Source organism: Mercenaria mercenaria, chromosome 5, assembly GCF_021730395.1.
Source record: "Mercenaria mercenaria strain notata chromosome 5, MADL_Memer_1, whole genome shotgun sequence".
Classification (NCBI taxonomy): domain Eukaryota; kingdom Metazoa; phylum Mollusca; class Bivalvia; order Venerida; family Veneridae; genus Mercenaria; species Mercenaria mercenaria.
Window position 1 is genome coordinate 6,755,057 of NC_069365.1, and position 72,089 is coordinate 6,827,145.

A 72,089-nucleotide genomic window follows, 5' to 3' on the forward strand; every position below is an offset into this window, starting at 1 on the left:
TTTAAAACATTGGAATAGGACAAAATTGTTAGGTGTTTGAGACATTTGGTTTGAAATAGTTTTAAGGTTTAGACCTAGGTGGGTTGTGGAAAGGTCAGTCCCTCATCCTTGCAGCGTATGCTCATACTTGTGGGGTTTCCAATCCATATACTCATTCTAGGTTGAGTTCATGACAAGGTATTGAAACGTTCGGTTTGAAACAGCTGGTTAAAGGTCATAAATTTAGGTTGTTTGAATCCAGCTTGCGTACAATAAAGACCGCATAGTAAATTGATTATCTGCTTGATTTTTAGTTAATTTAAGTTTCAAATAATCATTTACAAATCATTGTTCAAACCAGTCAGAATCAAGGCAGCTTAAGGAAAATTCATTATACAAGTTTATAATCAACGTACAAGTATATAATACAATGGTGTGATAAATTGTCCGCATACCCCTATTGTTGTCATACTAAGTGTGCAAAAAAATCAGTTGTTGAGAAAATACAGGATGATATAGATCTTCTTCTTGGACAACACGCGCTCTGCTTGTTTGACACACACGAAGTGCATCCAGGAGATGTTGTCCGTTAAAAACTGCCAGCTGCATGTAAATGTAACCTTAAGCAGTATATTCTACATGAATTATTCATAATGTTTTGAAATGTGAAATGAATTGAAATTCATTCAATAAACGTCGATGTATAGGCGGCTAGTGTTCATTGCTGAACTTGACCGTATTTTGGACTGTATTTTCGGATATGTCTGTATGTTATGGAAGGATATTTACGCGGATTCATGATTTCGCGATGTACCCGATTCGCGAAAAATAGCGAAAATTAAAACACTGCGAATAATACCGGATTTACAGTATATTACTTTAGCACAGTCAAGCCTGTGTTAAAGACCACCTCTGAACAGAGACCACCTGGCTCTAAAGACCACATGTTTTGTTTTCCATTTTAACATTTGCAGTGTATTATAAACTGTGAATAAAGACCACCTCCCAATAAAGACTACATTTTGGCTCTCCTAAGGGTGGTCATTATAGACAGGTTTGACTGTTCTTACATGCCATTTGGGCCAAGTGCAATCATGTTATATATATATATTTATGTATTATAGTATATAATTTTATGTAACTGAATATGCACACGTCACAATAGTAATTCATGTTCAGATACGGGCCTGGTTTGATTGAGTTTGTTCTCGAGAGAGAGATTGCACAACACGTCAAATCTGGACAAAATATATAATTTTAATTTTTTTTAAATGCCCGTACTATGCGTGTCAGATTTCATTATGTTTTTTTTTCAATTGCATACATTGAGCAGCACGCAGTATTCATCTGATATTTGCAGTAACTCACTAGCTTTTGGATTTCCGCGGTTCTGTACGTTTGAAACATTTTTCTACAATGTAGAATTTCATGAATCCACATGTTTTCGAAGCATCAATGCATCCGAAAGACATTCAGTCACAAGAAAAACCAAAGGGTCGTATGCTTGATGTTTACATACAACATACACGAAGCTTTATTTCATGTCGAACACAAAACGACAAGCTAACAACTGATAAACTATTTTTTCTGACAAACATATAAACAGAGATTATCAAAGACAAATGGGACTAAAACATAAGTCATAATAATGTGTCTAAGTATATGTGAAACATAAAAGTTAAGTAAAATTATAAGAGATTTAAAATAATCTACCAGTGCCTTTGACAAGGTTAAATAAATATCCTACATATTTAATACAATAAAATATGATTTTCATCAAAGCATAAGAAACAATACTAATAGCAATACTTAAACAAGAGGGCCAAGATGGCCCTAGGTCGCTCACCTGAGAAACACACCATAACACACCATAACAGTGTAAACATGTTTGACCTAGTGATTTCATGGAAAAAATATTCTGACCAATTATCATTAAAATTGGAGCAAAAATCTTGAGTATAAATAAATATTTTCTTTGATTTGACCTAGTGACCTAGTTTTTGACCCCAGATGACCCATATTCGAAATTGACCTAGATTTCACCAAGGCTATCATTCTGACCAAATTTCATGAAGATCAACTGTAAAATACAGCCTCTATCGCTTACACACGGTTTTTCTTTGATTTGACCTAGTGACCTAGCTTTTGACCCCAGACTACCCATATTCGATCTTGACCTAGATTTCATCAAGGCAACCATTCTGACAAAATTTCATGAAGATCAGTTGAAAAAATTTAGCCTCTACTGCATACACAATGTTTTGCTTTGATTTGACCTAGTGACCTACTTTTTGACCCAGATGACCCATATTCGAACTTGACCTAGACTTCATCAAGGCAATCATTCTGACCAAATTTCATGAAGATCAATTGAAAAATACAGCCTCATTGCATACAGAACGGTTTTCTTTGATTTGACCTAGTGACCTACTTTTTGATCCAAGATGGCCCATAATCATATTTAACGTAAATTTTTTCAAGACTATCATTTTGACTAAATTTCACGAAGATCAATTGAAAAATACAGCCTCTACCACATACACAAGGTTTTTCTTTGATTTGACCTAGTTACCTACTTTCTTACCCTAGATGACCCATATTCAAATCTGACCTGGATTTCATCAAGGCAATCATTCTGACTTAATTTCAGGAAGATCGATTGAAAAATACCTAGTGACCTACTTTTTGATCCAAGATGGCCCATAATCATATTTAACGTAAATTTTTTCAAGACTATCATTTTGACTAAATTTCACGAAGATCAATTGAAAAATACAGTCTCTATCGCATATACAAGCTTTTCTTTTGATTTAACCTAGTGACCTACTTTTTGGCTCCAGATGACCCATATTCAAACTGGACCTAGATTTCATCAAGACAATTATTCTATCCAAAATTCACGAAGATTAATTGAAAAATACAGCCTCTATCCAATACACAAGGTTTCTCTTTGATTTGACCTAGTGACCTAGTTTTTGATCCCAGATGACCCGTTTTCAAACTCGGCCTAGATTTCATCAAGATAATCATTCTGACCAAAATTCATGAAGATTAATTGAAAAATACAGCCTCTAGCTCATACATAAGGTTTTTATTTGATTTGACCTAGTGACCTAGTTTTTGACTCCAGATGACCCTTTTTCGAACTTGGCCTTGATTTTATCAAGATAATCATTCTGACAAATCATAAAGATCAATTGAAAAATACAGCCGTTATTGCATACACAAGGTTTTTCTTTGATTTGACCTAGTGACCTTGTTTTGGACCCCAGATGACCCATTTTCGAACTTGACCTTAATTACATCAAGGTAATCATTCTGACTAAATTACATGAAGATCAGTTGAAAAATACAGCCTCTATCGCATACACAAACTAAATGTTGATAGACGAAAGACAGACGACAGACAGACGCCGGACATCGAGCGATCACAAAAACTCACCTGAGCATAGTTGGATTAGTACCATAAGCATATAAAAGCGAGACATTGAATATCATACTACTAAAATAAACATATTTACTGTTTGACATGGTGAGAATATGCTCGTTATGGAAGTCAAAGGGAAAATGAAATAAACCATAATGAACGCATACGCCAGACTTATCAGATCACCTTGCTCTTACCGACATTTGAAAGTTAGTCTATTTGTCCAGCTGACAATCGATAAGCTTTTGTGACAAATAGAAAAAGTACGAAGTCGCCCAGAGTATACAGACAACCAAATAAATGTAAGAAAACACATGTTTTCAAATTAGAAAGAGCAACAGTAACACATCAGGTTTACATCCTTGATCGAGCAAAACATAAAGCTGGTAAATGGTTAGTGTATGCAGCATATATAAAACTTGAATGCTAGCGCTTTGTTAGTTGTACGATCTCTACACACGGGCATCACTCAAGCAACAGTAAATACATACACAATGCTGTAATTTATTGACAGGAAAGATGGTTCCTTTTAGTATGCAAATAAACTTTTAATCTTATTATGTAAATAGAGAATAAGCATATGCAGAAAAATTATCTATGCACTTAGATAATAACTAAACCACTTACTCTTATGCAAGCTGGATTAAAAGTAGCATATCTATTTAAAATGATACATAATAGTAATATAATGATTTTCGTGATACCAGAGTAATGTGGTTTGAATGTGTACTTTAATTCGTTCCATTTGTCCATGTAAATCATCTAGAATAAGATTATATTTCGCAGTTATGAATACTGTAAATATTGCATGACGTTACTGATATAAATACGATCAATAATTTACTGAAATATATAGATATGATAAAGGTTCTCTGTCTACATATTGCTTCACCTTAAAGTACAATACTGACATTTACCAAATACGTAAGGCAAAAGCAGTCTGTGGAAATGAAGCATAATAGACATTTATATTTATTATTTTTAAAATATAAATAAATATGAATGTCTATTATGCTTCATTTCCACATAATACGGCAATATACCTACATGTATAAAGTTTCATTAACAAGTGTTATTTTTATCAGTTTTGACTTACTTCTATAGATATTTACATTAAAAGTGGGAGGGGTAATCTGGCATGTGACCAGCAAGGTATACCATTTCCGTTATTTTTTTTTAAATGGTTCATACTTTTTTACCTGAAACTTTCATGATAAAATAACTATGCAATGGACACTCACACATGTTGCATTTTAAATTGTACTGAATACTTTTTTCATCACAGAGCCACAAAATTAACTTATTTTCGATGGACGAACTTCCCAAAAGAGCTAAAACATTTTCTATTAGTTGAGATATTCAGGTGTTATTTTCAGCAGATATTGTTAACTACATAAACATTAATATAACAGTATATCAGTACACTCTCATTAATATTGGAAGAGTGGTACACTCTCGAACTGGGGAAAAGTGGATGGGGTAAATAAACATTCGAAGAAACACAATAAAACGTGTGCAGTTGTTAAGAAATGTCCTCAGATTGTCTACTACCATCTTCATTTTATTAAATACAGCCTTGGGTGATAGACTTTAATAAATATTTGTACGCTATATACATGTGTGCCATGGAAAAAACATGACATGTAGACAAACAACATAAACCTTGAAAGCTCAAAGTATTTAACAAAAGGTTTTGCCTGAGACAGCATATTTTGAGGAAAGCTATCGTTTAATTCAAGATTAAGTTTTCTGCATTTGCAATTTCAATGTAGTTTAGAATATACATGAATAAAGGTCTTCTAACTGGTAGCTTTGGCAGTCTCTTTCAGGTAGCCTTAGTGCAGGTAGTGCTAATATTCTATCTGGTTTGTCAGTAGCTGCATTTAATATACAGTAAAGACACTGTGCCTGTACCTCTTTTTAGCAGTGAAGCTTTCATAGAAGTCCAGGAAGTAGATAGTTTTGTCCAACTTACTTACGAATGGTCATAATTTCTTCCCACGTATCTACCCTTGTGTGAAAAAAAAACCATCTTAAACAATTGATTTACGAGATAATACATAACTGTCATATATAGAAAACAAATCACGTGTCATATAGTTGAAAGCAGCGTTTTACCAAAGGCTACAAAATTACACAAAGTACTTTATACACCCACAGAAAAACGTTAGGATGCACCGTCTGACATTTTAACTGAAGTAAAGGCCTAATGTTGTCTCACTTGGAGAGTTTGATAGTTCTCTAGATATATGATTTTTTGTTAATTATTATTATTACAACCACTAGAATGACGCTGAGGAAATGGTCCTGTGTAATATATTTACCATGAAATGTGTTCTCCTTATGATCTTATGATGCATACCAATAAATATTGTTTCTATAAAAGATATACTGGCCACCTAATGTGGAGGTTGTCATATTTCAGAGCCCGCAGCAGGTTGTCTAACTCGAATGCCTCAGTCTTGCCTTAAACACAGTACATGATTAACATTTATTGCGCCAAGATCATTGAAATAGTTGTGATATATTGTTAAAAAAGCCACTAGAGAACTGATTTGCATGTTCAACAATACTGTTTAAAGTGACATAGCAAATCACATTTCTAAAAGATACATTTCCAATGATAGTGAACAATAATAAATGGATCTATTTTAGAAAAAATAATGAGACGCCAGTCTAAATTCTTAAGTACTCGTAACTGATTTCTTTAAAAATATTTCCTTCTGAGAGGAAATTGATTGAGAAAACCCATGTTAATAAAAGGCAAACAAACAAGTATACAGATTGAGGTTAATGGGAAAAGCTAACATTACAATCATTGTAAATCGCTGCTATGAATAGATATCATGCTCTGAACGTATGACTTGCTTGCATGCTATGAAAGTTTAACAACCTTGAAATATTTGTACAATTTACCATACTATGGCTGATGTTGAATCTGTAAGACAAAACACGCTTGAGAAAAAAAGAGAAAATAAGTTATTAGCGTGATAAATGATATAATATAAATTTATAACATCGCAAAATAAAATAGAAAAAGTGGAAACTCCACAAACAAATTGCAGAAACCTGTTTGCTACGGCCGATATAGAACATGTTTTGTTGTGCCCAGCTGTATATGAATAAATATCATTTAAAGTATATTGTAAATTGGTTTCGTACCAATGTCATTAACAGGTACTATGATAAAAATATGGTTGGTGTGCTATGTTACCTAAATTTCTGGTAAATTGGTTTGTGTGTTTAGGTTAAGATTTAGCATCGTTACTGGTCATTCAAATGAGAGATGGTCTAGTGATATTGTGACGTAAGCTGGGCAGATTTTTTAAAGATGTGTATAAAATGGTTAAAAATCCGTATTTTTTGAAATTCGCTCAAAATACAAAATATGCAAAACGTGCTCGTTTTTTCTTTTTTTTTTTTTTTTTGAATTTTTAAAGATAAATGACCAACAATTGTTCTAGCCGGTCCAAAGTATTGTATGAGTTAATTAATTAATAAAAAACTCTAGGGGGAAAGGTAGCTGAGTTTGCGAAAATTCCGGATCTGCAACTTAAATCCGGAGCCTATTGATCCCAAAGGACCAGAAAATACAACAACACTAAATCCAAGTACGGAGATACTTTTTACAGCCGCCTCGGTTTCGTTCAATAGATGTGTAATAGGTTCCACTAAATCCGGTGCTAGGAGGCGTGAGAGGTGTTGCACATTTCATAAATCTCTCATGGACAGACTCAATCAATTCATGAGAGACTATATAGCTACCTCTCCTGAACAGACTCAATTTATGCCCGACCGCATAGCTCAATAGGGAGTGCAGATCTTCGGATCGCAACGTCGTGAGTTTCATCCCCGGACGGAGCGTATGTTCTCCGTGACGATTTTATAAAAAGACATTGTGTCTGAAATCATTTGTCCCCCACCTCTGATTCATGTGGGGAAGTTGGCAGTTACTTGCGGAGAGAAGATCAGTACTGGTACAGAATCCAGGAACACTGCTTAGGTAAACTGCCCGCCGTTACAGAACTGAAATACATGTACTGTTGAAAAACGGCGTGAGACCCAAAACATACAAACACTCAGTCAAACCGAATCTGCTATTAGTCTGCTTGGATGCATTCTATGCTTCCAAAAAATCTATTTACAGATTTTATTAGCCCGCCCACTTAGCTCAATAGGGACAGTGCAGGTCTACGGATCTCATGGTCGTGAGTTCGATCCCCCGGCGGGGCGTATGTTCTCCGTGACGATTTGATAAGATATCATTCTTCCTCCAATTCTGATTCATATGGGGAAGTTGGCAGTTACTTGCGGAGAAAAGGTTTGTACTGGTACAGAATCCAGGAACACTGGTTAAGTTAACTGCTTGACGTTAAATAACAGAAATACTATTGAAAAATGGCGTAAAACCCAAAAACAACAACACACACACACAAATTTATTATCTAACAGTTTTTAACAATAATTACAATCAACTAGAGGAAAATCAAGCGTTTCGGAAAATGTTTACAGTTACTTTCGCCCATTTAATGGAAATTGAACGAATGAAGTAGAGTTATAAATAAATATCACCCAAATACATATACGCGTTAAACACAGTTAGGAGTCCCCTATGCACTAAATATGAACAGTAACATGTAAATGATTTTAAAATATATATTATAACACACTAGCAGAATGTTTATATATGTTGGGGGTTCAGAATTGTAACTGATTAAGTAATAGATGAAAAAGATGTAGAGATACACGCATATCATTTCTTCATCACAAGGAAACTGTATTATACATTTCAAACAAATACTGATGAATTGCTGATAATAAATACCCTTTCATTTGGTAGACGCTCTACAATAATATTCTTATATTATTCGTACGTCCGCTGGTTTGTCTGTAAACCTTCGTAGAAGGATTAGCACTTTGAAATTATTCTAGGAATTTGGTTCATTCTTTACTCACAAAGACAGAGGCCATGGAGAGAAAGTGCAGTTTACAAGAGCTATCACTCCAAAATCCTGGTGCAAACCAGCAAATACCAATATCTGCCAGATCAGCAAAACTTGACGGAAGAGGGGGAGGACTCTATGATGAGCAGTTTTTAAATCCTACCAGGACTGAACTGTTTTGATATTTGTCTTCTGGCCTGTTTCGCCGGGCCCTTAAGGGTGTTTCTCTTGTTGCTCTGTCTTCTGAAAAGGCATTGAGTACATACGTTTTTGGTTCTTAAGGTTTGCTTTTTATATATCTATACACGAGCATTTTTATGTTTTACATGCCATGTCTTTTTGTTTCCATTACGTGTGTTAAAAATTCACCTGGAGGGGATTACTTTTATTTACACCGTCCCATGTCTTTGGAACATGGTGGGGGTAAGAGTGAGGTTGGGTGCGCACCATAAACCGGTTTAAGCTCCCCAGTGGTGTTTTTGCCACTGACCGTTCCAAGGCGGTGCCCCACTGTCTTCCTTTGTTCGTTTTGTCCTTGTGAGTTGACTTTGTGTGCGCGCGTGTGTGTATGCTTATTGTTCGTTTTGTCCTTATGTGTTGGCTTTTAGTGTGTGTGTGTGTGTGTGTGTGTGTGTGTTGTTCGTTTTGTCCTGATGTGTAAGCTTTGAGTGTGTGTGTGGTGCACGCGTTTGCGTGCTGGGGGTTCGTTTTGAGGAGGCTGCGCTTTTGGTGCGTGGCACTCCCTGTTTGATATTTTTCTTTGTTTTTCTTTTGAAGGGCTTACAAAAAAATCGTTTAAAAAGAGGCAGTTTTGTACACGAAGCCAGGAAGCTCAACAAAACCTTTGCAGAGCATCTTGGACAACCCACTACTCCTTTCACTGTTCAAGATCTACCAGAACCGTGAAAACATGACCAGTCCAACCTGAATATACATACCAATGTTCCTGGTCTTCCCACTGGTACTTCAGATGAAACGGCCAAGCTATCTTTTACACAGGCAATGATCCAAGACACATACCCGTCAGAGACATGGACACCGGTGTACACAGACGGCTCAGCTTCAGCTGCAATAAACGACAGAGGAGCTGGCATCTTCATACTGCATACCTCGGGAAAATCAGAGACAAATAGTATTCCAACCGGAAGGCACTGTACCAACTATAGAGCAGAGGCTGAGGCCACTAAACAAGCTATTAAACTCATTGAGGAGTCTCCAGAGACATGCCCAAACGTGGGTAACTTCACGGATGCTCTGTCAGTTCTCCAAACACTGGAAAATTCCAAACAAATATCCATCTCCAGGGCACTGTTCAGCCTATGCAAAACAAGCGTTGTGTCCTTACAATGGATATCTGCACACTTTGGTGCACCTGGAAATGAGAATGCAGACAGATTAGCCAAGCTTGGAGCTACAGATAACCAGCCACAAGATGCCATTACTCACGAGGAGAAGGTGACAATGATCAAAGCACTGACAAAGCCAAGGCCAACCAAGGATGACTATCACCTACTAGACAGATGGAAACAAGTCATCGTCTTTAGGCTTCGCACAAGACATAACAGGTTAAATGTCCACATGTGCACAAGTTTAAATTGTCTCCTTCTCCGATGTCCACGTCTGGAGAACCAAAGGAGAAGTGTGTGGCCACCCACATGAAAATCAAAGTGCACGGCAAGATGGAGGACCTGAAGAAGACGGCCTCCTTTACTGCTGGATCAGGGGTGAAGGTTTAGGCGGTGAACGCCAAGAAGAAGAAGAAGAGCTATCACTTTACCATGTAGTGTTAAATGTTAAAAGTCGTCCGGTCCTTAACTTTTAGTGTTAGAACTGCACGCACAAATAATTCTCCAGAGTAAAGCACTTTCCAGAAAGATTTGGTTGATCTTGAACACAATGACATAAGACATAGTATTACATTTCTTGCTTTACTTTGGTTGTACAGTCCGTATCACAATACGTGCTGCAGGGAATATCCCAAACTGCATACAAATATGGAATGGCAACTAGTATGGGAATTTGTTCGATATGTACGTAATGACAGAGGGCATTGCGACAAAATACAAGAACAGTAACCAAATATTACTAACAGTTAGTTGTGAAGTGCTGAACTAAAGCAAATTCATTTAAAATGCATATAAGAATAGAGAGCAATTATTAAAAGTGTTCCTGTACAATTACACTCCTAAGTCATTTATTATACTAGTGATAAAAATACCTTATTTCACACAATAACAAAAGGCATTTATTGCAGTAGTACTAGCCAAGAATTATTACTCTACATTGCCCTAATATTTAGTTATATTTTTATTGTTGTCTTGAACTAAACTGATAAAACTTTTCAAGATATTAAGTTCACGTGCACAATAACAGAGGCCTTTAGGAGAAAATACAATGTGCAGGAGCCATAACCGTTTCAAATGTCCATACAGAATTATTTTTTCTTCATACTGAGCAATAATTTGTAGTATTTTATAAGTATACGTATTTTCGCTGGCTCAGTCACATTTAATGATTTACTTTTATAGCCAAAACATTTACAAGTACTAAAATGATTTAGACACAGAACTGAAATCAGTCTGGAGTTGGACCCATTTAATTATATTTTCCATAAATGTGAATTGTAGCATCTGTATGCAGTACTAGGAGATAAACAAATTATTCCAGTTTCTAAACGTATTTGTATGTACAAAAATGTAGTCTAATATCTTCAAAACTAGACAATAAAGCGTCTTAAATTTTTATTATTTAGAAAAATAATGTATCTGGTACAAATGAACAAAGTCTGAAAATGTAACCAATAGCATGCATGATATTTGTGCTGTGGTCATTTGGGTAAGGGTCTCTCCCTATCCAGGTAAGCGACGTTTACTGATGTCGACTTTGTTCTCGATAGTTTTCTTAATTAGTTTAATTGTACTAATCTGTAATTAAATATACTGAATAACTTTTTATTTAAATAAGTATTCATTTCTCGTAGGGTGAAATCACGTTTATTTTATTTCATGTCCCCTATTTGTGTCCAAAGTGTGGCCATCTAGCATTGTGCCAAATTGGGTCTGATGTACTTGTGTACAGTCATCATTCTTTAAAGTACAAGCCTCCACTTCTTCCATTGGATCAGTTCAATCTTCAAATAGATGCCGCATCTAGCCTCTACATAACCTAAATAAGATACTGTTTCTCCATTTGTAGCATTTATTTGAAGACGGACAAACAGGGGAAATGAAATAAAAACAACCAAAATGTAAACCTACGAAATATTTTCAAAAAGATATCAATATCGAGTAACATAATAATACATATAACTGAAGCATGAAAATTGGTTTTCTTTATGTTTATTTCTGTAAATCATAAAAACATTCGTTTGGCGTTTATCAAATCTTATCAAGTTATTCAAATAATTATTTATGCATGATTTAGCTAACTTTGGCTAAAACTATTGTTTTCTCTAGTTATCCCGAAGCTTTCCCGACTTTTTACAGTAATGTTTTGCTCAGATTTTGGTTATTCTTGTTACGTCATTTTTTATCACAATGTATGACTGCACTGGAACCAGACCAAAAGTTGTTTATTTCTATCTTGGAAGAAAATTCACAACTGACTTAACGTGCACTTCGCTGCTAGCGCGTTACTGTGGTTGTTAAATATTCTCTAATCCTGTACTGTGTGAGGACAAGTTATTATATTGGTACCAGTTACTAGTATATTAAATTACACAACTTGTGGAGTCAACGTACTCTCTGAACACCCTTGAATAATAAGAAAGTAAATATTTTTTAATTTTATTCAGAAAATAGAGACAGTCTACTACCACTTGTATTGCTGTAGCTAACCTCGTTTTTAGTATTGAAGACATAGGTCGAATTGATTTGTCCTTAGTAGAACAAGAAAGAAAAAATGTCTATGTTTTAGCAGGAAAAGCAAATTTGTGTGTTAATGATTTTATCTAACTTGCGATCGTTGAGAAAAAAAATGCAGAGTAAGTATCGCAGTTTATTATTTAATTACTTCCTTATAAATTGACACTCAATTATTCCTCCCAGTATCTAAGGCGTTATCAGTATTATTTTCCTATATGTCTAGCTTTGCAGTTTTGTAACATTATCCCGGCTCGTCTTTTGTATTGCGTTTTATTACAATAATGCAAATTATTGAAACACAACGTCTGTAATATATTTCCTTTGCAGTTTGAATTTGTGGGTAACTCTGTTTACAGTATGTGTATCTGGTTTCGTCTAATGTCTTTTATGATTCTGTGCATTATACTTTATCTGAATTTACTAATTAAAGCAATGTTAGAATGTATCTGGATACTCCCTAAATATATTCTGAGGTATAACAAAAATATTAATGAGCAGGAAATTATTGACGACACCTCAAAAGAAATAATACAAAAGGGAGAAAATATCCCCTAGTCGCTCACCTGAAATTGATAATTTGACCTTGAACATATGAAAAATCATGAATGGTCACAATTGTCAATAGTATAAAAAGTTTTTCTATTCTTTTCTCTTGCCGTCCCTTACATCAGTCAAACGGAATTATTTGAATGCATTTGAAAGAGAACAATACTAGAATGCTTCTTTCCATGTTTGTAATGATCCATCAAGTGGTTCATAAGATGACATCGTTTTACGGTTTTCTTTATTTTCAGCTCTGGCGGCCCGTAAAATTAGTCAAGAGGAATCATTTGTATGAACGTAAGAGAAGACCTTACACGAATGCTAAAGATCAAGTTATGCGATGACCCATTCAAAAAAAAATGGAGAGGGGGCCTTACGAATGGTGGTACAGACTAAGTTTGATCAAGTTCCAGCAAGCGGTTACCAAGAAAAACAGGGATAAATATCTAACAGGAAACGCCATGTTCCAAAAACGCAGCCTTCCAAAAACGAAACTCACAGCACGCAGATGTGCACACTACCAAACCACACACACACGCATACAAAGCAAACACACAAGGACAAAACGAACAACCAAAGGAACACAGTGGGGCACCGCATTGGAACGGTCAGTGGCAAAAACACCAGTGGGGAGCTAAAACCTGTTAATAGTGCGTACCCAGCCTCACTCTTACCCCCACAATGTTCCAAAGACATCGGGACGATACAAATAAAAGTAATCCCCGCCAGCTGAATCTCTAACACACGCAACGGAAACAAAAAGAAGAAACATTGAATAGTTTTCTATTTCTAACTGAATTGTTCCCTAGCCCGCATTTGATCTAATGTGAGAGAGCACATTAAGCACCTTAAAATGAAGATTGAAGAGATCCATCAAATGATTCCTGAGGAGAAGTTGTTTAAAGGTATTTCTATGTTTAGCTCTAAGGACCCCTAATTGGGGCATTGAGGCGAGAGGGAACCTTACAACTATGATACAGACCAGGTTTGATGAAGATCCAGCAAGCGGTTCATAAAAAGAAATTATTTTAAGGTTTTTATTATTATTTTTAGCTCTAGTTGACCCTACAAGGGTCCAACTGTCATTTGAAAACATTTGAGAAAGGGCCTAATAATGATGCTACAGACCAAGTTTTACGAAGATCGATCAAGCAATTCATGGAAAAAAGTTGTTTTGAAAATGTTTCTATTTTTATCTTTGGCGGTCCATATATAGGGCCAAGTCCTTTCATTTGAAATTAAAATGAAAAGGAACTAAAAATGACGATACAGACCAAGATTCATCCAGTGATTTATGAGGAAAAGTTGTTTAAAGGTATTTATTTATATTTTATCTCTAGCGACCTCTAACACGGGTGGTAAACGCGCAATCCAATTCCCACTGGGAATACGCTAAAAATGGGTTGCGCGACTTCCGGTGCTGGTGTTGCGCATCAATATAAACAAAATCGAGGTAGGTGGGTTTTTGTTTTTGTAAATAATGACACATTTACGAGAGTTTTCGGAAAAAAGCAAAATGCTATTCGACACAAAAATGAATAAAGATGGTATGTGTGAAATACCCACTTATTAATTTAAGAATCAGCTCTGTTATCACGAAAACTCTGCTGGCTCGAGCTGTCATAAAAGCATGGAATTATGAAAAATGCAAATTTTCTAACTCTTGTTCCTTCTTTCTGGAAATGTGACGCTTCTGTTGATCAAACACGTTTAAAACAGTCATGAATATTACATACACTTGAATGAAATGTTGCTTTTGGGGGAAAGATTGGCAAAAAATAATCGGGAATGGGGTTGCGCCCCGGGAATGGAGTTGCGCGTATACATTATATACATTATGATGTACACGAGTAACTCCATTCCCGGTGCGCAACCCCATTCCCGATGATTTTTGTCAATTATGTCGCCGTAAGCAGGATTTGAAGCAAATAATTTTGATATTCGTTACTTTGTAATACTTGAGTTATCATAAAAAGCATCAGATGTCCTCAGATTAGGCATATGAGGTCAGAAACTTCCATTTTTGTTGATTTCATACTTTTTTTCACGCTTCGTGTCGCCTGAGTTTTTGTGATAATAGAATCATAAATTACAAACCAGATATTTTACACATATGATGTATTATCATATCTGTGTCGAATAGCATTTTTCTTTTTTCGAGAAAATTTATTCTTGTCCCATACTAAGCAAAATCATAACTTCACATACCTCAATTTCGTCTTTTTTACGCGCAACACCAGCACCGGACGTTGCGCAACCCATTTTAAGCGTATTCCCAGCGGGAATTGGATTGCGCGTTTACCATCCGTGTCTAAAATAGGCAAAGTACTCCCATTTGAATAAAAGACCTTAGAATGATGATACAGACCATGTTTGATGAAAATTCAACAAACATTTCATAAGAATAAGTTGAAAAAAAAGTCTTTTTTTTTCTGATTTTAACAATAGCGGCACCTTAAAGAGGCCAAGTGTTCCCACTTGAGAAATATTGAGAAGGGACCTAACAATGATGCTACATATAAAGATCAAGGAAATCATGCGAAGAAATTGTTTTAATCGTTTCTTTATTTTTAACTCCAGGAGCCCTTAAACGGGTCAAATACCCACATTTGAACAAACTTTAGAAAAGGCCTTATAGAGATGCTAAAGACGAAGATCCATCAAGTGTTTTTTTATTTGTAACTCTAGCAGCCCCTAAAACGGAACCATTTGAACAATCTTGAGAGGGAACCATGCAAGAAAGCTACAGACCAAAGCTTTGTAATTTTGACTAGTAGTTTCGGAGAAGAAGATGTTAAAAGTGAAAATTGAATGTTGACTTAGGACGACGGATGCCCGATTATCCGCCTATACTAAAAGCTTAACTTGAACAAAGTTCAGTTGAGCTATAAAGCCACGTTACGTGATTTATTGTTCATGTTAAATTCTCTTGACATTATTATTGTAACATATACTTATAACATCTTTTCCTACTCTACACTTCGTATTTTTTATTTTTGTCAAATATTGACAAATTTCAATGAACATTAGAGACATTATTTGAAATGTAAAGGGAAAGTGGAACAAGGATAAATATTGAAAAGGAAATACTATGGAGCCGTAGAAGTTACAATAAAATAATAATAAAAAATACTTAAAGTGCACCAATACAGTTAGTCCCTAACATACGTGGATTTATTGCACTTTATAATGTGAACCTATTTGCTGTAAAATATTGATCGTATTTTTCAAGCTTGCGAAAAGCCTTTATGATTTAACAGTGTCCAGGATTGGATTTACTCATTTTGTGACATTAAATAACTGAATGAATATGCGCAATGTGAAAATGCCTTGGGAGTATTCGTAGTTATTACGTTCATACGAAAGGGAATATAATCAAATATAATAAAGTCAATAAACATTTCAGTTTGCTTATCTGAAATAAAATAATTGCAGCAATAACTGAAGAAAACGTATGCAAACTATTATTTATAAAAAAACCACAATTTGGCCTCCATGAAAAATATCTGTATTTGTATTATAAATTAGTGGTCTTTCTTGCAATAAAAAAAATAACTTGTATAATAGATGCACAAACTATTTGATAAGGAAAAGGCATGGATTTGATTCTAACGGTGTTAATGTCTATATTGTACAAAAGAAAGTGAAAAACTATTCAGCATTGCAATTCTCAACATTACCGTAAAGTGCATTTATGTGTATCAGTAGTTAAATGCCTAAAACCTGCCAAAATATTGACTGTTAAAGGCTGTTTTATAATGTAATTGATTGTATGAATGTCTGTTTTGGGAAGCTTAAATTGAACTCAAGTCACCATTATCGCGAGCAAAACCACTTGATACTTTTAGCGAATTCATGATAAAAACAGCCTCGATTATCGTTCTTAAATGGAATAGCAATGATACAAAAATATCCAGTAGTACCACAAAACAGAGAAAACTGTTTATGATAATACTATTGACTATCTGAGACACACAATTCCTCTCTGATTAAAACAGAACAAATCTACATCGTGCTTTAGTTTTTTATTCAAATAGAATGTCTTGTTAAACATATATTTGATTTCGCTTTTACGACGTTTCGGCATAATAATTAGACTAGTAACACACATGATAATTTAATCTTACTAGATTGTTTCTCCCTTAGAAGTCTGTATTTTTCGTTTAACTTTCCGTTAGTCTAGAACAGATTGTTGCTAATTCACGGGGGCTAACAGTAAATATCAGCTGTCTCGATATTCACTGTCTTATTGCTTTTAGATGTCGAAATTGTACAAAATAAGTATGACATATTGTGAGTAAAGTGTCTAGACCGCAAAAGCAATCTTGTATGGCCAGTTCTTCAAATCTAGCACTAAGGTTTAAACCGGTAATAGTTAAGTCATCGCTTGACCTTGCTTTTTACTAATACTCGACGTGTATATTTGTGATGTGTTAGCTAAGCTGTGGTCACACACTATGAACAGGTAGATAGTCCTCGCTATATTTTACCTATATGAAAACGTGCCACTTTGGTGATTTAACATACAGACACTACACTTGGGGTCAGGACTCCCCATCCACCCACTCTCCTTCCACCCTGGTTAAGTTTAGCGAATATGTTTAGCATGTAATATGTATTGAGCATAAGTGATGATCATAAAACGCATGTAAAAATTAAAGAGTTGAATCTATTTGTATCTAGTTGAGCCTGGGGTCTTCCTCCACCATCAAAGCTGGAAAGTCGCCATATGACCTAAAATTGTGTCGGTACGACGTTAAACCCAACAAAAACAAATTGTTGTTTTTTTTTAATATACAATTTTGTATTTGGAATTCGCGTATATATTGTTTACATTAAAATATATCGACATTATTTGTATCTGTTGCATAATTCATTTCAGATCCAATTTAAACCTCAGAATCCTGCAAGCAACTCAAACAATTCTGGAAGAATGAAAAGTCCAAAGCCAAAACAGATGTAAATGACATGCGAATGTCTCTCAAAGCTACCAGCGGCGGACCAAGGAGACCTCCGCTCAGCAACATAACCGAGAAAGTGCGTTCTATTATAACCAGTCAGATTAATGCCCTCAACAATCCATATGACACGGATGCAGATTTCCATGGTGTACAGCAAAGTAGCGAAGTAAAATCCATTTATTTCTTTTAACTAACGATATAAATGAGTAATTTATTATTATGTCATATGTTTCATTTCATTCTATCGGAACATCTGTTAATACATACTTTATGATAATCATAATATAAAATAATGTTACATGTATACTAAATGGCATATGTCCAATGTAATATTTCACAAGATACGCAGAAACGTAGAGTCGACGATAATAGTTTTAACATTGCATTACAAATAAATGTACACACAGTCATCATCGTTGTCATCTACTGGGCAAATGCACACACCACTTCCAACTAAAAAGTCGCAATCGCCACTTTAAGTCGCATTTTTCGCACCAGCGCAACGCCCACTTCCAGTCACAGTATCGCGCACATCACCATCAACCATACGATAGAACATGCCACTATCATTCACGCCCTACGTTACATCCCCACAATCTGTCATCCCATTCAGCATACAGAGAGTTGAATTCTAAGACTCAAGCTGAAAAAATAGTAAAATACAAAAAAGTATCTCGCTGAGAAAGAACATATAGTGAAGAGGACAATTATAGACTGAAAAGACTTCTGTTAAGTACTAATTTAAATCAGAAATAAACAAATGAAAGATGCAAAACAGCACAAGGTATTATCGCAACTAGTGACGTATTAACCTTAAGACGCATGTCTAATGTGAGGCACGGAAACCTGCGTTTCAGAACACCAAACGCATTATCAAATTTGGCACCGGTGTCAAAAGGTATGATTTTAAGCCATACCCATTGTCACCAAATAAAACACCCTGCAATTCGCCGGATGCTAAATCTGCTGCTAATGCACTGTTGTCAAATATTCTACTGTCATGTGAACTTCAAGCCGCCGAGCAACAATGTTGGTGAAATGTAAGTGGCAGTCACAAACTGCTGTCAGGAAAAAAAAAGATTCGGAAAAATGTTTATTTGACAGTTTATCATAAAGCTAATATTTAATTTCCGTTTTAATATTTAACCAAGATCTTAATTACAATTTTTGGAGCTTACACAATAAGACAAATGACTACATGTACATCTACAGTATTTCTGATGTGTAAGTAATACGTTGCTAATCTTAATTATGCTTTTTTAACTTACGGACATGTATCTTACGATGTATATTGTATGTACATTATTTTCTCTGCACAAAATAAATACAAATTAATACGCTTGATTTTATTATTATAAATGATACAAAAGTATCACGTCACATATTCTTTATTTTACACGCATACTTATAACAATAAAATTTACTAACTTACTATTAACAGAAAAAATCCTTTCTATTTCTGAATAACTCAGCGTTCTGTCCACCCGGACTTATGATGGGTACATGAGTACTGTCTATTGCTACGATAATCCCTGGGATGGGATACGACACAACCAGAAAAACTCTTTATGAAACAATGTTTGTCTGATGATCTCTAGGTCAAGTTTGAAACCGGGTCATGTGGGGTCAAACACTAGGTACGTAGGCCAGATCAACTCTGGTGAGCGATATAGAGCTATCACGGCCCTCTTGTTTGAATGTAACGTGATTTAATGTAAACATCCGGCATTAAATGTTTTTTTTTTTTAATTTCTGTGTGTGTATCTGGAGAAGGAAAATCTTCACGTAATAAAAATTTTAGTTTGATTTACCGATGTAATCGTAATAAACAGTAATATGCACGTTGGAATGTATTTGTCATTTTGTGTGTGATGAGAATGCATACATAATACATAGTTCTGATCACGCTGAAGATAAAACATCTAAGACATATTCTTCAAAGTAAATCTAATTCTAGTTTCAAAATTATGTATCAACAGAATATTTGGATTGTGTTATAGTTAACATCATCAATTTGCACATGCTATAAGACGAGAGGATTCTCAATCATGATTGAAACAGTATGTAAAATGATGAAATAACATTTATATCCTGTAAAATATTTTATATTCGATGGAAAGAAAAACATGTTACGAATCTTAAGCGTTTCAGATTTGGGAAACAGAAAATTTCATCAGAAGCTGAATTTCATTTTTGTAATATCTTATATCTGCTTTGGTATAAATATTCAGAAATCAAACGGTAATTAATCTTATGATTATTGTACATCTATCTATCTAGCTTAAATATTAAAAACACTGGGCTATATACCATATTATTCTGGTTAAAAGTCCTTACAAGTCAGATATACATGAAATCAACAAGAACATTGTCAATACTTTCTATAAAAAGTTAATGAAGTTTTGAATTTCAGCGATTTAAAAATCAGGAGAGTAAAATGCTAATTTTGTGTCCTTAATGCGCCGTTCCTTAATCAGATCAATGGAAACAAAGAATAATATCAAACAGGGAATGCCACGCACCAAAAACGTAGCCTCCTCAAAACGAAACCCCCAGCATGCAGACGCGTGCACCACACACACATACACACCCACACGCACACACACAAAGCCAACACATAAGGACAAAACGAACAACACACACGTACACAAAGCCAACACATAAAACGAAACGAACAAACAAAGGAACACATAGGGGCACCGCCTTGGAACGGTCAGAGGCAAAAACACCACTGGGGAGCTTAAACCGGTTTATGGTGCACCTAACCTCACTCTTACCCCCACCATGTTCCAAAGACATGGGACAGTGTAAATAAAAGTAATCCCCTCCAGGTGAATCTCTAACACACGTAATGGATTAACTTGTTTTTTTCTGGCTTTCATGTCTTTCAGGCATTCCTAATGATGTATTGACATGATTTTATAATTGAATGATGTCGCCAAAACACCATAATATTTTCTATTGGCTCTCTATCTCTCACTCTTTTATGACTTCCTCCCATACTGAAAGGTTGTGTCATTTGTAGAATTGTATGAAGAATAGTTTTAGCTTGTATTCATATATGTCCAAAAAGCAAAGTCTCAGTACTTGACAATGTGTTAGATATGCTTTGTGTACCGCGACATTTTGATAGAAGTACATTTTGCTAGATAATGATAGTATCAAAACAACATGAGGACACGTCTGAATTTTTTTTTCTCTCTTTTATTTTTCAATCATAAATACAAACATACAAATCGTTTATATTTCAAATTACACTCAAACATTATTTTAAGTATCAAAGCACAAAAAGAAGTACATAGAAGACAGAATTTACAATAATACAACTAGATTTACATGTTTATATCTAAGAGTTTTAAATAAAAATTAACGAGTTTAGAAGTGAAAGGACAGTGGGAAAGATAATAATCCTTCAGGCAAGAATGGAAGGATGAGAAGGGAGAGTGAGAAGAGTAAGAGTTGAGTTATGTCACTTGGAATCATGATCCTAAAAAGCAAAAAGAAGGATATTTTTAAAGGATAGTGTTGTTCTTTTCCTGTTTTTCATATTTGATAATTTGGTAATGTATTGTATAGCTGAGAGGCTTGGCTTATTTCAATATTAGTCCACTTCAGTAAAATTTAACCATTTTTCTTCATATTTATGGAGCCTGTCATTAATCATTGCTATTTCTTTTTCAGTTCTAATTCTCTGCTTGAAAAATGTAAAAAAGTTATGAAAAGAAGGAACAATTTTTGTATTTTTCATTTTAAAGATAAAAAATTTACCAAGAATAATGATAAAGTTTAGGATATCTTCTTTATCTCTGTTACCTATGTAACCAAAACAAATATTCTTTATATTTAGTTTTAACTCATTGTATCCCTTATTTTCCAGAAAGACTTGTAGTCTGTTCCAGAAAATTTGTACCTTTGGACATTCCCAAATTAAATGTTCTATACTCTCATTACTCATGCAACAGAAATCACATAAATTACTTTGAGACAATTTACATTTATAAAGATATTTGTTTGTTGGGAGCAAGCGCATTAGCAGTTTATATTGAAAACTTCTAAGATTGTTATCTATTGTGGCTTTGAATGGGTTACTAAAACCTTTTTTCCAATCAATTTCCTTATCATCAAGAATGTTTTCCCATTTGAATATAGCTGTTGGTTTTTCATATGTTTTCTTACTCATTAAAAGGTTATAAAGAAACTTGTTTGGGGTTTTACTTGATTTCAGTTTCTCAATAAGGTGGTTGGTTTTGCTTCCATAAAGAAATTGCATTGAAATAAGGTCTTTAAGATTCTTCGGAATTGCTGATATTTACTGATGATATTTCAAAAAGTCAGTCTCATTCAGATCAAGTATTTGTTTTGCGTCTTCAAATTGATACCATGTATTTGTTCTAAAATCAAAAAGTTGATCAATGAATTGTATACCTTTTTCATGCCATCTTGCCCAGTAGATTACATTATTTCCAAGTTTAATTTCACTATTGTTCCATATTATATGTTTTTGTAATTCATTGTTTTCAGCATAATAACTGTTTATTAAAAACCATGAAACAAGTACACCTTTCAAAAACGGGTGACCTGTGCATATTCTTGATACATCTTTCTGGTTCATATTGCATAGTAGAATGAAAGTATTACCAAACCTGTTAAGTATGTTTCCATAATAGACTTTCCAGTAACCATTATTTTCATTCGAAATTATGCGCTTTACCAACATGCTTTAATAGAAGTTAGGAATGTATTAATATCCGTTAACTTAAGGCCTCCTAAACTGTAATTACTGAAGAGAGTGTTTCTTTTGATTTTATGATTTTTTCCATCCCATAAGAACTTAAAAATTTTTGTTGTTATATCTTTGACAATACTTTCTGGTGGATTTTCAAGTAGTGTGAAGGGATATATAAGTTTAGGTAAAGCAAATGTTTTAATTACTGTTACCTTTCCCATCAGAGTAAGTTTTCTGTGCTGCCATTGTTTTACACAATTTGTAAAGTCCTGTAATTTTTGTTCTAAATTAAGTTCAGTATTGCGTTTTAAATCTGTATGAAAAGTTATACCAAGGGTTCTTGCTTGTTTTGATGTCCAAGTAAAATTCATATTTTCTGCATAGTTCAATTTAATGTTTTTAAGGGTTCCCAGTTTTAATACTATAGATTTCGATGTATTTAATGCTAATCCAGATATTTTACCAAATTCATTTATAACTTTTATCAGTTTTTCAAAGGAAGTTTTTTCTCCATTATTTATATATGTAGCATCATCTGCAAAAAGGGTTTGTTTTATCTCCTTATTATTTATTTTTATTCCTTTAATTTCTGTGTCTCTGGCTACTTCATTTGTAAGAAGTTGAATACATGTTATGAATAAGGAGAAAATAAAGGGCATCCTTGTCTTACACCTTGTTTTATGGGGAAATTTTCTGTCAGATATCCGTTATTTATCATAATACTGCTTATATTTTTATAGAAGAGTTTTACCCAGTCTATAAGTGATACACCAACATTAAAATAATTCAAACATTGTATGATAAATTCATGATTTAAGCTATCAAAAGCTTTTCTGTAATTTGAGAAAAAGAGTAAGGCAGATTCATTTTTGCTTTCAATATATTCTATGATTTCAAATATTAGACGGACATTCTCTCCAGTATAGCGTCCCTTGATAAAGACTGTTTGTTCATGAGTAATGATCTTGTTAAGAACTTTTTTTATTCGATTAGAGACTGTTTTTGTTGCTTTTTTGTAGTCAATATTTAGTAGCCTTATTGGTCTCCAATTCGAGAGATTTGTTTGATCTTTATCTGTTTTGGGTAAGAGTGTTATTATACTTTGTTTCTGTAATTCTGAGAGTTCACCTTTCCTATAAGCAAAATTTATACCATTTAAAAAATAGGTTTTAATATCATTCCAATATAGTTTTAAAAATTCAGTAGTCAATCCGTCAGACCCAGGAGATTTCTGATTTTTCATTTGAAAGAGTGCAAGTTTGCATTCGTTTTCTGTGAGTTCACCTTTACATGAAGTTTGTTCTTCCGTAGATAATTTAACAATATCTTCTTTAAAGAAGTTTATATCTGACTGGATTTGAGGTTTTTCTTTATATAGTGATCTATAAAATTTATCTTCTTATGTCAGTATTGCATTATTGTCAGTAATTTCCTCTCCATCTATAATCAATTTTGAAATATTTTTTTACTCTGCTCTCCTTTTCTCTAAATTTGCAAAATATTTTGAATTCTTTTCATTTCCGTCAATATGGATAGCTTTGGATCTTAACAGAATACCGTTAATTTTTTTATCATACAGGTTTTCCAGTTCATTCTCTTTTTCTGAAATTCTATCCGTTATATTATTATTATTATTATTATTATTGTTGTTGTTGTTGTTGTTGTTGTTGTCAATAAGTTGTTCAGCTTCTTCTTTTTATTCATTTATTTCCTTAATTAATGTCACTTATTGTATGTTATCATTTCTCTTTTTGTAGGTTGAATATCTAATAGCTGTGTTTCTTATTGTTCCCTTTATGATTTCCCAAAGAGTGTCTGGCTGAGCCTCTGAGTTTATTGCAGCTGTTTCAATGATATTTCTTTGAAGTGTTGTCTTAAATTCATTATCTAGTAGAATGCTGTTGTTCAGCTTAAAATAACCTAGTCCCCTACTACTTTTTTCCAATTTTAAGTTTAGACTAACTGAAGAGTGGTCAGTTTTAAAGCCTGGTATTATGTTACATTTGCTCGCTAAATTTGGAAGGTACTCTGAAACAATAAAGAAATCAAGTCTGCAGTATACTTTGGGTTTTGTATTTGAGGTCCATGTATATTGGTGTGAGGTTCCATTCAATTTTCGCCATATATCCGTTAAACAACAATTCCTCATGATATCTTTCAATTTATTCCTAGATTTAGTATGTGTATGTAAGCGGCCATTTCTTTTATCTATTAACGGATCTAAGACAACATTAAAATCTCCCCCAATAATAAAATTTTTGTCGTCATTTTCAAGTAAAAAGTTTTCAAGTTGTTTGAAAAAATGCTCGTCATCATTATTTGGACCATATATGTTGATAATAGTAATATCTTGATCTTTATAATTTAAATCTAGTGCCACAAGACGATCTTTGACTATTTCTTTATAGTTTATAATTTTGTATGGTTCTGATATGTTTAGAAGGATAGCTACACCTTCACTATTAGAGCTAGTTCCACTGAAAAATGCTTTTCCATTCCAGCCTAATTCCCAAAATTTACTTTTATTTTGAGGTAAATGAGTTTCTTGTAACAGAAATATTGATGCTTTTGTGGACTTTAACCATTGGAAAACTTGTTTTCTTTTACTAGAGTTTCCTAAGCCTCTTACATTCATTGTAGTAATTATGGATTCCATATGCTATTAAATAGAGTGAGAACTGTTATATCATTATAAAGACATGAAACGAGCGGAGATTTCTGAAAGATATTGCTTTGTTTGATACACATCTTAGTGAGATAGGTCAATGGGTACACTTTTTTAAGTAACAAAGTTACAATTTGAGTGCATACAATACAAATGTCAATTTTAAAAATTACATACAAAGACAAATACAGTCCTATACAATATATGATAAGAGTTTACTTTAATATAAATTATTTTTTTTTTTGTTTAAACATATTTTATTGCCAATATATACATATATAAACAGATAACTACGTCAATTGTACATATAATAGGCAAAATGGTCGACCCACAAGTTCTCGCAACATTAGTAACGGGTCTTCCCTAATGCAAATATTAACATATTTTATTTACAACAATGACAACTAATCAGGTACATGTGTGGTAAATAATAAAATTACAATATAATAGCTACAAAAAAATGGAAAGAAAAAAAAAGAGTTGAAATAAGTATGGGGTACAAGTACATGTGACTAGTGGCAATGTATAGATAGATGTAAGAGTAAAAATGATGCAATTAATTTGCATTAACATGTACTACATTAGAGAAAAAAAACATTAGAAAGGAGAAACGAGTACATGTGACTTATATAGACAAACATATTTGTGACTAGTCAGTGTACAAAAAGATGTAAGAGTACAAAAAAAGAAGATGCAATTCAATTGCATTAACATGTACTACATTTGGGGAAAAAGAACATAAAACATTGTCAATCATAAACTTATATAATTATATATGAATAAATTGAATAATATTGCCTGCTAAATATGGTGAGTCTCAAAAGCGTTTGGTTGATTTTATGTAATTTTGGACTGAGCAGAATATTTTGCAGTTGTCTTCATATGACAATTCGGAATTACCAACTAAAAGAAGTTGGGTATTTAAAGGATGAAATTGCCTTAGATCGTGGAAAAGTTTAATCCTTTGATTTGTATATTTCGTACAAGTGAAAAGAAAATGTTTAACGTCTTCAATATCTTCTCCACAAGAACAGATTGAGTCCTGAGACAGATGATTGCAAAATAAATGAAAATTCAAATTAATGCACGCGTTTCTAAGCCGTGCATGAATTATAGAAAATTTTCTTTCACCTACAAGATACCATTTTGGAGTTTCTGTAGTTGGAAAAACGGTATTTTTTAACAATCTTTTAAAACTTGATAAGGTGTTTGTGGCTCTTATTTCAGGACTCAAATTGTTCCAAATATCAATAGCAGAAGGCTCAAAGGAATTAGAAAATATTTGAGTTCTTCGACTGAGGATTATAAGATTTTCAGCGTTTCTTAAGTTGTAATGTGTAGAATTGTTGACAATGTTTGGAAAAATATTATTCAAATACTCGGGCGCATCACCGTTGCGAATTTTAAATGTGATTAAAAGTTTTTGATATAATCGTCTGTCAGATAGTGAGAGCCAGTTAATTTCCTGATATAAATTTTGAATTGAGACAGACCGGGTAAGTCCAGTTACAATACGGGCTGCTTCACGTTGAATTTTTTCTAGTGTTTCTTTTTCGTACTGAGTACAGCCGTCCCACACTACAGAAGCATATTCTAAAACAGGTCTTAAGAAAGATATATATTTTTGATAAAGAGTCTGTCTTTTAAGAGTATACTTTAATTTTCTCATCATACCTAACAATTTTGAAGCTGATGTAGTTATTTGGTCAATGTGGTCATGCCATTTTCCATTTGAACTTAGTGTTAAACCTAAGTGTTTATGTCGTTCAACAAATCTAACAGGTACGTTATCAAATGTCAAAAATGGTTTGTTGATATTTTGTTGTAAAGTAAAAAACATTGCTTCTGTTTTATTCGGATTAAAATCTACAAGCCATTTTTTAGACCATGCATTTATCATGGCAAGATCATGGTTAACAATTCCTTCAAGATCAGTCAAAGAAGATGTAGTACATGCTAAAGAAGTGTCATCCGCAAAAAGACGTGCAATACATAACAAATTCTCAATGATGTCATTAACATATACTAGAAAGAAAAGGGGCCCAAGGACTGAGCCTTTGGGCACCCCGGCATTGACGCTGAGAGGTTCAGATAAAGAAGAGCCAACAAAAACTTTCTGGTTTCTGTTTTCAAGATAACTCTTGGTCCATTTTAACAAATTTCCTTTGATATCATTTAGTTGTAGTTTATAAAGGAGACCTTTGTGCCAAACTCTATCAAAGGCCTTAGAGATGTCACAAAATACAATATAAGTATAAGTTTTGGTATCTAGAGATTGAACAATTTGATGGTACATATCTAATAATTGATAAACCGTAGAATGTCCTTTCAAAAAGCCGGATTGTTTAGAGTAAATAAGTTGATTAGCTACCAAATGGTTATACATGTGTTTGTGTAGAATTCTTTTCATAAGTTTTCTTAGACAACTTAAAAGTGAAATAGGACGATAACTAGAAGTCAATTTATTATCTCCTTTCTTAAAAAGTGGCATTACAATTGCTGATTTCCAAATTTCAGGAGAAACACATTCTGACAAAGACCTATTGAATAATGTACAAAGAGGTTTGGAAATTGTTTTGCAAATATTTTTCAATACTTTATGACTAATTAGGTCTTCACCGACCGCTTTATTAATATCTAAGATTTTAATTATGTCCTGAATTTCTGATTCTTGTATTTCTATAGTAGATAAACTAGCATCTGTATAGTCGGGCATATGCGATGGCACTCCATCAACGTCATCAAGGTGTGATATTGATGCAAAGTATTCATTTAGATAATTAGCTTTTTCAGAGTCAGAGAAGTGGTACGTTTCTGTGCCGTCAGAATTACAAGTTTTCAAAGGGGGGATAACTTCTGAAAAATTTTTAGTTTTAAGAAAACTACACAGAAGCTTATAAATTATTAAAGTTCTGTGTAGTCAAAACTGGCTCAATATATGAAATTCTGAGTTTAATAATATTTAATTAAATTGATCCACCAAATATATAATAAAAGAACAGGAATTCTTGAAGAATGTTTCACACAATGAGACATTACTGAAAAATACTTTAAAGAATAAAAAACTAATAGAAAAGGATCCTATCGTACTCATCTAGTTTAATGCTATATATATTGTACTTTCATTTGTAGAGGTTGTCACGTTTATTTTATTGTATAACAACATGACAATGCGTTCATTAAAAAACTTGACCCACGGTCAACGTCATTCAACATCACACACTTACTGATCTGACCATTACGTAAAAGGTCTAAGTTTGGGATCTCAGTGTCGAATGCTAAACATTGTAATTATTACAGCAGTGATTCATTGTTATTTACATGTGCACTTATTTTACGTGTCCTTGCTATAATGGTAAACATTACCTTCTTATCAGAAAAAATATATACATGTGCATATTTTGCATATGTTTAACCAGTATCATACCAAAGTTTAATAACAATACAGTCTGTAATTAATTGACAAGGGCAACATTATGTTCACAATATTCATTCTAAATCTATAAATATCGTTCACCCATGATTTACACAGACTGGGATTTACCTAAGCTATAAATAGGCAATCATATATCACCTGTTTTACACTTTTACTTGTTTCACAGATGGTTGTTAAAGGTGTGCAACCATATTTTAATTACAAATTCATTAGTTGCTATGTCATATAATAAGATTGATAAAAAAAAATATTTAATAAAGAGTTTACTAAGATTAATCTACGCATCGCCTTTTAACTGATTAATTGAAAGTAGGTGGGTTTTGTGCGTTATTAATGTCTCTGCAGATAAAAGGTATATGAGCGCAAGACGATAAAAATACGTACTGGGTGAAGACTAGTTATTTGTGCTCATATAATGCAAAGTTTCGAGAATGCTTTCGCACCTGTAAGTTTCTTTCACAGAAATCATTCAGGACATATAAATTTGAATGACACAGTAAATCTGTCTATGAATAAGATACTACAATCGTCCTGCTACAAATACCCAACTTGGACTTCTGCATTCTATCTCATATAATCCTTCCTCATTAGAAGCTTGTAAATAAATAAAACGACCATATTTCTTGAGTGATAAAAGAAAATTTAATTCCGCAGGCAAAGCGACATAAGATTTTATTTGTTTGGTCAGATAATGGATCATACAATTTTGTCAAATATACATAGTATGCTGAAACTGTTACTGACTTACAATGTTCCAGCAGCTGATTCTACATTTGGCTGATACAGAGTGACCACAGAAACACTTAGTATTAACCAGTTTCGTATATTTATTCCATAAAATATAACAAAGAAGTGACCATTAGACTCACATTATAGGCGACTACATTGTAGCCGCTACAAGTAGGAACATAAGCTTTTACATAACAGCATTATTTACGAAAATACCAATGATCTGATAATGCATTTATCTTACTTCCACTCATACTGTTGCAGCTGAACTATGACATAATCTGAAACACTAGAATATTATTTTTTAGATACTCTGCATTAGGGGTTATAATTATGGTTAAATGTCCTTCCACGAAAAAACGGTTGCCTTATTAACTCTTGAGAATGTTTTTAAGTTATAAGTCGCTTAAAACGATGTGCGTAATATGTCTAATATGCACATATATTTATAAATATTTTTAGGAATGATAATAATTCCTCTTTCCATCGGCCTAACCATCAGTGAAATGTCAATAGTTGTTCTCAGAGGCATGTAAAAGATTCCACTACCAGCTTTTTATGTACCACCACAACAGATTAACATCTGGTGTACACAAACATTGACAGATAAAAGGTTAGGTATAAAATTACAGTGGTCGTACTCGTTAATTGCAGAATATGAAGTTTTATGAAACACATTAACTTACTTGCTAAGAATTTTATATAAAGGGGTTCTACGTCGGATATGATGGCTGAAATACTGTTTGCAAGGGCAGACAACTCTTTTTCAATACTGGTGACTTTTATTGCATATCTTTGTTTCTGAGATGATGAGGGTCCTGTTATTGGGAAACAATTTGCCCATCTCATATACAGAGACTCTGGCGTACGCCTTTAAAAGCAACATCTTGCCGTTTGTGACAAATTTTTGCTTCTTTGGTTTATTAGAAATTAACAAGATTAGTTTACATTTTTTGACAAAATATCTCTCAAAGAATTTCATTACTTGTTCCGACATTCCGAGAAAAATGCACATGCTGCGCTTTTGGTGCGTGGCACTCCCTGTTTGATATTTTTCTTTGTTTTTATGTCTGTAGAAAGCATTGACCTTATACTTTGTTTACATTGTGAAACAATGACAAGTTCAACATTTGTCGAATATTTGGCTATGATGTACCTGTGTAACACATTGTGGGGTTTATATTTCTAATTAAACAGGATTGCAAGATAATGTACTCATTTTGAAAACTTCAGTGAGAGTAATAATAAATTATTAAGTCTTTCACAAGGTTATCTTCTTGTAAAAGCCAGTGAGTGGCCCTTTTGTTATGTTCAACATAAATGCTACTGAAAGTTCTGTGAAGAATATATAAAACTATCGAGCATTTCCACAAAATAGAAAGAAATATCATTTAGGAAGTCTCTTTTTGGTTTATATATTGCATTACTTGCGTCTCAGCTTGCCAATGCAATTACAATTATTTTATTAAAATCGGCTAATGACTGAACCCTTTAAAATCAAGTAGATTTTGTATTGTTTCGCCTCTTCTGGTTGTTTAGTTTAATTCGGTTGGTCTGAATGTATTGGATTTTAAAAGGCTTATTTCTGTAATTCTAGATTTAATCTAGTCAGATTTGTCTTTGGTTAGATAATTTCAAAAAGTAAAATCTCCTAAAAGACTGTTTACAACAGGAAGTGACTTCTTATTGTAACATGTGAAGTAGTCTAAAATGCAGTCCCTTGCTGTTTATGAAATATGGTATTATAAGGTATAATATGAAATAAGGCACTGCCTCAATCGGGAATCGATCAGACTTCAACTCATCCCTTTAACATTTAAAAAAAACTGTCTACTAGGGTGTTTAATAACAAGCAAACTGTTGAGAAGCACAATGACAGACTTAAGGTGATCACAACAGCTCACACTGTGCTCAGGTGAGCTAAAAATCATACAAACTGAAAATTTACTAGATTGCAACTCACTGTTAACAAGACTTAACAGACAGACACACATTAACAATCTATTTGCACCACGGCAGGTTAAGAGCTCAGTCTAGGGAGACATATTAGCCTTCTTGTGCAAGGCTTGGTTTTTTCTATTTGTGTTAATTGTAATTCTCAAATTTCTCGTAAAACAAATCCTAATTTTGTTTTTATATACACATCAAAAAGACTAGCATTACACTTTATTTATTGAATAAACTGTTCACATGTTTAAGTTTTATCTGTATACACATTTATAATGATCACAGATCACACAACTTGTTTTATCCATACATAAAATATAGCTGAACTGTGAATAACAACTTTTAATAACAGTACTGGATGCTTTTGTCAGGCTTTGAAATAAGTATTGTCAAAATAAAGAAAATGTGACTTGTAATCTGTATTCTAAAATGTACAATTTCTCTTACAACAAGAACAAATAAACAAGAGGGGCCATGATGGCCCTGTATCGCTCACTTCACATATTGACATAAAGATCATCAAGATCAACATTCTGACCAAGTTACATCAAGATATGATCATAAATGTAGCCTCTAAAGAGTTAACTAGCTTTTCCTTTGATTTGACTTGGTGACCTAGTTTTGACCCCACATGACCCTCATCAAGACATTTTGATGAAGTTTCATGAAGATGCAGTCATAAATGTGGCCTCTGGAGTGTTAACGAGCTTTTCCTTTGATTTGACCTAGTGACCTAATTTTTAATCCCACCTGAACTAGATTTAACTTGGCCTATAGATCATCAAGATTAAAATTCTGACAAAGTTTCATTAAGATTAAGATATGGTCATAAATTTGGCTTCTAGAGTGTAAACTAGCTTTTCCTTTGATCTGACCTAGTGACCTAGTTTTTGACCCTACATAACCCAGATTCAAACTGGACCTTGAGATTATAAAGATTAACATTCTGACCAAGTTTCATGAAGATATAGCCTTAAATGTGACCTCTACGGTGTTAACAAGCTTTTCCTTTGATTTGACTTGGTGACCTAGTTTTTGATCCAAGATAACCCAATATCAAAAGTGTCCAAGATTTTATTGAGGGTAACATTCTGACCAAGTTTCATAAAGATTAGGTCAAAATTGTGACCTCTAGAGTGTTAACAGTCAAACTGTTGACGACGGACGGACACAGGACAATCACAAAAGCTCACCTTGAGCACTTTGTGCTCAGGTGAGCTAAACGCTAGAGTTGTCACAGGAGTGACGAATTATACCCTACAATATGGCCTTATCACAGAACTAAGCCAATATCAAAGCAGCATTTTCTTGAGCTATGACCTAATGACCTCAAATTCAATCTCTATAGTTTCATGATCCTCCGCCAAAGTGTTCTCAAATTGTTGTATGGAAAAGGTTTAAATGTTCAGGGTCATCCTGACCTTTGGAACTCTAAATCAATACAGGTAATCTGCTGGTCAAGACCAACCTTGTACTAAATTTTGTGTTTCTCATCCCAAGGATCCTGAAGTTATTGTCCAAAAACCGTTTTAAAGAACCGTTATTTATTTTGTTGAACTTAACATCACACTGACACAGGATAGGTCATATGGCGACTTTACAGTTTTAATGGTGGAGGAAGACCCCATGTGCCCCTCCGTGCATCATTTAAAGAACCGGGTCAGTGTGACCTTGACCTGTGACCTACTGACCTCAACATCATTAGGGGTCACCTGCTGGTCATAATCAACCTCCCTAACAATTTTCATGATCCTAGGCTCAAGCATTCTCAAGTTATAATCTGAAAAACATTTCACTGTTTTGCCTTATTGTGACCTTGACCTGCATTTCATGATGTGACACCTGTGTACCAAACTTTATCATCCTAGGCTCAAGGTCTCAAGTTATCATTCGGAAACGACTCAACTGTTCAAGGTCACTGTGACCTTGACCTCTGATCTATTGACCTCAAATTCAAACAACCTGTATTTTATCATGATACACCTGTGTTACAAAAGCTATGATCCCAGGCCAAAGCGTTTGCAAGTTATCTTGACCTTTGACCTACTGACCCCAGTCGAACTTGACCTGTAATTATGTACCAAAAAATATTTAAAGCGGTCAAGCTTTTCATGAGTTATCACCTGGAAGCCATGAAAACCTACTGACTGAAAGACAAACAAGCTTACTACATGGGGGTATAACAGAATATTCTCTTTAAAATCTCATGAAAAATACGAGAACTAGATACCCACGGGCAATATGTCAAGCCCGCCAGCTGTCTAAAGGACTGGGAGTTGTGCATGACACTCCTTGTCTCATTGAGGCAAACATTTATGCCAAATAAAAGAGATTGCAAAAAGTTACAATATAAGTTATTTACAGTAACAACAAAGGAACGTAAAATTTAAAAAAAAAATTTAAAATTTTTTTTTAAAAAATATATAAAAAAATCCACACAAAAATCCGCACCAGCAGAGATAGGTCAAAATACACCTGAAAATTGGATGTAACATGCATGTTGTACTACAGAAAAGTAGTCTTTATTTTTCCCTATGACCAGTAATAAAAAAGTTACAGATGTAAGCTATTTATAGTAACAACAAAGGGAAGTAATTCTAGGATCTTTTGCATAACACTCCGTCGCATGATGATGAACAATTGTGCCAAGTTACATCAAAATCCCTCCATGCATCAAAAAGAAATGCTCCAGACAAAGTCATTTTTGTATCCTACTTTTGACCTCTAAGTGTGACCTTGACCTTAGACCTAGTTCTTCCGTATGACACTCCGTCTCATGGTGGTGAACATTTGTGCCAAGTTACATCAAAGTCCATCCATGCATGAAGAAGAAATGCTCCAGACAAAGTTGTCATTCTTGTATCCTTTGACCTCTAAGTGTGACCTTGACCTTAGACCTAGGGACCTGGTTCTTGCGCAAGACACTCCGTATGACACTCCGTCTCATGGTGGTGAACATTTGTGCCAAGTTACATCAAAGTCCATCCATGCATGAAGAAGAAATGCTCCAGACAAAGTTGTCATTCTTGTATCCTTTGACCTCTAAGTGTGACCTTGACCTTAGACCTAGGGACCTGGTTCTTGCGCAAGACACTCCATCTCATGATAGTGAACAATTGTGCCAAGTTACATCAAAATCCCTCCATGCATCAAGAAGAAATGCTCCGGACAGTCATTTTTGAATTTGACCTTTGACCTGTAAGTGTGATCTTGACCTTTGAGACAGGAACCTGGGGCTTGCGCATGACACTCCGTCTCACTGAGGTTAACATTCATACCATATATAAACAAGATTGCTCCATGCATGTCCAAATTATGGTCCGGACAAACAAATACGGACGGACGCACACACGCACATACACCGAATAGACATTTAGACAACTATGTCTTCGCTTCCGCAAGCGGGCTCGACAATAACAAAACCAATGTGATAATACATTATCTCTTAAAGTAACAGAGCTTTGTCAAACACTGCTCTTCTCAAAATAAATTTAGTTTCTAAATAAATCCTGAATTCCTATCCTTAAAAGTTTTTTTTTTTTAAGTTCCCTTGTTCTTCTGTCTTTTTATATTTTCTGGTGTTTCTTTCTTGCTTTTCAAGTATACTGGATTTGTTGACCTTCCATTTTGTAGCTGCCTGCTCTCAAGAAGTGAACCTGTAAAACAGAAATCAAATATTGTAAATTGATAAAAAGAGACCCTAACCAACTTTCATCAAGATCCTATGAAAAATGTGACCTATAGAGAGGTCACAATCAAAAGTTTATCGACGCACGGACGGATGCCAGACGCCGCGCTATCACAAAAACTCACCTTGTCACTTTGTGACAGGTGAGCTAAAAAGTCAATATCTCAGAACCGCTTCCTCCGGTCACAAATTAAACCATTTGTTGATGTGATTTTTGGGAAATGTTACCTTGCATTTTGAGATGTTGGGAAAAAAATGCAATATTTTTGGATTGGGAAGTGGCCGAATACAGGCCTCTGTCATATAAGGATGAAAAGCCCTGCCCGCTAACAATTTCTGACAAGAAATCATTTTCAAAGTTTTTCTTTCCGGTCAGTTCTATATGGAATTAAATTCTTTGGGTAATTTTGAAAGAGGACCCCCACAAGATCATTCTGTGAAGTTTGGTGTAAATCTGCCCAGTGGTTCTGAAGAAGATTTTTTAAAAATTGTTGGCATATGACGGACATCAACTCATGTTGTCACTCTGTGACAGGTGATTGAGCTAATAACTGTTTAAATTTGCATACATGTATTAAATTTTATGGTTTTGTCCAGAAATGCTTTATCATCAAGAAAATGAAATGGAGTCTTTACTAAGGTCTAAAAAAATTTTGTTTCCGGTAACATGCTAAAATAAATTTGGGTAGGTAGGTCGGAAAAACTTTTTCTTTGGATTTTTTGAAATTATTTTTAGGGAGACTTTTTGGAAATTATTTTTGTGTCAAAAAATGAATACAAATAGGGGGGTTATGCCTCTAGTGCATCAGTAAGTTGATTTATAACATCACTGTCCATGTTTAAAGCATAAAAAGTTTTTATCAAAAAGTTGAAAAAAATGTTCTCAAAGGCGGACGGACCGTCCATTTAGGGTCGGGCCAAAAATTTATGGTAGGTCAGGATATAGAAAACAGACAATTTTTTTTACGCCTAATGTTCCTTGGTATTTGCACTGACTCAATCGCAAAAATCTGTTCACACAAATACTAATTTGTATACAGTATATCATACTTTTTGAATGATTGAAACTGCTTCCCACAGCTGCATTTTTTACTATATAATAAAGAAACAGAATGACAGAAATACCTTATGAGCCGCAAGCAAGTGGTTTCAGTCTGTCAACAAGCACTTTGGAGCAGTACAACAATACTCTGTATAATAGACCAAGATGCCTGAAAATAGTGAAAAGGGAGCAAATTAAGGAAACATGGACAACCAGCTGTTTTGAAATTTCAAAGGTCTAAGAGCTAATATCCTTTTCGCAGTTTTTCAACTTTCATGCCAATAAGATGACCCCAATTATATCATTGGCATGGCGGGAGAAATTTGTTAAATAAAACTTTTTCTAATGAAAATAAAACAGCAGCAAATTTTGTCAAAATATATAATGAAACGAAGTAAATGCGGTTAAAAATTTCAGTTTGCAAAAAAGAAATGTCACTGTACGAGTAGGTTTGTTTACACGACTGACCAGCCAGAACAGACAAACATTACTTTAACCCAGTGAATTCCAGGTACCTTTTTGACTTGGTGGTCTATGACCTTCAGTTTGCTCGGTATCATTAAAAGGCAAAAACAGACTGGTAAAGCAGCTAGAAGAATCTGTTCTGCCTTCCTCAGTTTAGTATGAACACAGGAGCTGACAAAATGCTACAATTGTTTATTGGTATCTGATGGTCATGATTCATAAACGTATAACTTTAAACATATTTGAGTATGTGTGCAGTGTACAAAATTCAGATTTCAACTAACCCATGCTGGCAACCAGATAGAAAATTTTCCAAGCCTGACACCAATTTCACATGCCTGAACTTAAAGCTGAATTTTGAACCATAAAACAACTGGTCTAGCTCATACCCTCAAAATATTTCATCATATTGTTGGGGACATGCTCGACTGGGGATTCCTAGGAGAACAGGAACTGAATGAATCGGACCAAAAAGTAATGTGAGCGGCTTCAGTTTGCATTTGCAGAGCTCAAATTTAACTTTTTTGACCAACATAAAAATTTTAACATGTAGCTTTTTTTATAGTTGCTTAGTCTGAAATCTACTTGCAAATTTAGACTTTCAATTAAGAATGTTAGAATATCCTAAAAAATCATGCTAGAACATCAATATTGTTTGCACGGTTTTCCTTGGCGTACAATTTTGTGCGTTATAACTCAAAATAACCTTCAAAGTAATTCGGAACGCATCATTGATGGCGTAACTTAACTACTGGCTGAAACTACGGCAAGGCAAATTATCGTACCTAATATTATAAATAGTGATTCAACTGTATACATGTATGAATTAGTAAGACAGCCTGCATTCTAGATTTAATTATAAGATAGACCTCTACATTTCTTTATAATCAGTAATCCATTCAATAAAAAATGGCTAACCAAAAAAAGATGTTGTGTTTTCTGTTATCCTCAAATGAAAGCGAATCTACAAACAATAACAAAAACCGCAACAATTTTGACTAAATTATTTGTATTTGCAAAATAAATTGTGTGAAATTTTAATCTTAACTTGCATTCTATGAAATTGACTTACATTAAGCGGGTCCAAAATTTGAGCCCTGTGATTTGTGAAAGTAATTACATCTTCTGCATGATTATGGTTCTGACTAACTCTTAAACTCTTGCATTTATGGAACAGTTTGAATTCAATTCCTTCATAATTCTGACCAACTAATCGAGCATGCTTCAGAACTCCAGATTAAGGGCTGTATTTTTGTAATTACAAACTTGTTAGGGATCAGATATGACTTTATTTTAAAATGTGGATGTATCAATAAGAATTTATTTTAAAATGTGGTTGTATCAGTACAACATGTAAACAGTATTACATATATTCCAAAGAAAGATCGAGCCGAATTGCATGTCTGCGCCACGTTGCGCTTATCAACGCTATCCTGACTGTTGACAATTTGCACGGTGTCAAATGAGTGTGGAATAAACGAAACAAACGCCAATAGCATAATGTAATGCATTAACACATAATTTTTTTGGACTTCAAAAATTATGCGTCAACTCATAAAAATCTGAAAAGGGGAAATAATTCTACCAAAACTGAAGGCATTTTACCAAGTTATTTTTATTTCAATTTATGTCATATGAACAGATGAACCAAGTTTGAAAGAAATATCTTTACTATTTTTCAAAAAATGTTAGTTTTTATGTCGAAAGCCCGATCGGGCAATGTTACCAGCCGGTTTAAAATCTATATTTTTTTCTATAAGCCGATCCGATTCCCTATATTTAGACCAAGCACAGCTTATCGGCAGAATCATACGCTCAACTTAATCACTGTGTCAGTGTTTGAAATTCGCGGTCGTCCGACAGCCTGTGGCTACCAAATTTCAACTCGGGCTACCGATTTTCCACAGGTACAAGCCCGACCAGGCTACTAAATTTTCCTATAAATTTGTTTTAAAAATCATGCTAATTAAACGAGTACAGCATCGTGATTTCATATGATCTCCATTAATAAACACTAAGAAGGCATCACACATCGTCCAGACTGAGGAATGCTTATTGAATTGTTGTTGTTTTTTTTGCTCTCTCACGTGTTGACAATCAAACACGAAGTGTCAAAGATGTAACCACAGCGCTAATCGGCTGAATACAATCACCTCTCACAAGTACCTGCAGTAGGCAGAGCTTAAATTATGCTATCAGTGTGTGTGTAAATGTGTATTCAGCACTCGTTATTATATCTTGCAAATTGTCAAAAGTCCGAGTAGCAGTAATTGGCAAGTGCCAATCCTAAAAAAATCGGGCGTTATAGTCTACAAAATGTTATATGGTGCAAAAATTAAGTATTTTAAGGTATTAAAAGTTCGGGGTAGTGAAATTAGTGTCGGGCTAGTGCAAATAATTGTACTCGAGAGTTAAATATCGTTATATTTTTTTGACTTGTCGATATCCTCTAGGTAGACAACGTAAAATATCAAAATGTAATATCGGTCTACCCGAGGTCTCATTATTTAGAATAAGTGTCGGGCTTGGAAAATTTCCTATCTGGTAGCCCAAATGGTCTAGTGGATTCAAATCTGAATTTCGCACACTGCTGTGTACACATGCAGTGAGCCTTAAGAAATAATAACCTAAAAGGCCCATTTCAAATTGATGAATAAATAAAAATGTAAAAAATAAGGAATTTCTATGCTATTTATGGGTGGGGTGTTTGTTTACATTATTATTATACAATGGAAAGTTAGTTACTCACGTTCCTAAAAATGTCAACAGGCCAACCATGCACATGCTGTACTGGAGTGCCGTCCATATTCTAAATAAAAGTAAAATAATTCCATTAATCAGTCACGCCTGCAAGTAAAATCACCGATTTCTTAATTTTAAAAATTCAATATAGGCTTAGTAACAGAGAAGTTCAAAGAAACTAAAGTACCGGAAAGGAATTAAAATACGATCTGAAAAGCGACACAAAGGTGAATCTATTCTCTCATTCCCCGAGCTGAAGAACTCGTTGGAGAATGTTTTTGTTTCCTCAAATTTTCAAAATGTCGGCGCCAGTGTAATGTGTATCCACTCTCACTCTAAATATAAAAATGTTCAAAATGTCGCCGTTTAATAATGCTACTCAGTATAGAATAAAGCATGTTTGTATCACAAATTATATCAGTGTAGTATTAGCTTCTGACGCAACAAAATTAACAGCTTACTTCGAATATTCTTTCGGGTCGCAGACATCTTATTGTGCGGATATTGCGTTTTGCCTACTGATCTGACGGACGCTTATTAACATTAACGAAGACCGTGATATCCCGAATTTCATCGGGGTCGTCGCACGCCCATGGTCTAAACCGGAACTCCATATTTTTTTATTTGGATAGTATGTGTTGGTTGGATACCCTCGTATGTTACCGTAGTGGGATTCGATCCCGATTTTCGTCGCTTCGCGACGAAAATCGGTAAGATCGATTCCCTATAAGGATGCGGCAGTTTGATTTTTGGCTTAGTTTTATTTCGTATTGTATTTCATTGACAAAATGTCCACATGTGCGTAATTGCTAACTGTGAAAAAATTGTACACAATTCATGACGTTTTCTCAAAGTAATCGCAATTAAATTATAGTTGCTCGCGCAGAAAGCAAGGTAAACTTTACCTCAGATGGATTCGGTTGCTTCGGGTTTTCGTTTTTTCAAAACAAAAAAGTCCTATTGTGATATGGGCGGGAATCAGTGCTGCCGATATCTTAAATTATGAGGGTGTTCAAATATTACTAAATTTTATCATCATGAATCAGAAATACTTTGAAACGTATATTAGTAACTAAAAGGAAGTTATGTGACAAGTTATAAAAAATCTGACATTTACAGAGATGTTGTAAACTTTACAATAGAACAAAAGTGGAAACCCACATACAAGTCTGGGTCATGACCGTTAGTTTATATCTGTATCTAGTAAAATTGTATTAGATGTGAGTATTAATGACATTTCCTTCCAACATAATGATACTTGTAAATTAATTAATGGTATTCACATACACAAAGTCATACGTGTTCACTGACATTAAATGTCAGATTAGTAATTAATTTAACCTTTATGCTTTGATACTTCCTGGTAATTTGGGTCTAGAAACGTCGACAGACTCAAAACATTATTTGAAACACTCTGGAATAATGCAATTCCGGCCTTAAAGCAAATTGTACAAGCACAGACTATGGACCGATGATTTACATTAGGAGTCATGTAATAATATGTGTTATTGGATGCAAAACATGTATGGTATAAGGTTATGGTTCGCAAATACGACATCTCATTATAAGCAATTGTAAAAAGGCGTATGTACACTTTCTGTAAATAAATCAGCTTAATAAATATATGACAGTCGGCACTATCAGTACCTAAAGGCTTCAGCTGTGGAGTTGCAATATGGAAAGGAACAGTTGCACCGGGCAATTTGCAAAACAAACATAACTCTTCAATTTTCTTAAGGTATTAGATCACTAATAGTAATGTTTACAAAATGGCATTTGTATGGAATGGAATACCCAACCAACTGTCATCCTTTACCAGTATGGAGTTTTGCGTTGTTAGGTTCTTAGAATATCTTTAGATTATCTAATGTCTTGATTCAACCCACTCTTAAAAATTCGATAGTTATGCCCCCGCCATAAAATGGAGGGGTGGGGGTGCATATAGTGTTACCCCTTCCGTGTGTGTGTTTGTTTATGTGTTCAGGAAAGGGTGGTGGTCGTGTCCGGGCCATAACTTTGACATGCATGGTCTGATTTCAAAATAATTTGACACAAATGATAAGCATGGATAGACAATGTGTCATGCGCAACAACCTTTTCACTAACTTATAGGTCAAGGTCACAGTCCTTGGTTGAACTCAGCCAATTTTCACTACAAATACAGATTACTGAATTTTCTGGTTTTCCTTCAATATTTTTAGATAAATAAATAGGGCCAAGGGTCCTCTTTTAGTTTGTGAGCAGTACCATGCCTGTGACCTTTCTCATGTTGCGGGAGCATCCGTGTCTGCGACACATTTCTAGTTTCCTATGTTTTTGTATTGAAAACACTTTCTGACATTTCACCTGAAGCTACATATCATCATGGCGTTTCTCTAGACATCATTTATTTTGTTTATTATACTTTAATTGTAAAAACAGCTAACATGACGCCGTGCAGATGGTTCTGAGAAATATATTCACCATAAAATTATTCAATCCTAGCAATTTCTCCATCTCGTTGCATTGCAATCAATAACATTGCATAGGAGTCTAAAAAGGAAGTAATCTTATCGTAAACAGTGACAGTATTATGGTTATATCGTAGACTGCAGTTTGTTCCTTATCACGATTTCCCTCAGTAAGACTTTAAAGGAGCATTACATATAGTATATAAATCGTATTAACTGAGTCAAGGTTACTAAAATATTTATTCTTTTTCATAGACAGAACTTGCAGAGAAATGAATATCATTCAAATGTTGAGAACGCGAACTCAAACGTCTGCATATTCCATAATAATGTTAGAAGCACAGTTCCTAAATATACGTAACTTCAAAGATATAAAACAAATGGAACTATATAGAAACAGCCAGTATATCGAGTTAACAAACGCCGTTCTGAGCCCCTGTGTCACTATATATTCAAACGTTCAATTTGCAATCATTGTAACGTGATATTTGTGTACGAGTACATAAAACTTACTTAAGGGGACTAAACTTCAAAACGAATCAGGAAAACGTACAAAGAGAGGTATTCAACTTGTATTTCAGCCCGCCCGCTTAGCTCAGTATGTAAGAGCGTTGGTCTACGGAGAGCGGGGTTGTGAGTTCGATCCTTGGGCGGGGCTTATGTTCTCCGTGACTATTTGATAAAACGACATTGTGTCTGAAATCATTAGTCCTCCACCTCTGATTCAGGTTGGGAAGTTGGTAGAACAGGTTTGTACTGGTACAGAATCCAGGAACACTGGTTAGGTTAACTGCCCGCCGTTACATGACTGAAATACTGTTGAAAAACGGCGTTAAACCCAAAACAAACAAACAAATCAACTTGTATTTGAGCTCAGCACCGACATATATGTTTTCTATGTTCAGTTAATTGTATCTGATTGTAACCAGTGTCCAATTTGAGATTTGTTGCAGCTATAAATCATCCTGCAATGCTTAGACCGAGAGGGTAAATTCTTGTATTTGTGTTTTAGATCAGTCTACGTCATGCTAGTATATTTATAATGCACATCTGCAGAATTTGGGATGCGTACAGAGACTTTCAAATCCAATTCTGGGAAAATATGATTTTTTTCCAAGTTCATAATTATCAAAAGTTTGTTTAGATGTACTGGAACACAAGCTATGAAGCGAATTTAGGAAACAGCCTAGACACATGTAATCCTATGAGTTTTGTATATTGTCAGGCGGAATTTATGTGAGAAGGCACCTCATCTGTAACATTAAAGTTTTTAGTAGAAAGGCCAAATATATTTATCCTAGGTTTAAAGACATCGAGGTGTTACTGTAACGAAGTTGGATCCATGACTACTTCGTAATATTTTTATTTACTATATAGTTTTCAAATAAGTTATTCCAAGTTTTCTGTATTGCTTAATGCAAGACGCACTACCGGTTTTCCACTTTTTCCATTTTATTTTGATACCTCCCATAGACAGTCTGAAAATTAAAACCTTCATATCCATTGAAACATTAATGTTATGTAAATGTTGAACAGTGTGTCGTGCTGACTTGTAAATGGCATAATATTACTCCCTCTGATGAGAAATTGTCCGTATATTCTGTATATTTGTGTGTCAATCAAACCAATTAATAGTTATGTGTGTAAAAAAGTATCACAATTATATGCCAACAGAGTTTGGTAAACATCGAATATAACTATTTTTAAGGGTGATATTTTTTGAAAAATGCAAGTTTCTTTTAAGACGGAGTGGTGGCGTACAGAATTAATATTAGTTTATGACAAAGGTGAAGGTTGTAGTTTTCTTTTAGTATTTAATAAATAATTGGAGATGTTATGAATAACTTTGATGCACATATTATAACAGTTTTAATTCGTAGGTATCTTTGTTTCTTCTTATTTTACATATTTCGCACATCAACTAATAATATATCAATTTGTAAACACGTTTACAAGCAAGTACTGCAAATAAAACGTTGTACCACTTTTCAACTTTACATGTACGACAGTACCTTATTATAAACCATTTAAGAGGAAGCTGTGCAATTACATAAACTATGGAAGCATCATCAGGAGCGTGTAGTCAGTTCTAAGCATGTTGTAGGATGCTGACCAATGCAACATAGACTTAAAGAGAAATACTTAAAAGAGACATGAACATTCCTTTTCCTACTGAAGGCAGTAACCAGTTCGAAGGAGACTAAGGAGACTGTAAGCTGTCGTTTAAGGGATTCTGTACCATTTAAACAAGATAGCTTTGGTTTAAAAACAAACCGTATATCTCTGTTTGCAGTCGATTCTTATCATATTGCCGTTACTTAATTTAAAACCTTCAACCACAAACCCATAAGACATGCGCAACAAGGACAGACACTGATCTTACTGACGCTTCTTTAAATCCCATTGATAGCATTTGAGATGTAATCTGTGAAATCAGAAAAAAACATTAAACGTCCAAGAAAGTAAGGGTTTAAGACCATATGAGCCGTGCCATGAGAAAACCAACATAGTGGGTTTGCGACCAGCATGGATCCAGACCAGCCTGCGCATCCGCGCAGTCTGGTCAGGATCCATGCTGTTCGCTAACAGTTTCTCCAATTCCAATAGGCTTTAAAAGCGAACAGCATGGAGCCTGACCAGACTGCGCGGATGCGCAGGCTGGTCTGGATCCATGCTGGTCGCAAACCCACTATGTTGGTTTTCTCATGGCACGGCTCATATATGAAAGAAAGTTAAGTACTTAAAGCTTCTAGAATCTCCAAATTGCCTTCTTTGAAGGTCAGTTCGGGGTTAATGAGAATAACACTATTGTCTTAGTAATTTAGGCCTAATGACTGCGTTTGGATTATTTAGGATTTACACTGAAGATACCAAGGCAGACTCCTCATTCATTTTAACCGTTCACTACTAATTATGACGGCCTTTGCTAATATTGTTCGTATTTGTACCCTTGTCCGAAATTTACAGCAGTCCAAAGAATGTACTTTAAGGAAATAATGCTTCATTCTAAAGCCCTACTCGATTAATAAAATATTGAAAAGTATATACTAGGATATCTCAGAAATTATGGCCGTTCTAAAACGCAAATTCTGCACCAATTTTGCTGTTTGTCACAGTAACTTTTCACTAATTTTTCATTATCTTTGGTCACCTGCTTTCGAAAAAGGCGTATGTACACTGTCGTTAAACGCAGACTCTTAAAATAATGTTTAGTGAATTATTTCATTTGCCGATCAATATACAGGATTTATGTCCTGTTGACTGTAAACTACGTACATAGGCATATGAAAATGTCATATCAGCAGCTGACTACGTTCTGTAAGTTTGTGAGTGCTTTAGCACAGCTTCTTACCTTTTTGTCAAGAGTGAGTGTGTTGTATTTTACGGCGAATCGACACAAAAAGGTCATATATCGCCGACAACGGAAGTTGTTTTGAAAACGAAAATTGTAAAGGCTCTCTAACAACATTTATGTAAAACTGTATATACATATAAAGGGTTAAAATATCAGAGGCAAACAATGATATTGTAAAATATGTGAATATCTTTTTTTCATGTTCAGATATTGTGATACTAGTCCAACCCGTTGCGTAATTATCACTTTCATTTCATTTCAGTTTGATATGTGGACGGACCGTCAGGGGAGGTAACTAGAGTCACGGATTGGGACTATTGTGATATATGCCTATCTGCTTTAAAAAGGATAGAATATTGCCAATTGAAACTGTATTGTACCTTGCTGCGGAGCGAAGTCCATACAGTCGATTAAAACATATTTAATAGTAAGCGGTGTTTGTCATGGTCTACCTTTCAGATTACAGATTGGTCTTCTTTTTGCAGAAGATAACTATGAGTCAAATAAAACAGGTTTTATATTAAGAAGTTCATGGAACGAAGCATTTTTTCCATGACCATTGCAATTTAGATCAAATGTATTTATTTATAATTGGTTTAAATTCAATGTATGGTAATTTTAAATTAGACTGATAATGAAAGGGATTTCAATGCAGCAATATCAGCATCATGATTTCCATAAATACCAACGTGACTTGAAATCCAAAAAAGTATGATAGACTTTTTGAAAGAGAGTGCATGAAACCGAGGAAAAATATTTTGAATGAAAGGATTTTCCATATTTCGGTTACAAATTGACTGAAAAACAGAAAGTGAGTCGGAAATGATAAAACACTTTTCTTCACAACATTTTGATACAGACCTTAGGGCTATACTAATAGCTTTTGCCTCGACTGAAAATATTGTTAGTAATTTTGATCGATGAAGGTGACTGACAGCAGTCGGTCAACTTTTAAATCATTCTTCGAACTGTCTGTGTAAATTGTGAAATAATCCTTGTATGTTGACTTGTTTTTGCCACTGACCGTTCCAAGGCGGTGCCCCACTGTGTTCCTTTGTTTGTTCGTTTTGTCCTTGTGTGTTGACTTTGTGTGCGCGCGTGTGTGTATGCTTATTGTTCGTCTTGTCCTTGTGTTGGCTTTGAGTGTGTGTGTGTGTGTGTGTGTGTGTGTGTGTGTTGTTCGTTTTGTCCTGATGTGTAAGCTTTGAGTGTGTGTGTGGTGCACGCGTTTGCGTGCTGTGGGGTTCGTTTTGAGGAGGCTGCGCTTTTGGTGCGTGGCATTCTCTGTTTGATATTTTCCTTTGTTTTGATTTCATTATATTAGGATTCTATTATTTCATGGTTCGTTTCAGACTTGATAAAGGCAGTTTTCATATCAAAAAGAACTGTAGGGGAAGTAAGGGTCCATGATGGTGTATTTGAATTTTCTTTAATATCATCGAATTCATGGTCAGTTTCATTCATAGAAAGTTTTGTGCGAAATTTAATTGGTTCGATTTGTTTTTTGTCTCATATGAATCGAATATTTGTGTTTAAAATTGATTTTACGAGGATTAGGTTTGTTTGCAGGCACTCTCAATGCATATTGCTATGATAGTTTTTCTCGACGTTTGTAAAGAGGGAGTTCGATTGCCTAGACATATAAGCTTTCAACAGGCGATGTTCTAAATTGCACCCAGAGCAATGCGAATACCTTGATTATGGATGGTATTTTACCTTTGTAAATAAGATTTTCTTGCTGAACCATAAACAACACAACCGTAATTAGCTTGAATCTAATCAAAGCTCTATAAAGTTGTAATAAAATACCGTATCAGTATTTGTAATAACCTTTAAAACATTCAATTAACTTCAAACATTCGGCTTTCAAATATTTTATATGTGGTATAAAAGAAAGCTTTTTATCAAAAGTAATACCAAGAAACTTTGCTTTATCAACAACGATTATTTTTGTACCATCTAGAAAAAGCTCAGGGTCATAGTGTTGTTTCCGTAATTGACAAAAGTGGACACACTAAGTTTTTAAAATGGACAATTTACACCAATTTCAGTGGCCCAAGTTTGAACTTTATACAAACACTGCTGTAATTGGCGTTCAGTTGTACGCATATTTATCGAACGATAACATATCCAAAATCATCGGCATATATTGTCGGGAAGTAATGCTGTTCAATGTATTTATTTATTTCTTTCAGTCTCTTCCAATACATTACATATGCACATAAAGATTTTACAAAACATAAGATACATAGTACTGGCCATTCTTGAAATAGAATTATAAGAGACTTTGTATCATAAAGCATATCAATGAGGAAAACCAGAGACATGACTTTCACACCACTAACTAACACAGCCAATGATATTTTGTAAGATAAGTAAATATTCTGATCAGACCAAACATATTTTATATCACATAATTGCTAAACGTCATAGATCTGGTAATCTCACTGAGCTTTAATTTGTTAGGACATTATACAGACACGAGCTACAAACAAATATTTACACAAAATTATCTTAAAAATCAGCTTACCACTGCTAACCTTTTTATAAAAAAAACTGCAATAAAAAGTTATGACTTAATAAGATACTGAAGACTGTAAATCGTGGCACTAGTGCGCAAAATAAAAAATATTTTAAAACATCAATTACCCTCCATGATCAGATCATGAGGGGACTGGTTAGCAATGATAATCTGCACTGTCATAAAAGAATACCTTTACATTATATAAGATTTTAACTGAGTTAATACATTGTTTACATCGTAAAATTTGGTTTACTACTAAAACAAGTCACACTTTCATACAAAGGTAGTCCTGACATTACATACAAAAACGACCATTTGTAAACATATACCTCCTCAAATTATTGGTGAAAAAAGAAATGTTACTACAGGCTTATGTATTAAGGAATGATTCCCATGAAATAACTCATGTTTCACCACTATTGCTTAATATATTGTACATGTCTATAAAATAGTAGGAAATGAGCTACGCCATGAGAAGACCAGCATCAAAGATATCCACGACAAGAAAAGGTAACAATCAATGTGCTTCTTGATCCACACCGCCTTTCATGTATGTAGGTGTCTCAAAAGCCAACTTGGCTGGCCCTTTCAGTAGGGGTGACACTAAAATAAACAAACACTTAACTTACTTACACTTTACTTACTTATAATGAACAAACATTTCACAATATTATAGATGTTAATGCTAAAACGTGTAACAAATAAAATAGAACCTTGCGGAACGCCCTGCTCTTGCTTAAAAGGGACAGAAAGGGTAGAACCAACACGTACACTAAAATTGCGATCAGATAAAAATAGAGATATAATTATTGAACCCACTAACCTTATAGTGCAAGCACTTGTACATGCTTAAATACGTTTTACAACCATTTTAATGACGTTTATCACATGTTTGACGTTGTTATGATAAAATAAAGCCATTACACATTTTTATCTTACTAGTGTAAACCTTGACATCATTTGAAGTAAAGAGCACGTTGATCGATTTTATTTGTCTACAATAGATAAAGAAAGAAGAAACTTTAACGTTTCAGAAAAGCTAACGTGATGAACAAAAAATTACATTAGTGTTTTTTCACATTGTTTACAATTAAACTCATTGAATAAAGTTTATAATTCGGCAGAGCCTCGGGTTTCGTTATTTTGTTAAAACTGTTTAAATAAACTCAATATGAATTGAAACTCCTGTAATATCATGTATTGAAACATGGCTCGATTAATTGACTTATGTATAACTTATGTACGACTTACCAGTCTAGTAGAACCACTTTGAGCTGTTTTGATTTTGAAATGCTTACAGTTCCGGTGCGATGCCCCACCGTATTCCTTTTATAGCCTTTTTGTGTCTTTATGTTTTACACTGTCTATGTATATTGTATATATTCACATGATGAACTTATTGATATGTACACGGTTCTATTCTTTGACTGTGATGTTCTCTGTGCTTTGAACACAACTGTTTCTGTTTAATTTTGCTTTTGTTCTTTGCAACATTGATTACAATATATGTTATAGAATATTGTAGACACCAATGATAAATATTGTGAAATCATTTATATTCGCAGGCAACATATTTGAGTGTATTATATGGTTGAGTCAATCCTCGAAACTAATTTGCAGCAAATTTATGTTAAGAAATTGAAATCCCCATGAAATAGCTGTTTTGGCCAAAACCACGATGTTTCGTGCCAACGAAATTAAATGGTCTCAGAGTAGAATCTGGTGTCTTTAAGATAAATGTCTGTGAGAAAATGCAATACCGTAAAACGTTATAAACGGCTCAAAATTCTCTACTACAGATCGTTGAATTATATATATATATATATATATATATCCATTTTTCTTAGACAAGCGAAACATGTATATAACTGAACTTGATGACTCAGAAGATAGATATTTGCAAGTCTAAACCCTTGTGCAAGTATAACAGAAGTTTAAGAGAACAAAAACTATGTACTTGACTTTTACAGCGGCTGATCAGCCATATTTCACTTAAAATTCATTTCGTTCTATGAAATATTACTGTATTTGCATCTCATATCAATAGACTGTCTGCAATATCTTTCAAATCCCAAGCAATATTTTTCCAAATTTGTCGTTCAGACGACACGTTGTTATTTGACTTGGCAGTAATAAAAACGTATCACACCACTTGTGGTATCCTGATACGATAGGTTTTTAATAACTGAAAATTATGCTATTTCTATAATGTTGTTAATACGCGTGTTTGTAAAATAGAAAAAGTGGAAACTCCACAGGTCGCTCAATACGACAAAAACGAAAATGTTGCAGACCCGGTTTCATTGTGCCTGTTCATTGACGGTAGTGGAAAAAGATACTTCCGTCCACACCCTCTAGCACCGGGTTGAGCAGAACTAAACATTTACAATTAACCGGAATAAGTGTCAGCACTTACACATAAAATACATCTCAGCATATTCTATGCGCATCCTTCAATCGTATTAACTTTAGATCGAACGTTTCTAACGACAAGGTGTATGTAGTGCTGCACTCACAATTAATTTTCTTGTACAACAGCCCTTGGTTCAAAAATTGCAACTGTTAAGTTTGGTAGTGCTTATTATTACTGATGCAATTTTTACATTTACGAAGAAATACTGTTTATATACATAAACATGCAAAGTTTGTGTTACAATGATACCGAGTAGATAGTGTTCTTTTTTTTTTTCAAAAATGATCTATGGGTATATATCAAAGTGTTATTAAAATGTCCGATGTTATAAATGTTAAAAGCAGTACATTATATTACTCCTAGAATGCAACAGGCATTTCATAGTTTCTTATAAAATGGAAGTGTTTACACAGTATCTGTTTATTATATTCTATAGCAAAAAGATAAATTTTATATATTCAATCGATTTCGAAAGTTGATACCGCCTTTCAGCTTTATTAAAAGTTATCGTCTTTCATTTTTATCGGAAATATGTACATGCAATTTTAATTTTGACTTCTATGAGCGTGGAAAATTGAATACAAAAAAAAAAACACATCAATAAATCAGTTCACCATTAGCGTGGGATAGGTTATAATTCACTTTTAACATTTGTCTCTAAAATTAACAATAAAAGATAATTCCTGTCATCTTATATTAATGAAAAGAGAAATGAAAAAGAAAATGTCTAGAAGGCAGAGATAACTAGTATTTTGTTTACGGAATATTAATGCCTAGTTTTCGCTGTTCAGGCTACTGTATTTGAAGCCCCTCATCATTTCGAAATAGAAGATATGTCAGCAATTATTATTTGATCTTAGTGTGTCTCTCTTCGAAGACGTCCGCTTAGAGTGCGGGAGGTCGTGGGTTCGATCCCCGATACCTAAGACATAAAAAATGGTACTAGTAGCTTTCTCGCTTGCGCTCAGCATTAAGAGGATAGTGCTAGGAACGGTCAGCCCGGTGTCAGTATAATGTGACTGGGTGGGGTATCATGCCACGTGTCTACGGCGTGATATTCCAGTGAGGCAGCACTATAAAGTTGGACATTGTGCTCACTGGTACAAGAGGACGACGAATATATGACTGAAAAATTGTTGAAAAAGACGTTAAACCCGAACACACACACACACACACACACACACACACACACTCTTCGAAGACGGTATGTACATCTATTCACGTGCTATTGCGGATCAAATTGTTAGGATGTAGGAGTGGGTATTAAGTAAATATTGCTTGTTTCCACACCCTTTGTCAAAATAATTCTTACTTGTTTGTTTTCATTAATATTTTTGTTGATATTGTGATTACATTGTTTTCTTTCAACATCTTTATATGTCTATATAATATCTATATATTTATATTATTGTCAGCGTCATGTTGTGATTTACCTTGTTATCTAAGTTTTTATGTATATTGTGATTTGAAACCCCTCATCATTTCAGCGTTATGTTGTGCTTCCGAGGGATCTACTTTCCAGATTATATTTACTTCACAACAGCGGGTGTTACGTGCTGTGTGGCGGCCGTAAAAAGTCACCCCGACTTCATCTAAGTGTTGTTATATTTTCTGGTCCTTCTGCTTAAGTCGGTGCTAGGGAGCGTGGGCAGTGTTGCATTTTCCATTACTGCTCATGAACAGACTCAATCATACCGAGTCTGCAATTTTCACTGTTTGCATGGTTCTCGGTGCTTTCGAGGGATCTACTTTCCAGATTATATTATATTGGCGTTTTTTATTATGACTGATATTGTCCAGAGAAATTTTAGAAGCTTGTTATGACCAAACACAAAGATCTAGGCATGTTTCGTGTTGTTGAGCTGTCTCAACATAGTAAACAGCGATCTCATCCTATTTCAGTGACCTTCTAAAACTTTTGCAAAAACATTTTCACACAAAAACACCTAATTGTACAATGCCATCTTTTCTAACTTTTTTCTTGTTAATTAAAATGACTATTCAGCGTGCGTTACATAAATTATTGAAGACCCGTGTGAATAGATTCTGCACACTGTAATACAAGTGATAGTAAAAAAAGACTGACAAGAGACTTTAATGAAGTGACATAATTTATTATCATCTAGGATTAGAAATAGATTTCTAAATGATTAAACCTTACCGTTCTGTGACGTACTAGAACCATAGCACGGCCTAATGGCATACAAGATATGAAATGTGTGGCGTTAAAATGAAGGAAATAAAGTTAGTTGTTTTAAGTCAAAGCTTATATTTAAATGCAAAAGACATCAACAGATAAAATCGTTTTAACACTGAATAACTAACAATGGAAAGTCAGAGATGGTAGCATGAACATTGTTTTCGTTAGAAAGAAATGAATTTCCTAAAGCAATCATGCCTGTACATCAATATTAGTCTCCGGAAGGTATATGCTTCAGTAACAAATAATTCATCGAAGCTGATGGAGTTAAAAGGGCTATAGGGAATAAAAATAAATTACATTTAGACATTCGATTACTGTAAAGTATTTTGACATTCGCCACAGGAAACATTTAGTGGAAGATTTATTTTCTGTTAAAATGATGTTATTTCTGTAGTAATTACTTTTGATGCGTGATTGCTCTTTGCTGAAAACGCGTCAGCATTCGCTTTGTTAAAATAGCACTGGCGTCCAACGAGGGTGAATATGATTGGTTTCAATTACTTTAAAGAAATGAGGAATTTTACATTTAAGAAATACAATAAAATGGCCGGTTTTCACTCAATATATAATTTCGGCCTTATATTAATCAAATATTTTCTATGTAATGTCTATTTGTTTATGTTAAAGATTTTATGCTTTTATTGGCCCAAGCTTAAAAACAAAAACGAATTCAGTTAAAAAGACAAACGACAGGCGAATAGATAGTACTCCTATTAAACTGATGCTGAAGTATTTTATTGCCGATGATGCTATGTATGTCAAGTGTATAAACTTTATACTTAGCTTAATATTTAAAACATATAGAAAAATGTTATAGTCTACTATTGCTGAGCTGTTATTTTATATGCACATATTGTTGACTACCTGTATTACAACGATGTTATCAAATTGCTATATTGACCTTAAACACTTCCTGCATTATCTTCTATTGTATGTTGTTGTATTTTATAGATCATTCTTTCGATTTATATGTTAAATAGAAATTTCAGTGAAGACGGTGCAAGGGAGTTGGAGGAGTTTTGCTCATTTCTTTACTCCTAATAACCAGTCTTGATCAAACCAAGTCTATAATTAGTTTGTTTTTATCCTTACCTTTCAAATATCGATCCATTCCATGTTTTTGACTACAAATGACTTTTACATTTAATCATAATCATATCTCAGCTTTTGATCTTACTTTGATTATTTTAAACTTTAATCTTTTTGAAAAGGTCTCGGTCTCATTGTTTGAGCACTGAAAGGAGCTGGTATGTGTGAGGTTGGTTATTGAAAATACAGAGCGTTTACATTACATAATATGTGCCCCTACGTCTGATCCTTGCTGCACAAGCGACTTACATTTAGATTTGAAGATTGAATACTGCTTAAGCCGGTGCTAGGGGGCGTGGGCAGTGTTGCATTTTCCATTACTGCTCATGAACAGACTCAATCAAACCGAGTCTGCAATTTTCACTGTTTGCCTTGTTCTCGGTGCTTCCGAGGGATCTACTTTTCAGATTTTATTTACAATACAAACAATTGAATCCGTAACCAAACTGACAATTTCTGACATAGCATATGAAACATTTTAAAATATAAATAAAAAAATGAAATTGGTAATTATAGGTTATAAGAAAGAAATAACGCCAAAATTTAGATACGTTTAATCTCGATCGTATTCCAATAAAAACAATTTTCAAAAACATATTTTGTTTTAATTAAGATGCAAAAGCAAAGTATAAATTCATGGTGTGCTGTTTAACATCGGCCAAAGAAAATATCACATATGAATACTACCAGTTCCCTATGGTGTGTTGTGTAATAAATAAAATGAATATTGTTTGAAAATCATTTACTTAATGTAAAATATCAGAGGCGTAAATGTGGTGGCAAGTGTTAGATCATAAACCGAATTGAGCAAATCTTAATAATATTTTTATTCGAAAAAAAAAAAGAAAATCAGTTTTAATGAAAAAGTGACCTGCTTAACAACTTATTAATGCTGTAAAGCCGGTTTTTGAGAGAGGAGAAAATCTACATAGACTGGGTACCTTCAAGGATTTTTTATTTCAATATAAAAGGTCCGATTTCGCTGCAAATCATACATAACTTGTACGGTATCATGTAAGTACCTCATAATATTTGTCTTTACCTACCTGACTTTAGTCTCGAAGTATGCAAATGTGCTTGGCCCCGTAGCAAAAGTATACATTTTTTATAAAAAATCAAATTGGTTTTGTATACAAGGACTGATCTGCTAGATTAGGTTATTTGAATTCATTTGTTTAGTTCAATGTTAATGATTGACTTAAGTGAAGCAAAAAGAGTTGTAAATCAAGCACATGTCGGAATCAATGTTCAGGGAATTATCTTTAATTAATTCGTTCTTTCCGAGGTTTTATTTTGTTTGTTGTAAAAATGTATTAATAAAACTTAGGCAATAATTATTAACTACATCTGACATATTCACCTGTCAGGCTAACTCCCTGAATATTATAGCTGTATGTAGAAACACACTACATAAAACTTACGCCACAACAATATCAATACATTTATTCACTGCCATACCCCTGCATATTTCTCAGCCAAGAAATGTTATAAACAAGAATCGGAGAAATATCTAATAAAGATAATACAGTAATAATTGAAAACCGGCACCACCAATTTGCAGCAGAGAGGTTAATGCATAACTGTGTATTTTACTTCACAGTCATAAATCACTTAACTCTGGATTTACTTTTGCAGAGGTTGTCTGCTATGTCTTTCATAAACAAGCAATAACTTCCGGGAATTTGTCTGTCCGGCGACAGTTCGACCTTAGATTGTCACTCTCTTATTGACTGCATAATTAACATTGACGGCAAAATGAAATGATGGTTGTTTAATACGCGTTGATTTACTTAATGTTGTTTTAAGTTTTCACCTGGCGGGGATAACTTTTATTTACACTGTCTTGTGACTTTGGAACATGGTGGGGGTAAGAGTGAGGTTAGGTGCACCATTACCGGTTTAAACTCCCCGGTGGTGGTTTTGCCACTGACCGTTCCAAGGTGGTGCCCCACTGTGTTCCTGTATTTCCTGTATTTGTTTGTTTTGTCCTTGTGTGTTTATTTTGTCTGTGTGTGTGTGCGCGCGGTGTGCGAATGTTGTTCGTGTGTGCCTTTGGGGAGTCTGCGTTTTTGGAACATGACTTTCCCTGTTGGATATTCTTCCTTGTTCCTTTAGTTATAATGTTATTAGGAACCGTAAATGGAGAACCTTACAGGACAAAACATTGACTTCTTGCTCTCTTAGGAGCACGAAAACAGCTCGATGTGTACTTTCATTCAAATGTTTTCTGTTAAGGAGAGATCCTGTGTATCTGACCTAATAACATTTAAATTCAAATACCGTCGTATTGCATGTTGTTTCTGAAACGTTAGTTACTGTCTGTCAGGAAAATGGCATGAACATTTGTGGTTGTATATATGCTTATTTCGAACACTCTTTAAAAGACATACACTCTTTCTCTTTATTTAACTCTGTAATTTGGCAAACATTTTGATAACATTGAATGTAAAATTGCAATTTCAACAATATCAGCATGACACATATTGGCAAACGCAATCGTTTCATCCAGGACATACAGGTGTCTTTAATGGTCTACGATTTGTCTATACTTAGAAAAATCCAAATCTTTAGTCTTTAACACCTGTTTTTGTATTTCTTAACAATAAGGTGTTCTGTCGATTTACCATTAAAATAGTCATATAAAACAAAACTCACACTGTCTCTACCATCTCAAGCAGACCTTCCTGACTTAGGACCCCCTATATATATGACTCTTTCTATATCCGGTCTATCTATTTACATTCCAAGGGCAACTGTGGCAATTACACACCTTATGTTTGAATTCATTTATCTACTATTAGAATGCTTACGAGTTAAACATTTTGATCTGATATTTTTACATTTAACTTAACCGTCAGTATAAGCATCCGTTCCAGGTGAAGCTTTCAGAGATATGAAAACTTCTGCTTCCATGCTAGTAGATTTACAGTAAATTGTAGTTTTCTTAAAAAGTTCTTTTTAAATTTTTTAAATTGGGGTTAAATAAACTTTAAATATTTCCCTTTTTCGTATGCATGCAAGTATGTTTGCCCTATCGTACGTCTTGAAAACTATATTGTTGTCTTCATCCTTCAGAGTTAAAGTTTTACAAATATCTTCATTAACTTTAATTGTACATCTTGTCATCACCATCAACGGTACACTGAAAAAAACTGGAATAATAAAAGTGGAAAACCACAGGTTTCCCAACACGACCTTAATGAAAATGTTTAAGGCTCGGTTTGATTTAGCCTGTTCATGGACGGTAGTGGAAATGTAAGCTAACGTCCGCGCCATCTAGCCCCTGGTTGAGCAGAACTCAACATTTACATGCTAATATGTAAAAGTAGCAGAATATAATTTAGAGTCATTCGCAGATGTATTCATACGGCAGTGTACATGGAACCTTCAATGATCCAGAGAGTGCAGTGCAATGAAAAGCTGACATTCAATGAACTTCATCGATAACAATGAATTTTACAAAACTTGAATGGTTTAGTTTTAAATCAGCCTTCGCAAATGTGGTTTTGCACTGACTCCATGGATTCATTTTAACCACTACCTTTACCAGCATAAAGGCAATGAAATCGTTAACGTTACTTTAAAGTAGTTACTGTCAATGATCTTGCCAAAACTATTCTGTTATTTTAAAACTTCCCGAATTCATCCGCATCTAAAGGAATATGATATCATAAGAGAACTTATTTTATTTCCATTATTGAATAGCAAAATAAGTATTGAAATCAGGAACACAGAGTGGTTTTTCTTGCAAAATTATATTAGGCTGCATCATTCCCATCTCATTAACTTAACAGTGGCCGTTATGGAATGATGGAGAAGAAGGAATGAATAAAATGTACCGGTAATAACGCTGTTACTAATGAATTTCTAGCATTGAATGTATATCATCTGGTCTTCCATTAAAGTAATTAGGGGAGAAATAATGAGAGGCAGCACCGTTTTGTTTTTCATTTAGTGTACCCGCCTCCCCCCGCCACCCTCCCCCATCCCCCGGCCCCAAAAGAAGTTGTAAGGGTGGTATACTGGTTTCAGATTGTCTGTCTGGCCGTAGTCACAGGCTTGTGCGCACCAACTCTCCTCAACCCCTAGACACAATTTAATGAAACATCACACAAGTGATCAGTAACAACAGTAGTTGTGCTTAGTACATGTTAGGTTCTTTCAGAGAAAATGCAGTTTCGGGACTTTGTTTTTTTTCGTTTCTACCCTATATACATAGAGTGCATATGCAATCTTGTACGCGCCTAATCTCCTGAACCCATGCATACAATATAATGAAACTTAACACAAGTGATCAGTAGTAACCCTAATTGTGCATGCTGCACGTTAAGTTCTGTCAGGAAAATATTCTGCACAGTTATGGGGCTTTGTTATTTTTGTTACTATGCTATATGCATGGTGTCTGCATATGAAATCTTGCGTTTTATCTCTCGAACCCTTGCACACAATTTAATGAAACTTCACACAAGTGATCAGTGCCAACCCTTACTTGTGCATGGTGCATGTTAGGTTCTTTCAGAAAAATAATCTGCAGAGTTATGGGACTTCGTTTTTTGTTACTATACTATATACGTAGTCAACATACGGCCGATTTCAAAAAACCTCGCCGAATAGGCGTTTACATCACACGCAGGTAGAAAATGGCGTAGCTGTCACCCTAGATATCGGTGAGCACGCTTGTAGTTCGCTCTGCTCAAAAGTATATTCGATCACAGTGGTGTAAAGTTACGAAAAGAAGCGAGAAAAGCAACCGTGTAAAAAGTTAGATACAAAAGTAAAATATTACGCGAGTTTATTTCAAGATAATCCTGCATAATAAAGACAACACATACATACATGTGCATGTACACATACGCAGCATATACACTTAAAACTATTAAGATTATAGATCTGAACTGTCTGATGATCGATATTGATGTGTATAATTTGTATTTATAGCAACTCTCGACGAAATACAACAAAACTGCTACCAGAAATTTATTTATTTATATATTTATTTAGTCTGATTACTACATCCAGTCTTCCAGGCTTAAAGCTGGCTTACGGAAGGTAGGTGGTTCTACCCAGGTGCCCGCTCGTGATGAAATAATGCACGGAGAGAGGCACCTGGGGTCTTCCTTCATCATTAAAGCTGGAACATCTTTTTACAAACGCTGTGAACACAGAGGTTCAATTTTTACTATCACAGTTTTAAATCAAAAGATAAAATACTTTTACCGATATTTTCTCTCAAACAAGTCCTCTTTTGAGATACGGAAGTCCTATAGAATATATAGAATTTATTTTGTATTTACGACATAATCTGTAAAATTCCAAACCAAATGATAGACATCGATTAGAAATTTCATTGAAAAAGTTTTCCATATGAAAAATTTTACATTATTTAATAGATCTAAAAATCCGTCAAATTATTACTGCATACAGAAGACATATGCGATGTCACGAGTGCTTAAGCCATACGGAAAAAGGTAGAGATAAAAATAACCTGTTAGTCAAACCAACCGCCCTAATTCATCTTGAGAGTTCTATGCCCGTATCATTTCTAGAATCTGAATTGTAGTATCCATCTATCGTGGGACCGCCCCCGTAGTCGAGTGGTTAGTCGCTTACTTGAAATCACTGTAACCTCTCATTGATTGGGGGAGGCATGGGTTCGAGCCTTGTATAAAAACATCTTTGATCTTTATGCTCCCGCTGACTTTATTTGCATTTTGTAGTGAGGCTAGACGGTGTTAATTTATCAACTTGTCACAAGCAAATCAATGGACATCGGTGACAGGAAAAATACTTTTATACGTGAAATAATCGAGATAATGCGAAGTTATTCAACAGCTATCGAATGACATATATATACATTTATATATGTAATGTAATTAGTCCAAATATTTGGTAAGATTCGCTGGTAGATGTCTATTCTGCACGATTTGAATAGATAGTGTAAACATGTTTGAAACTGATTTTGAGATACGGCTAAAAACTGTAATAACATCAATTCTAAAAACGATTGTTTGCACAATTTATAATTGCTAATTTTGTAATATAATGTTATTAATCAAGCAATTTCATATTGGCCTTGTTATTTGTCCAAGGGTTGTCGTATTGGCACGAGGCCGTAATAACTTGGTTAATTTCGTTCTAATACAACACAACACACCATAAAACAATATTCTAAATACAGGTTTCTATTCAATCAGTAATTTGCATTTGTAACAAGGGACTGTTGACTGTGAAATTTACGTATCATGTCATTTACATTATGATCAGTATTGAACGTTTAGCAAATTCAATGTTCGCTTTCACGAAACAAGATTCCCTAAAGTGCCTTTATGTGTTTACATTTACCCAAAAAGCCAGTGGAAGCATTCTGTGTATTCTTATTAACAAAATACTATCAATGATCTACATTATCGATTAATGTCAATATGAGGTAAATTTATATCAATAATTATGTAACACTGGAAAATATGATGCACTTGCATACACAATGAATAATTAAGCAATATCTGTGTAATAGTTCAGTTTTCCCCCAATCGGCTCTCATCTTATACCCCTTGAACATGAAAAACAACTGTTTCTTTTTGTTTTCCTTTGGGGGAAATATACCAGATGGTTCAAGTCCTCAGTCATTTTCTTATTTTAACGCGCTAACATTTTGCACTCTGAAATGGGGAAAATGTTATATTCCCACCCCTCCCCCGCCTATTCTACACATATTTATAAAAACATCCCTTGGAAGCACAGAATGCAACCAAGAAGAATAATAGCAGACTCAGTTTGATTGAGTCCTTTCATGAGAGGTAATGAAATGTGCAACACCTCTCACACTCCTTACACCGGCTTAAGCGGAACTCTATTACATATATGTTGAATGGACTCCATGATCCCAAAGGACCAGAAAATATGACAACATTCAGTAATGAAATGTATATAAGTTTCGACCTTCAAACAAATTGCTATGAACCAAAAAGATAATTCTCGATAAGCAAGGCAACAGAGGCCTATTAACTAACTAGTAGCAAGAAAAAAAAACCTAGCTTTTAACTATTCTTGGTATTGTTCATGTGCGTATAATTAACCAGCAATGATGTTTTAATAAAAATCGAGAGATGTAACACTATACGTATCTGACTGTAAGATAGCTTCGCTATGGATTCTAGAGACTTCGAACGTTTGAAAAGACACTTAATATTTATTAAATATTGGAAACTATTTTCACTTGAACTAGAGTAAACACGCCTGCAACAGTGGGCTTGTTTATTTTGCTGCAAATTCTCATCATTCTATTATTACTAAAAAAAAGATACCATTTTAAAGTAACAGTCGTGACTTCTTTCCCAACATGGTTACCTGAAAAATGGTCCAATAAATACCGGCAGGAGTAGTAGTATTTTATTTGGGCAGTATCATTCTAACTTAAACAGTAACTGATGTCAGCCCGTTACATATGAGATTAAATATGATTAAATAAAAATATGATCCAGGACATTAGCTTGCCTTTAAATGGCAAAAAAGTCGCCCCGACTTCATCTCAGTGTTGTTATATTTTCTGGTCCTTCGGGATCATTGATTTCAACTCATTTAGATTCGAAGATTGAATACGGCTTAAGCCGGTGCTAGGGGGCGTGGGCAGTGTTGCATTTTCCATTACTGCTCATGAACAGACTCAATCAAACCGAGTCTGCAATTTTCACTGTTTGCCTTGTTCTCGGTGCTTCCGAGGGATCTCTTTCCAGATTTTATTTACTTCACAACAGCGGGTGTTAAGTGCTGTGTGGCGGCCGTAAAAAGTCGCCCCGACTTCATCTCAGTGTTGTTATATTTTCTGGTCCTTCGGGATCATTGATTTCAACTCATTTAGATTCGAAGATTGAATACTGCTTAAGCCGGTGCTAGGGGGCGTGGGCAGTGTTGCATTTTCCATTACTGCTCATGAACAGACTCAATCAAACCGAGTCTGCAATTTTCACTGTTTGCCTTGTTCTCGGTGCTTCCGAGGGATCTACTTTCCAGATTTTATTTTTTTACACAGCGGCTGCATCGCAAACTCACTTCATAGGGTGGTCGCTAGATCAGCATTCAGATTTTAGCGGTCGGTTGGCCTTAACTTATCGTTGGTGTTGAGGGCGAGCGTTCTTAACTTGAACAGGGTTTAACTACTCTTCGTGATCCGTCGATAGTCGAATATATATATATTGATCACTCTCCTACAAACCCGTAAAACCCGCCCGCTTAGCTTAGTAGGTAGTGCGTCGGTCTACGGATCGCGGGGTCGTGAGTTCGATTCCCGGGCTGAGCGTATATTCTCCGTGACTATTTGATAAACGACATTGTGTCTGAAATCATTGGTCCTCCACCTCTGATTCGTGTGGGGAAGTTGGCAGTTAGTTGCGGAGAACAGGTTTGTACTGGTACAGAATCCAGGAACACTGGTTAGATTAACTGCCCGCCGTTACATGACTGAAATACTGTTGAAAAACAAACCCAAAACAAACAAAAATACAAACCCCTAACAGCTGGGTCTGTTGACACAGACATGACCCCCTATTGCTTTTGTCGAGTGTGCAGGTTAGTGCTGTCATTTGTTTGGATTGTTAACCTTTGCGAGGCACAAGTTGCCCGATGCAAACCTATCAGCCAAGTTCGTTATACAAACATTTCAATTAAGGATGAAACAGTATATTTGATGTATAAAATACAAATGTTATGTATGCAGATACAATTTCAGTTAGCAATTTCGGTAGCTGGACTGGTCTAGCATTCTTACTGCATTGTCTAGTGCATGCGTGCTTATCATGATAGCATCAACGTCATAACCTTGTCTATCTTGTTTCTATGCATTCTGGCTAGAAACATAGTATTTCATGCTTCTTTTCATGATACTTATATTTAATATATCAAATTTCTGTAATAATATCATAGCCACGGCCTCATCCTATTCAATCAGCATTTGTTATTTATTGTCACTAGTCGGAAGCGACAGGTCACTCTTACTGACATACGGTTTAAATCTTTGCTATATTCTTATCCTACTGATACAATAAGAATTTTGTTTGCAAAACTAACTAAACAAAATGTCAACCTGTTTTTGTAAGGAAAGCAAGCCAAATTCTTTTGTCTGGTATTTCCTCTTACCAATATATCAATTCATCATTTTGAAATAATGGTGTCCTTCTTCATTGTTTATCTGTTAGTTGATTCACTAAATCCGTAACAAGGGATTTCTTGGTTTTCCTACTTATTATGTAATTACAGATAGGAAAATTATAACAAAAAATTAGATATCTCAAAACGCTCATATTTCACTTAACAAAGGCCTAATTGCCGTGACGATCAAGTGATAATGTTATGTACATTTACTAGTTTATCTGGTACAGTTGAATCTACATAACAAATTATGATTTGTACCGAATATATTGGAAAATGCACATAACGACCTATTAATTGTACAGCACAAACTAGTGAAGGTACAGCATAACCTAAGATATGTACAGGACAAACTAGTCTATGTACATAACAACTGCTTTATCTACATACCAAATTATGATTTGTACCGAATATATTGGTAAATGTACATGACGAACTATTAATTGTACAGAACAAACTAGTGAATGCACAGCACAAACTAAAATATGTACAGTACAAACTAGTAAATATACATAACAAACTACTTTATCTACATAACAAATTATGATTTGTACCGAATATATTGGAAAATGCACATGACGAACTATTAATTGTACAGCACAAACTAGTGAACGCACAACACAAAATAAAATATGTACAGGACAAACTAGCAAATGTACATAACAAACTGCTTTAAAATTATCTACAAAACAAATCATGATGTGAACAGAATATATTGGAAATGCACATGACGAAGTAATAATTATCACGCAAAGGCAGTTAAGGCGTTCCATATAAATCTGTTTTTGGTCTTACATTACTGTTTATCACTGGTGCGTTATATTGAAATTGTATATGCTATACTCCTGGGCCTGTTCGGTACCACAACATACTAAAAAAAAATAATGATAAATATCCAGCTGAAAAAGCCATGTTCCAAAGACCCCTCCAAACCAAAACCCCATACAAGTGTGTTATGGATGTGTTCATGGTTATAAAGAATGTAATTATTCACAGAATCTTTGAACTAAGTAAAACATGTAGACAACAAATACAAAACGAATAAATACGGAAACCCAGTGAAGCAACGTCTTGGAATGTCAGTGGCAAACGCATGCAGCTCTACACAGTTTGCTGTCAAAGAATTGCAGAAAAATATGTAATAAGATTGGCTATAAACGTAATTTGTCAGCTAGTTTAGCAAATCAAATGCCATGATTTCCTTACATTAAAATAGAAAAATTTTATATGCGGTTAATGCAAAACATCAAAGACTTTAAATGTAAATTCGTCTGAAATTCATTTGATTATATATAAAGGGAAGAATGTCAAACAGAAATACGAATATCATCCTTTTTAGCAGAAACGCAATAAATCTTTTTAAAACAATTTCTGTTCGTTATTTATTGGAGACATAAAAGTTAAAACAGGCTTAAAGGAAACAAACTAAACGAAAATAAATCAGATGAAAAGAGAGAGTTAACTTAGAGAGTTTGCTTCAGGAGAAGTTGAGCGGATAATTTAACTTTCTGTCACAGTGATCTGATCAGAACTGTAAATTACAAATATATCTATTTCTGTTGTTTCAGATACAGTTTAATAAGTTATAAAATTTTATTAATACAATTGGCGCGATTATGTCGTGAAACGATCGTCAAATGAACATTTCGAAAAGATGTGTCACAAATTTTGTAGTACATCACATACATCTTTTCACAGATTGCGGATAATATAAAGATAAGTAAACAAATTACATCACTACCTTTTTTACTGACACTGGAAACCCAGATAAATTTGTAAGTAAATCATAACTAGTTTGTAAACCGGAAACCACATTTTCGATGATGACAGTGATAAAATAACCTACAAAAGTAACTGTGACCTTGACCTTGACCCAATAGCATTTAAATGACTTTTTGTTAAAAACAAGACACGAATAAAAATAGAAAAAGTTAGGTGCTCAGTGCCATTGGAACCACGACCCACCCGTTCCACAGCACAAAAGACACCAAACGCTCGAGACCACTATGCCACGTTGGAATGTTCTAAATATGCACATTAAAATTTGTTATACTGACCTTGGACCTGACTCCACATGTAGTGCATACTTTTCGCTTAGCTTGATAAGAAAAATATTCATGTAACTCCACGTATCGTTTTAAAACAACGCATCGTAATGGCAAATACTTGCAAACTATTGATTGATTGATCGGTTTTGAAAAGAAAATGGACAATAAATTGATATTATGGCATTTAATTAGATATATTTCACAACATATAATGCATAAACATTTGACGAAAATTATCAGCCATTTTTTAAAATTTCTAATTCATGTATAAATATGCAATTGTTTAAGTATTGGGACCCCTCGCTAGCTTAAAAAATCGAACTCAACAGTAGAAGGACATCGGACATTTGGTTTAATTATGATTGGGATTTTGCTCAAATTTCAATTCCATCTTATGCCTTCAATAACTGATAAGTTTGTGTATTGTCTTCAAATACTCGTAAATGAGTAATATGGCTACAAAAAATAATTTTATTCTCTATTTGTTTTGTTGAAATTTTTGCATTTTGCGACTAAGGGTCATATTTAAAATGTGCAATGTCTATTTCCAGTGAAATAAGCATATGAATTTAAGGTATGTCTATTATAAAATGTTTTAAAACAATAATTACAATTTTACAATGCAGATTATCAGTTTTATTAACATTTTTAAAAAAATAACTGAAAAGCAAAAAATCAAAGTAGTACAAAACTTTTGATAACACAACCGTACTTCAGTCCTTTTCACCCGAGTGCCTATGATAACTAATGCATTGAGTTTGTTTTCTATACATCTACTGTTAAACTGTTTCGACACATGCAGTACACATGTACAATACTGACCGGTCATTATAGTGAGAGTTATATACTATATACATGCACTTTTATAATGGCCAGCAAAACAGATAAATGTGCTTTGTGTTACTCCAGTACAAAAAAGAATGAAACAACATATAATGGTAGGAGAACATTGGGTGGCCCAGCATATCAATGGCACAAAACCTATCTAGCTAGTATCGGCATTAATGAGGACGATACTTCCATATTATGCAACTTTTGCATTTGCAAGTTATACAGAAAAAGAAAACGGCTAGATAGTTCTGCCAGTGGCATCGGAGTTGGGATTAATGTTGTCGACATCGGCGTTAGTTACGGTGATGTCGGGGTCACTTCTGTGGGTGCCAGTGTTAGTACTAGTGGCGTCTGTATTAGTTCTGGAGGCGCTGGGGTTAGTTCCGAAGATGCCGGAATTGTTGGAATTGAGGATGCTAGACCAAGTAGATCTTTGGTTAGAATTAATGCACAGATTGCACCTAAAACGCATTCCAGGTGCGTGATATGTCTTACAAAGGTTAAAAAAGACATTTGCACCATTATCCCCATAGCAGCTCGTCTACATCTCTTGGTCAGGTTTAGGTTGTTGACACATACATCTAGTCGTATTTGTCTAAGGCACTTGTTTGGTTCACGACTTGCGGCAGATGTAGTTGTCTCCAGTCCAGAAACTGATTTGACAGACTTGGATTGTCAAGAGGCAGCAGACCTGACTGAAGATTTCATAAGATATACATCACAGGATCAGTCTGCTTTCAAGCTTGACTTTCTAAGTCCATCATTTACAGATGAGGACTGCGCTACATGGACAGGGTGGACAAAGCAGCAGTTTAGTTCCATGATGGACTACCTGCCCAGCGTTAAGTCTAGCTGCAACCGGGACAGACACAATGCCATGCTTATTTTCTGGGTTAAGCTGAAACCAGGATAGGTAATCTGGTCGTAGGACACCTAAATGACCCAGAAAATGCACGCCGAGTTGCAGCTAGATCATTCAGATCTGTAGCTGAAGACCTAGATAGGAAACTAGTGCCTTTGTATCTTGGTGCAAACCATATAACCAGAGACGATGCCTTAAGTAGGCACATGACAGCGTATTCTTCTGTCATATACGAAGGCAAACTGTGTGTGATATGGGACGGGACATACTATTATATCCAGAAAAGTACTGACAATAAGTTCGCACGTCAAACTTATTGGGGACATGATGTAAATGAGATGTGGAATCAAAATTTGTAGTCCTGCTTGCGCCATATAACCTATACTGTGTTGGTGCGCCGTAAAACCCAAATAAATAAATAAATAAATAAATTATTCTAGACATAAAGGTAGGCCCCTGTATAAGTTCATGTTTTTGGTCTTGCCCAGTGGATATATTCTAGACTCTGTTGGACCATACCTCGCTAACTACAATAACAATGATGCCGGCATAACCAAGGACATTCTCTCTCTTCACAATGATCTTACTGACTGGTTCCAGGAGGGAGATGTATACATTCTGGATCGGGGTTTCCGTGACGTTCTAGAAGTCTTTGAAGATCTCGGTCTAGAACCAAAGATGCCGGCATTTCTTAAAGCTGGTATTGCCCAGCACAGTTTGACAGACGCCAACCAGAGACGGTTGGTGACCAAGATCAGGTGGGCTGTCGAGGCATACCATGGTAGAATGAAAAAGTGGTTGTTTTTTTATCATGTGATTCATCACAATTTTCCGGATATCCTTGGTTGCCTTAACAGGGTCTTGACAGCTGCCACAAATGCATACCGCCCGCCACACATACAGACAAATGAGGATGATTATCAGCTTACGAGAGAAATGCTGCGCAAAGCAGAAGCCTCTCAACATGAACTTTGTGAGAAGGTCGAAAGAGGTCATCTGTCAAGTCGTGGGCGATGGACATCTGTGGACGCTGAGGCTGATGTGCCAGACTTTCCCCAACTGACTAAACAGCAACTCCAAGCTTTGACATTTGGCTGCTACCAGTTGAAGCAAACCAGGAGTTATACACGTGATCATCTTTCAGATGATGGAGAGTACAATATAGATGTACACTTGTTAGCTCCTGGCATGCTTCGATCTCGTTTTCAGTCCAGACATTCCAACGCAAAAATACTTCTGTTGGATTAAATCCGAGATAGACAACGTACAAGCTTGGTACTTCCAATGCAAGGCTGGAAAGAGGACAGTTGGTTGCTGTGCGCACATAGCCAGTTTAATGTGGTACTTGGGATCAGTCAGACACGCTGACAAAACGATAAACTTGGCCAAGAAAACGGACATGAATGTATTGGATGCAGAACGAATGTAGCATTTTGTTGAATAAACTTTGAACAAAAAAAAAATAAATGAATAAAAAAAAATATAAAAAAATAAAATCCAAAAAATATGACTTCCTCTGTTCTGGTGGCGTGCACGTCGCGGAGAAGGCATACAGTAAGTTAATATATGTATTTAAGGGTAATTATCTTAATGATATATCAGCTTACTGCAACTGACAACCAGAAGAATATCTTATATCATGCACGCATTAACTGTCATTTACAGCAAACTGTAAAGCAATAGTTGATATTATTACGCTTTCGGATTCTGCCACTGGTATAGAGAAGTTATTAAATTATGACAATGAAAAAAATGGTATTGTAAATAAAAGAAATATAAGGCAGTTAATGAAATGCTTACATAAAGGAATAAGGAGCTGAAAACTGAATAAGATTTTTATTATTTCAAAAGATAGCATTTTTAGGAAAATAGGAAAAATGTATAAAGCACTTATCCCTATCCTATTCTACGACTGCCAGAGATTTCCAGCAAGCACTGATTTACTGAGACTTTACCTGTGTCACGCTGCCTATATTTAGAATATACTATTGCTGCCTACATTTAGAATATACTATTGGTGACGAAAAATAAATCTACATGAGCGCATTTAAGACAAGGGAAGTAACGCAGTCTAAGGGCATATTTTGTGACTGTCTCTTGTCTGTAAAAACAGTCTATAAATTTCGTGATTCTCTTTACTTTATTGTCAAACTGTTGGCCTTTCATTACAAGATATATTATATAATTTGTCGAAATGTTTGGGTTACAAGAAATCTTTTGCATTCATTGTTTGAAAATGTGAAAAATATTTGCTGTCGTAGATTTCCGTTCTTATTAGTAAGGATGCTGGCGCGTGGGGTTCAGAGCGAGGCTTAGCGTGTGTTTTGTAAACAAAGAAAAAAGATTAAGATGGTAAGAGGGTTTTGGGGTAACTTTCATCAAGGATGCGACGTTTTTCAGCCTTTTCTTATGTGTTGCTTGTTCGTTTTTCTGTGCTGTATAGTTGATCGTAGTTGTGTGTTTATCTTTGGTACATGAGTGTCTGTCGTGTTGTGGTTTACGTTGTGGTGCGACTGTTTTAGGGTACATGGCGTTCCCTTGTGTGTTCGTCCTTGTTCGGTTTTCCCCTTCGGATTCCTCCCCCTCCCCACCCCCGACCCCATTTCGCACCTGCTGTTTCCTTCCCCCCCATCAATATTTAGCATAATTTAATATGTACTTGTTGGATGTTTGAAGCAACCCGTCTGAAATATTTTTCCATTACAGCTTCTTTTTGTTGTGGGCCTACTATGTAAATCCGTGGCTCTGGGGCTGTGTTTTTGGTGCTCTGTGCTTCCGGGAAATCTACCCTTACCTATTATCTTTTCAACGGCATGCAATGCACCACAATAGCAGTTATAGCTTTATTAGCCTTTTTTTCAATCCAATCTTCAAAATATTAGCCTACAGCTCTCCGGCGTACGCTCTTTCGATGAAAGTTTGTCAATTTTGCACGACAAATCATTAAACAAATTACATGTGGCTTTTTGAATGTTGCGAAAGTGAACATATTTCCAACTAGGCTAAATGCCAATGCAAAACAAGATTATAATTGTTTCACTATTTACAACTGGATCAGAACATTACTCAGAATATTGCTTTATACTATTAAAACGAAAATATATTGCATGTATCAAAAAAAGTAACTTACAACTGTCGAACATATTGTTTCACTACAAACTTAAACTAGACAAATATATCCTACTTTTTGTACCACATAGGACGTTATTAAAAAAATAACACTCTTTTTAACTAAGATTAGGTCAGACCGACAGGGCCTGCCGATGCTACACCTCTCAATTGTGCGTGTTTTTTTCTTTTTTCTTTTTTTTTTGTTACTATTAAGTTAATTCGACTTAAATAGCGTCAAACGTTGACTTTCAGCGTTCCTACTGTACGAAAGTCATACGAGTCAATTCGAACAGTTTTATATGTACGGACCTGTACCAAGACAGGCAGCGGGATAGCTGTCTCGTTGGCATCAACCGTCGGGTTCCGAACCACTGAAGTGAGAACCAAATAGGGGCGTAGGGAAGATTGGAGCAGCAGAGGGGGTGGGTTAGTGGAGGGGATACCCCATCCCATGAACGGGGTCCGGGTTGGCCCCGGGAAAATTTTGCATATAGTTAGAGAAAATGGTACACTTCTTGGACTGATCAGTAGCCGTTGAACATACTTGTGTTTTTTATTTTCGGGTTTTCACCCCCTACTTACAGTTTACTGTGTTTAAACACTGTAATGGCAGTACGATGTTAGATAAGGACAATGTCTTGCCAAGGTAGAACCAGTAATGTCTAAGTTGGGGATCAAGCACGAGACCCTGACTTAAAGGGGTAATCCAATCCTTATGCCATTTTAGTCATTAAACGTAATTCACTGTTTTCTTTCTGAAATAAGCACTAATTATATACCCGAATGATCGCTTTGGAAACGCAAAATTGCGAGGCTGGTTGGCCTTTTCCATTGTAACACTTGTCTCTGTAACTTGACCTGTAAAATCTATGAGGATGTTTTTACATTTTATGCGTCGAATGTAATCATTATGACTGGTTTCTTTTGATATTTCCTCAAATATTGTGGCGGCGGGCGCCGCCCCTGCTGCTCCAGCTCCTACGCTCTTGCCAAAGACCCCAACAACCCGAGAGTGAGACTCTTTCTGAAGAAAAACATATAAGTGAATATTAGTCATAGCCAAGGGCAAACATAAACGAGAAACGTGTAAGCATAAAACGTCCGGAGTCATTAACCAATCACTTATCTGTCGAATATGCATTACGTTCTGAAAAATACATCCTATTTTATTGTCTACTTAAACACAATACAGCAATTATCTGTCTACCATTCCTTTCGCAGCCATGCAATAAATTTTGTTACTTTTTTATATCGGAAGACGAAACTTCTCTTACATTGGCAAACCTTGCGGTCGATATAATTTGTAGTCAATAAACTCTATTATCCTGCAATTATTTGCAGAATTGCACGTGTCATGAAGAATGAAACAGGATGCTAGTTCAGCTGGTATATGTGTGTTTTAATTAGTTGTTAACTCTCAAGTGTGCAGATTATTACGAAGCCGCTTTAAAGGTTGTCAATCACATTTGAGCAACATTTTATGACATTTTTCAGTTTTCACACATTATGTTCAATATTTATTTAAGGAACAAAAAGACCGATTATATAGAGTTAGATACAATCTATCTTGGTTGCGTAACCGAGATATATAAAGGGAGATAATGCTAATTTTAAGAACTTGCATTTTTAATTAAGTTTGGCAAAATATGTCGTTGTCGATGCAAACCTTTGACGATTTTAATACAATAGTGCTTATATTTATATTATTCCATAGTCAAGATATATTTTGGTTGGGCAACCAGGATAGAAAAATCAAATTTTAGAAGCAGTTCCAGTGAAAATATGACGTGTATTAAGGTAAATTTATATCAATAATTATGTAACACTGGAAAATATGATTCACTTGCATACACAATGAATAATTAAGCAATACCTGTGTAATAGTTCAGTTTTCCCCCAATCTGCTCTCATCTTATACCCCTTGAACATGAATAACAACTGTTTCTTTTTGTTTTCCTTTGGGGGAAATATACCAGATGGTTCAAGTCCTCAGTCATATTTCATTTTAACGCGCTAACATTTTGCACTCTGAAATGGGGAAAATGTTATATTCCCACCCCTCCCCCGCCTATTCTACACATATTTATAAAAACATCCCTTGGAAGCACAGAATGCAACCAAGAAGAATAATAGCAGACTCAGTTTGATTGAGTCTGTTCATGAGAGGTAATGAAATGTGCAACACCTCTCACACTCATTACACCGGCTTAAGCGGAACTCTATTACATGTATGTTGAATGGACTCCATGATCCCAAAGGACCAGAAAATATGACAACATTCAGTAATGAAATGTATATAAGTTTCGACCTTCAAACAAATTGCTATGAACCAAAAAGATAATTCTCGATAAGCAAGGCAACAGAGGCCTATAAACTAACTAGTAGCAAGAAAAAAACCTAGCTTTTAACTATTCTTGGTATTGTTCATGCGCGTATAATTAACCAGCAATGATGTTTTAATAAAAATCGAGAGATGTAACACGATACGTATCTGACTGTAAGATAGCTTCGCTATGGATTCTAGAGACTTCGAACGTTTGAAAAGACACTTAATATTTATTAAATATTGGAAACTATTTTCACTTGAACTAGAGTAAACACGCCTGCAACAGTGGGCTTGTTTATTTTGCTGCAAATTCTCATCATTCTATTATTACAAAAAAAAGATACCATTTTAAAGTAACAGTCGTGACTTCTTTCCCAACATGGTTACCTGAAAAATTGTCCAATAAATACCGGCAGGAGTAGTAGTATTTTATTTGGGCAGTATCATTCTGACTTAAACAGTAACTGATGTCAGCCCGTTACATATGAGATTAAATATGATTAAATAAAAATATGATCCAGGACATTGGCTTGCCTTTAAATGGCAAAAAAGTCGCCCCGACTTAATCTCAGTGTTG

The 72,089-nt window shown here is 34.7% G+C and overlaps 1 long non-coding RNA gene across 3 annotated transcripts; it reads right to left on the reverse strand.

Moving 5' to 3' along the window:
• Positions 1 to 31,426: 31,426 nt before the first annotated feature.
• On the reverse strand, positions 31,427 to 39,813 carry LOC128556848 (uncharacterized). Of its 3 annotated transcripts, none has more exons than XR_008370871.1 (4): positions 39,618 to 39,813; positions 39,164 to 39,223; positions 36,033 to 36,118; positions 31,427 to 34,875 (listed from the first exon to the last, which is right to left on the reverse strand). It is a non-coding gene; the product is annotated as an uncharacterized LOC128556848 (long non-coding RNA). The 3 variants fall into 3 exon arrangements; XR_008370872.1 differs by lacking the exon at positions 39,618 to 39,813 and adding an exon at positions 39,344 to 39,594; XR_008370870.1 differs by lacking the exon at positions 39,618 to 39,813 and having other exon boundaries at positions 39,164 to 39,559.
• Positions 39,814 to 72,089: the final 32,276 nt, after the last annotated feature.